The following is a 72,089-nucleotide window of genomic DNA, read 5'->3' on the forward strand; positions in this document are numbered from 1 at the left end:
AGAAAAAATTGCAAGCTGTGCTTGACCAAGGTATTATTGAACCGGCAGTTAGTCCATACATAAACCCGCTCCATATTGTTAAGAAAAATAGTGGCTCACTTCGCCTCGTACTTGATTCACGTCATGTCAACGACATTATTATTAATGAAACAGATCGCCCACAGACACTAGAAGAATTTCTACAGTAATTTCATGGTACTGCTATTTATTCCACATTAGATTTGAAATCGGGATTTTGGCAAATTCATCTCCATCCGAACTGCAGAAAGTACACAGCATTTCTCTGTTTTGGTGATTGTTATCAATTTTGCAAATTACCGTTCGGTTTAACAATTTCTTCAGCAGCGTTTATTCGCAGTTTGAATGCTATACTTCCGACAGAACTTAAAGACAGAGTCACCACATATGTAGACGACACCCTTGTCGCAGAAGCTAACTGGTCTGAACGTAATTTGATTCTTGAACAACTGTTCCAAAGTTTTCGTGCACAAGGACTCACAGTTAATCTTAGCAAATCACACTTTGGCTAAACTTCTATAAAATTTATTGGACATGTAATTTCAGCAGAAGGCATTGAGCCTGACAGGAAATACTTCAAGCTTAAGATGACATTACTGATCCAACGACGAAGAAACAACTACGCAGCTCTCTGGGATTATTTAACTTTTTCCGTAAATTTATTCATTACACTGCTTTAGACACCCCTAGATTATGCCAATTGACGAGTAAAAACGCTACTTGGTCCTAGGATAGCCAAGCACAGTCTGAATTTGTTAATCTGAAACATGTCTTGTTACATGCACCACTTTTATCACACCCAGATCCTACCAGAAATTTTTCCATTGCCACCGACAGTTCTAACACAGCTTTAGGTGTACTCATTTTTCAGGAAATTGAAAAAGACGGTACTACAGTAATTAAAAACATCGCCTTTGCAAGTCGCATTCTGTCACCTGCTGAACACAATTATTCTGTTACAGAACATGAAACATTATGTGTTGTATGGGCATTTACCAGATTTAGGCATTTTCTTTATGGAAGACATACTATAGTTTACACAGATCATAGAGCTACACAGTTTTTACTTTCCGCTGAATTTACACATGACAGTTTAAGCAGATGGAAACTTAATCTACAGGAATTTAATTTTACAATTGTTCACATTCCTGGTACACAAAATATTGTAGCAGACGCACTATCCCGTTCTCTCAGCAACAATCTGCAAGACATCGCAACAGAGTTCTGCCAAGCAAATTTTAGCCTCATGTAAGTTGCATTTGAAAATTTCATTTCATCGTCATTACGAGACACAACAAAAGAGCAGAGCAAAGACAACGTATCGAAAGAAATTAAACACCTTTGGCAAGATAGGAATAACGCTACCATTAGAAACATTTATACTGTACGCAGCAACGTTCTATTTCGCCGCTCTCACCCTGACAGCAACAACTGGTTATTATGTATTCCTGGCGAACTTGTTAACAAATTAATTTGGTATTCTCATTTAAGTTACACACATTATGGAGCCAGAAAATGTTTTCTTATACTGAGACAGAACTGTTGTTTTGCCAACATGGAGAAACGTATTCGACGAGTTTTAGCGCCATGTAAAATCTGCCAGAAAGCTAAATCAGACACGACTTCACATATTCCTCCGTTACATCCAATTTTACCGATTAAACTGAGACATATGGCCGCTGTAGACATTTTTGGTCCGATTCCCAGAACTAATATAGATTTTTGCTATATCTTTGTCGCTGTTGAACGTACTTCGAAATTTGTTTTCTTCACTCTGTTAGGCAAAGCTACTGCTAAGTCTATTTGGACCACAATTTTGATCTGCGATATGGACACGTATATTACGAGCTAGAAACATTTCTCCGATCTATATATCCAGGTATCACGCTTCTTCGAACCCTTCTGAACGACTAATGAAAGAAATTGGTAAACTATGTAGAATATACTGCCAAAAAAATATATTGATTGGGATACACACATACTCTCATTCCAGGTGAATCTACTATGCTATCTCCGACTGTTATATTGAAAAATGTTGAAGCACCCAACAAAAGAATTAGTATCTTTTCCTCCATCTCGTCGACTACGCCACCATGAAATAATTGACATTGCGCTCAACAACATCAAACGTGCCGCAGAGCGCCAGAGAAGACAGCAGAAACAGGTTTGTACACGCCGTGACTTTCACATAGGACAGAAGATATTAGTATGCACACGTTATTTATCCAACAGAGGAAAGAGTAGATGCAGTAAATTTGAGCTTCTATACGCAGGTCCATATAGAATTCGCAGCATTCCTCACCCCAATGTAGGTCACGTCGAAACTTTGAGAACCAGAAAAACCAAGGGCAAGCACCATATTTCCAATATTAAACCCTTTATTGAATAAACGTACTTTATGACTTCACTCTGTAATGCCATTTGCAGATATTTATATGACTACTTACTGAAGATAATCATATTTTTTCTTGGCAAGTTCCCGGAAAGATAAGGTTAGCAGGTCGCTTTTATTGTTATTATATATCTGACCGTGCACATTTTCCATTTTTTTGTGTATGTATGATTGTTTTCCTATCGAAAGTAGAATTTTTGTCTCTATGTAATATGAAATCTTTAAGATGTAATAAACACCAGTTGACTTTGACATTTTGCCTTATGATATCTCAATGTCTTGACTATTCTAGATTTTTTTGCTATTACATTATGATATTGCGTGTACATTTTTGCACTTGAAAACTGTCTATGTTTTGGCCTAATACGTTTTCTGTCTTGCTATGGTGTATGCTTAGTTATATCACTAGAAACAAATTTTCATATAATGGATATATGAATTAAATGCAAGATATTAATCCATATTCATCAGTTTCAGAAAGCAATATTATATAAATGAGATAAATGAAACAACCACTGTGGTTTACTATGAAATAGAAATTTCACCATCGGAATGAACGATAGAAAATACAATACCTTGTCATGAAGAGTAAATGGAGCACAATTAACATGCATTAACACGAATATACTATACAAACTGTATGATAGCAGTCTTGACTAATTATTTTTCTTTCAGAATACGAGGTGATTATTGCAGGCTGTCAGACAGAACTACACATGTTAATTTTAGTGATGAAATATGCTAGAAGTAAGAAACTCTATAATATATGAAATAATGAATGATAATGAATAGTTTTATGAGGAAAATGGTAAAATGAATATGAATAATGAACAATGAAGCGTCTATTTTTTGCAGATGATAATAAATGATGATGGATAGTTGTATGAAGAATATGGTAATATCTTTGCAGATGATGATAATGATGAAGTTTATATATTTTCTATTAGTTAAGACATGCTATGTATTTATTTAAGTATTTGCTGCAGTTCTTTTTTACAGTATGTCATATGTCACATGGTATAACGACTGAATGTTTTGGGAAAGACAGCTAGAGTACATATGTATTAAGTACACGTTTCATTACCTGAATTCGAAGTTCACTACTTTTCAGCATAATATACATTTGTTCTTTCAGCTCAATAATCGACTTTGTATTTTTTCCAGGAGAAGCTTTTCATGATATTAATATGCTACAAGCACTTAGTTAATAAACCTGTTCTAGTACTTGCATTTTTTTACCCAGTTGTGTCTATCATTCATGAATGTGATCACATATACTCTACTTGTTTCATACTCTTGCTACAGCTGACTCATGACGAATGATGTTATTAATCCTTATTTCCAGCAATAAGTCAAATTGAATATATTCATGCCTCAGCAATTGACTATCTATCCCAACGCAATGCACTGCTAGCACAAAAAAAAATATATTATGAGTCCCAACTGTTACCAGTATACAACTAAATAATGCTACCAGTTTAAGATATATTTCTAGTCCTTAATATAATGCAGATTTTTATGATATATTGATTCAGTTATGTCTATTTATTATTGGACTAAACATCTTGAATACTAGTTCCAATGTCTTACATTTTAAGTATATATTATGTCACTTGCATGATATCATATATAATCACTAGCAGCTTGATGCTACACACAGTAACTCCTGTTTTGAGTGATGACTTCTGAATGATACTGAATGATGTTTTGGAATACTGCATAAATTCTATGCCAATGATTATGTTACGTAATACTCTATACATACAACATAAATGTTTAGTAACTGGCCAATGAATGCCAATAATTATTCAAATCTGTTGATACACTAGTGTAATTCTGAATAATGTCTAGCGTGAGACTTAATGTATCCTTCACTTTTTGACGTAATTACCATCAATTACTGCGATATCCATTTGTCCTGTACATCCTCATGATCACGGAGCACTATATTTGGTTTTTGCACTAATTCTACATTGATGTAAGAGTATGGATTCTACAAGAATGTGGTGTAGACATATCAAGCTGTCCACCACCTTGAACTATGGAGATGTTATTATGGTTCTACTGTTTGGTGTACCTAATGTACTACCAAAATGATAACATACAATATTAATACAACATATCAGTGTTTTGGCTACACTGATAAATACTTCGGGGAAGAGAACTTCAGACTGTCTCACTTGGTGTTGTCTTCTGTAGAAAGATATGGACTTTTAGTGCAGCTAGTTGCAACCCACTGTGCTACAACCATGATGCTATCCTTCCCATTCCTTTAATAGTTCTTATAAAATACTAAAGCTTCCAAAGTGTGTGTACACTTTATTTCAATTCTAAATATGTTTAAATTCTTGTAAAATGGTAAAGTAACTGGCCAATGAATGCCAATAATTATTCAAATCGGTTGATACACTAGTGTAATTCTGAATAATGTCTAGCGTGAGACTTAATGTATCCTTCACTTTCAGACATAATTACCACCAATTACTGCGATATCCATTTGTCCTGTACATCCTCATGATCACGGAGCACTATATTTGGTTTTTGCACTAATTCTACATTGATGTAAGAGTATGGATTCTACAAGAATGTGGTGTAGACATATCAAGCTGTCCACCACCTTGAACTATGGAGATGTTATTATGGTTCTACTGTTTGGTGTACCTAATGTACTACCAAAATGATAACATACAATATTAATACAACATATCAGTGTTTTGGCTACACTGATAAATACTTCGGGGAAGAGAACTTCAGACTGTCTCACTTGGTGTTGTCTTCTGTAGAAAGATATGGACTTTTAGTGCAGCTAGTTGCAACCCACTGTGCTACAACCATGATGCTATCCTTCCCATTCCTTTAATAGTCCTTATAAAATACTAAAGCTTCCAAAAAGTGTGTACACTTTATTTCAATTCTAAATATGTTTAAATTCTTGTAAAATGGTAAAGACTTATACAGTGCGTGTGCACTTTATTTCATTTCTCAATATGTTTAAATTCTTGTAAAATGGTAAAGACTTATATAGTGTATATGCACTTTATTTCATTTCTCAATATGTTTAAATTCTTGTAAAATGGTAAAGACTTATACGATGGATGTGCACATTATGTCATTTCTTAATATACTCTGTACTCAGTGCGTGTGCACTCTATTTCATTTCTTAATACATTCTGTAGTTATATTACTTATCAATGATGTTATATATATATATACTCTGTGACTGTACACGTAGTAAACTAAATAGCTTATAAAAAATGTTGCTCATGGGCAGTCCAGTTGACTCACCATTGCTGATAAATTTTTGCCCCCCCCCCCCCCCCAGTGGAGGGTTATGTAAGAGATCCATGACTATGGAATTAATTGCTAGCGCACTCGAGCGGATGTAATTTCGATGGATTGCTGATAATCTCAGACCAGAGAGCAGTGTTGGCTGCAGTTAGAGCAGTGCCAGTAGTAGTAGTATCTAGCAGTCTGGTGTATCGAGTTGGCTGGGCCGGTCGTGGGGAGCGATGGCGGTGCCTGAGCGATGTAATATAAGGTAAAAGCAGCCTCGCGCATATGTACTATTGTTATGTCAAGTCCCATGTAAATGTTTTTAAAAAATCTCTTAGTAATAATCTTTCTTATAAAAATTAACTTTTGACAATCATTCATCTGAATCTAAGAATTTACTAATTTCTCCAGTCCATGGTCATCCCGATTATCGTAAAGAAAAATCAGTTGTTTCTTTTTACACATGACAAATCTATCAGCCAGCATTGCACTGGGCTGTGCCAGAAAAATTTCCTATAGGAGCAGATATATACTCGTTATCCGGGGACTTCATTGAGGTAAGAATTTTCAGTTTATTCAGTATGATTTTTCAGGGCCATGACGCACCACTGCTGACGTCCAAATTTTCCAGTTTAGATTCACCGTCAGTTAATTATTGAAACGTTATATATGAGTCACATTTTTTATTGGGAGGTTAGTCACGTTCTTATTGCGAGGTTATGGAATAATGAACTGTTGGGAGGTTACACTGAATGTGAATGTTATACACACTTTTTTCTGTTGGGAGGCTACAACTTTGGGAAGAACAATATATAAAGTAAAGATTGAGGGCACTTTATCAAAGGCAATTGAAGTCAACCAAGGATTGCGACAGGATATTGTGCTCTATGCTATTCTGTTTAATGTCGCCTTGGAGACGGTAATGCGAAAGACACAAAGCTGCAACCCTGGGAGAACACTGTTTAATAGAGTGACGCAGGATCAATACCAATATCATCTGCATATACGATATGCAGATGATATTGATTTGTTATCCAAGAGGAAACAGGAGCTGGAAGAAAAAGTTGAAAAATTAGAAAGATACGAAGAGGAAATGGGACTCAAAATTAATCAGTCAAAGACCAAGCATATGTTAATATCTAGAAATAGGTATAGTGAAGGATAAAATTTAATGGGACAAAATTTGAACTCTGTGAGAGTTTTAAATATCTTGGGTCACTGGAAACTGAGAATAATGATGTGAGAGAAGAAATACATGCAAGGATTACAGCTCATAACAGGAGCTACTTGGCACTGATCAAAATATTTAAAACAAGAAGCCATAATAGGAATCTGAAGCTGACTGTGTATCGTAGAGTAGTGATACTTGTGGTGACCTATGCTTTGGAGACTTGGACAATGATGCAAAATAATGAGGAGTTGTTGCAGACATGGGAAAGGAAGGTACTTAGGAAAATCTTCAGGCCAGTGAATGATAGGGATTTTTGGCGAATCAGAAATAATAAGGAGATCAGAGAGTTGTATAACAAACCAGGTACCGTGACAGAAATAAAGAGTAATAGACTAAGTTGGTTTTGACAAGTAGAAAGAATGATGGAGAGCAGCAAAGTCAACAAAGTTTTTAAAGGAAAATCAGGTGGACGCCGTATAAGGGGCAGACCAAGGAGCAGATGGTTAGACTACGTGGAGGAGGACTTAGGAATGAGAGTTAGAAGATGGAGAGCCAAGACAACCAGCAGAGAAGAGTGAGCGAAGATTGTCCAGAAGGCCAAGGTCCTACACGGGCTGTAGCGCCAAGGAGTAAGTAAGTAAGTAATTGTTTCAGTTATATAAACGGGAATTACGTTATCGTATAAGTGAAGGTAACATTTGCCATTGGCTAGGTCAGTTTTCACTTGACATTGCTTAAAAAAGTCCATACCTAGTAGACAGTAAACTGTTAGTTTTTCTGGCACTAGGATATACATGTAGTAGTTGTTCCAGCGATATTTATTGAAGTATAGGTTTGGAATTTGATTCCTTTTGACTTATTTCATGTAGCTGTGAAAATATGGCAATTCTGCATATGTAAAATACACTCCTGGAAATGGAAAAAAGAACACATTGACACCGGTGTGTCAGACCCACCATACTTGCTCCGGACGCTGCGAGAGGGCTGTACAAGCAATGATCACACGCACGGCACAGCGGACACACCAGGAACCGCGGTGTTGGCCGTCGAATGGCGCTAGCTGCGCAGCATTTGTGCACCGCCGCCGTCAGTGTCAGCCAGTTTGCCGTGGCATACGGAGCTCCATCGCAGTCTTTAACACTGGTAGCATGCCACGACAGCGTGGACGTGAACCGTATGTGCAGTTGACGGACTTTGAGCGAGGGCGTATAGTGGGCATGCGGGAGGCCGGGTGGACGTACCGCCGAATTGCTCAACACGTGGGGCGTGAGGTCTCCACAGTACATCGATGTTGTCGCCAGTGGTCGGCGGAAGGTGCACGTGCCCGTCGACCTGGGACCGGACCGCAGCGACGCACGGATGCACGCCAAGACCGTAGGATCCTACGCAGTGCCGTAGGGGACCGCACCGCCACTTCCCAGCAAATTAGGGACACTGTTGCTCCTGGGGTATCGGCGAGGACCATTCGCAACCGTCTCCATGAAGCTGGGCTACGGTCCCGCACACCGTTAGGCCGTCTTCCGCTCACGCCCCAACATCGTGCAGCCCACCTCCAGTGGTGTCGCGACAGGCGTGAATGGAGGGACGAATGGAGACGTGTCGTCTTCAGCGATGAGAGTCGCTTCTGCCTTGGTGCCAATGATGGTCGTATGCGTGTTTGGCGCCGTGCAGGTGAGCGCCACAATCAGGACTGCATACGACCGAGGCACACAGGGCCAACACCCGGCATCATGGTGTGGGGAGCGATCTCCTACACTGGCCGTACACCACTGGTGATCGTCGAGGGGACACTGAATAGTGCACGGTACATCCAAACCGTCATCGAACCCATCGTTCTACCATTCCTAGACCGGCAAGGGAACTTGCTGTTCCAACAGGACAATGCACGTCCGCATGTATCCCGTGCCACCCAACGTGCTCTAGAAGGTGTAAGTCAACTACCCTGGCCAGCAAGATCTCCGGATCTGTCCCCCATTGAGCATGTTTGGGGCTGGATGAAGCGTCGTCTCACGCGGTCTGCACGTCCAGCACGAACGCTGGTCCAACTGAGGCGCCAGGTGGAAATGGCATGGCAAGCCGTTCCACAGGACTACATCCAGCATCTCTACGATCGTCTCCATGGGAGAATAGCAGCCTGCATTGCTGCGAAAGGTGGATATACACTGTACTAGTGCCGACATTGTGCATGCTCTGTTGCCTGTGTCTATGTGCCTGTGGTTCTGTCAGTGTGATCATGTGATGTATCTGACCCCAGGAATGTGTCAATAAAGTTTCCCCTTCCTGGGACAATGAATTCACGGTGTTCTTATTTCAATTTCCAGGAGTGTATATAGGTTTAGTTTCCTTTTTGTTTCATTGAACAAGCTGTACGAAAAAATATACGTAGCGGCTCCTGTGTCTAGCAGAACATCTACGTCTACTGTTCCTATTTTGGCATTAACTATCGCCTGTAGTTCATCGCTTATGCATTTTATGCCATTTGTCTTACCTTTACACAAGATGACTCACCTAACAATACCGCTGAATGTATTTCGTAAACCACATCAAATACTGACGAATCGATTCCACAGACCGAACGTGAGGAGAGAGGCTAGTGTAATTGGTTAATGCAAACCATAAAAAAATGCACGGAAGTATGTTTTTTAACACAAACCTACGTTTTTTTAAATGGAACCCCGTTAGTTTTGTTAGCACATCTGAACATATAAAAAAATACGTAATCAGTGCCGTTTGTTGCATTGTAAAATGTTAATTACATCCGGAGATATTGTAACCTAAATTTGACGCTTGAGTACCACTCCTCCGCTGTTCGATCGTGTGTATCGGAGAGCACCGAATTACGTAGGGATCCAAAGGGAACGGTGATGGACCTTAGGTACAGAAGAGACTCGAACAGCACATTACGTCCACATGCTAACACCTTTTTATTGGTCTTTTTCACTGACGCACATGTACATTACCATGAGGGGTGAGGTACACGTACGGACGTGGTGTCCGTTTTCAATTACGGAGTGGAATAGAGTGTGTCCCGACATGTCAGGCCAATAGATGTTCAATGTGGTGGCCATCATTTGCTGCACACAATTGCAATCTCTGGCATAATTACTGTCGTACACGCCGCAGTACATCTGGTGTAATGTCACCGCAGGCTGCCACAATACGTTGTTTCATATCCTCTGGGGTTGTAGGCACATCACGATACACATTCTCCTTTAACGTACCCCACAGAAAGAAGTCCAGAGGTGTAAGATCAGGAGAACGGGCTGGCCAATTTATGTGTCCTCCACGTCCTATGAAACGCCCGTGGCCCGTGTTTGTTACAACACACAACTGAACGTCGGAGGTTCCAAGCGTCAACTTTAGGTTACAATATCTCCGGATGTAATTAACATTTTACAATGCAACAAACGGCACTGATTACGTATTTGTTTATATGTTCAGATGTGCTAACAAAACTAACGTGGTTCCATTAAAAAAAAACGTAGGTTTGTGTTAAAAAACACACTTCCGTGCATTTTTGTATGGTTTGTATTATACAATTACACTAGCCCCTCTCCTCTCGTTCGGTCTGTGGAATCGGTTCGTCAATATTTGATGTGGTTTACGAAATATATCCAGCGGTAACGTTAGGTGACTCACCTTGTATAGTTCATCTTGCATACTGATTTCGCCGGCCGAAGTGGCCGTGCGGTTAAAGGCGCTGCAGTCTGGAACCGCAAGACCGCTACGGTCGCAGGTTCGAATCCTGCCTCGGGCATGGATGTTTGTGATGTCCTTAGGTTAGTTAGGTTTAACTAGTTCTAAGTTCTAGGGGACTAATGACCTCAGCAGTTGAGTCCCATAGTGCTCGGAGCCATTTGAACCATTTGAACCATACTGATTTCTTTGTCGTACCTTAACAAATAATCATTTATTAGCGTCATGGCTGCACTTACGTTTTCGGTGGTCGGCGGGGGTTCTAGGTCGACGGATCGCCGGTTACCGTCTGAGGAGGCGGGGTGCTGCTGCTCCCGTCAGTCATTTCTACAACTTTTACCACATGACCCTTATTTTGCCCTGTTCTATTCTGCGCGTAATTCGGGGCGGCGTTTCGTTGATTTTGGTTTACGTCGCTGCCATAGCCGTTGTTTTCGTAGTTGTTATTTATTCGTGGGTGATCATTCCTAATGAATTCTGCCTACTCGTCAATTGTGGGGTGTCTAGGAAACCTGCTTTCTCGGATCTCTAGACAACAGTTCAAACAAGTCGTATTAATCAGTTTTATTACGAAAAGTAATTGACAATACTTACCTTCGAGAAATAATTCTGGTACAACCGAGCTTTCACTCTACTGTTCAGATCGCAGGTCTTGAAGCTTCTAGTAGATACGGCCGCGGCCATTCAGGAGTGGCGCTTATGTCCTCTTCGCATAGAGGCCGCTGCTGCAATGTTGTCGTCCTGGAGAGGGGTCGGTCAGCGTGCAATTGGCGGACATATTCTTCACAGCCCTCTTTGCTCGCTCGTTCCTGACTGCGTGCCGGCGCTTGACTTGACACTGTAACATTCCTCCCTCCAAAGCGACGGACCGTCGTCGTATAGGGAGCACGACAACGTTGGAGGAGGCAGCAGACTGGACGCTCTGAGGGACTGGAAGCTGTGACTGCAGGGGACGTCAGGCTTCCAGTCGCTCCCCGCCATCCGACCTTGGCTTTGGCGGAAATGTCCCCCCGAAAACGACCAGAAGGGTAAGCATCCACCTCCTCAGGCCCATAGCAAAGATGTAGAAGACGTCGATTGCTGCGGCATGGGTGGGTCCAACTCCGTCGGTAGAACGAGAGGAGGTGGAGGGAAAGACTCTGTTCCATGTGGTCGACCCGCAGTACCGCGATGACACCCTCTGGCGGCTGCTGTGGCCGTGCTGTCCTCGGGATCCGTGAATCTGGGGGAAGAGACACAGAAGGATCACCGTGGACATAACAATGGCGAATTTGATTGTGATGTCTGCGTTGCAATCCGCCTGGGCCTGAATCGAGATACAAGCGTGCGCCAGGTCGACGAAGAATCGCATCCTCTGGCCATATGTTGAATCCTGCCTACTCGTCAATTGTGGGGTGTCTAGGAAACCTGCTTTGTCGGATCGCTAGACAACAATTCGAACAAATCGTATTAATAAGTTTTATTACGAAAAGTAGTTGACAATACTTAACTTTGAGAAATATACAGATGTGTCCCAAGCAAAGGGCGACAGGCAAAACAAAGAAGCTACTTCAGTATAACAATTCTAATACAAGCGAAGAAATGAGCTTTGACTATTCTATTCAGGTCGATGATCTTGAAGCTTCTCGTAGAAATGGCCATGGCGAGTGAAGAGCGGCGCTAATGTCCTCTTCGCATAGAAGGCGCCACTCGCGTTGTCGTCCTGGGAAGGGGTTGGTAAGCGTGCAATTGGTTGACGTTCTTCACAGCCTTCTCCACTCTCTCGTTCCCGACCGGCGTGCCTTCGCTTGACGCGCCAAAACAGTTCCCTGTCCAATAATTTTTTGTACATTTTCACAACGACCGTGCCAGTTATGCCAGACATTATGGTTATTTCTGGATCGTGAGCCACGTTATCTTGAATTGTAATTTCTATTATTTATCTCTTGGAAACGGTTACTTTGATGATTTCCGAATGCTCCACTACGCGGCGGCGCACATGGTTGCCAACCACACTGCACGCTTCCGTACTTATTTCTGTTATTACTGCTGTTATTGTTATAACCGTTACCACGACCATTAAATCCTTCATTTTTCGATGGACGCGTCTGGTTTCTGTTACACTCTTGTGTGTTTTGACTGCTGTCATAAACGTGGTCAGTCGAATCCACGACGGTGAGAAAGTAATAAAGGCCATAAGCTGGCACAGTTACCAATTTGTCGAGAGTGTTATTGGGCAAAAGACTCTCTAATATTCTCAAAACATCGACATGTGATATTGGACTGCTCCTCTATTTCGTTTTGTTTAAGTGTCTTTTGAAATATTGGCGCAGTCCGGTTTGTTTGAGTTAATTGACTGTGGGCCAAAAACTTCCACTTGTCTTTCCTGAATTTTCTGCGATCAGTATTTCTCTAGGAAGACCTGTTCAAATTCTTCATACGTTCCACAATGATCTGCATTTTCGGTTGCCCACAACCGTGCATCACGCATCGCGTTTTATGAGACCAACAACGAACTTAATCTTTTGTATTTCGGACCATTGCCGAGGTAGAACAGCTCTAAAAGCTCTCACAAAGACAACGGAGTGTGTTTTCTTGGATTCTCGTGAGAAGTCTGGGAATTGTCTACGTTTTATTACACTCTCGTCTTATGACTGACGACAGACGAGGCATTAGTCATCAGATTTCGACGTCGACGTATGCCTTCTCGGAGGCAGCAATGCAGGGTATGGTGACACTGGCACTTATGCTTGATTGTTTTCAAACTGTTCTCCATCGCTTTTGTCATAATTGGACAAACAATGTTCGCGTGACCGCTATCTAGAACAACTTTTCTGTTTTGATTAACGGCAGGACGCGGTTCGTTCGAGCTATCTCTTTCACTGATAAGTTCGGAACGAATCTTACTTTCTGTTGCTTTCAAACCATTATTCATTTTAGTGAGAATTCTACGTCCGTTTATGATCTCTCCAATCGCGTCAACAAGTTTTTTGTTTCCTGCCGCACTTTTCAGCTGGGATAGAATCGCTGTAAGAGGCGCCGGCCTCAGCTCTCTCATTTAATCTTTTTACATCCTTGTTGATGCGGTCGTACCCGGTTTCCAAAAAGGATTGCTCTAAAGTCAGAAATTCTTCGTCTTGCGTGAGATCATTTCGTACTGTAAACTTCAGTGCGCTGTTCCAGGTTCCTCCACTTTGACCTTGATCCTCACTCACACTTGACAATCTTTTGTCTAGGTGATTGAACATATTCTTAAATTTTGTATCTAATTTGTGGGTTGCACCTGTCAACTGTGTGTTCAAGTTAGTACGCAAGTTTTCGAAGTCGTTTAAAAAGTGTCGTGACTTCTTGGTTTAAGGTACTGAGACTTCGATCTGAACTGCTGAGACCAGTGGACATGTTTGTGATTCTTGTACTATTGTCTGTACGTAACTCAGTATTCATTTGTATAAATTTTTGTAAGTATTTGTCTATGGTCAATACCTGCAAATGATGACTGTCTACTGTGCGCATAGCCTGAGCATGAGTGTGTCCGTACCGTTCACTCAGTATCGAGCTCGGAAAATTTCCTTGCAGTATTTCTATTCAAATTACTTTGAAAAGAGACATTTACTATTGAGGATTGTGAATTAACGTCGTCGACTGTGACCATTCATTTCAGTTCACATGTATATTGTTTTCGACTGCGACATTTCTATCCTGTTGTGATGCATTGTCATTTTGATTACCTAATATATTAGATTGTGATTCAGTATTTTCGTAATCACTAAAGTTAATATTAATTTTCTCACTGCCACTTGATTAAACCTTTACTACAATGAAAGGTACGCACTGTAATTGTATTATTGAAATGTAACAGAAGTTCAATTACTGTGGAAAATTTCACTCGTGATAAATGTTCGCGACAAGACGGCTTCTCATTATATCACTGTTACGTGCATAAAAGTTGTTAACTTTTGCAATGAAAAATCGACTCTACCACAAGTAATTTTGATTGGAAAAAGATTTCAAGCGGGTTAAGGATTAGGATATTGTGGCAAAATTGCTTTCGCATGCTATGATCAATGGAATAATCTTGATCCTGCCTTTGGTTGATCTACTTCTGTTCACGTCCCATAAAGTTCAGTTACTCTCTGGAGAAAATTTTCTTCAGTTTCCGTATATTTATTCCGTTTCTGCTGGTAAAATTCTGCTTTTCTCATTGTGAAGGAAGAGAGATAAAAATGTTCGCGTCCGATCTTCATCAATACACCACAGACTCCTCTCATTTTACCGACTTAGAAAAGAAGTGACAATCACTTCTCGCTCATCTAACAGCTTCTTTGCTGCAATGAATCACCACCTGTTTTATCATGAGATGAAAGGAGGTGACACTACAGACTTACACCGTACATTGTTTTGAAGCCAGAGTGGGTGGGGCCTGCCGCCATTTTAAGTAGCCCAAAACATTAGCAGACAATTATTAACGATTGTTTCTTGTTCATTATTTCTGTTATGTGCGTGTAACAGCTGATTTAAATTCTAAAATTGGAGTGCTTACATCAACAACGTAGTGCAAGGAAGGCAATTTAGAACGTCTTCCTGTTCTTGAGTGCGTCTCTGATCTAGTAAGAAGACACATTTGGCCTCGTGAACTTAACTTGCTTTTTGCTGCTATATTTCGGATAACCAGAAACAGAAGGAAGTGATGTGAAGAGCACGTTTTCGTAATCCATTTAATTCCCTTTTACTGTATTTGTATCGACAGCAAATGAAGTTGGAACTCTGAAACCAATGCTTGGTTCCTTACTGTTATCGGCGCTGCTTCTTGTTCGTTACATTTTCAGCTTTCAACTCGTATGCATGGCATTTTTAGTGTTCACGTTTGCAAAAAACTTACCTACGTGTTCTTTGCTAGCCCATACCAACGTGTGTAATGAGGAAAGAAGTAATGCATGCTATCGTATTTGTGCATTTCGACGAAGTGAATGGTTATTGAAATGTCAAAGAAACCGAACTGCATAGGGGTATGCCTCCATGCAGAAAAGAGTTCTTGTTTTATTACGTTGTCAGTGCAGTAGTCTCTCTGCAGTTTACCTACCTTCTCACTTTGAAATCTTACCTATGATGTGTCATTCAGTGTTGGCCAATAATAGCAACTTAAGAGTAGAGAAACTGTAACATCTATTTTGACCTATTTTGTATCTGTATCGATATTTCTATGTCAATTTTTAGTAAGGCTTATGTATAATGTGGTATCTGCCATCGAAATTCTTTGACTATGTATTCATGTTTAAGTTATGTGAAACTTTTGAACGATGTTGTTTAAATTATGCTTGTGAATTTAAATAGTAATGGAATGATTGTTATGTAATGTACTGCAAATGACTTGGTCCATAGTTAGGGAACATAGGTTGAATGTAAAACATGTGGGGAAGCCCCGCAGTTACGAAGTAGCCTGGCAGAGTGGAAAAGGTGTGGTTGGCGCACAAGTGGTTTCTGACCCTATAAATATAATTCCGACGCCAAGAAGATCAGTAATAGGGCGAGGACAGCAATACTGCCATGACTGCATCGCCGCCAATTTTACAGTCACTGCAAATTTCGCCACCAGTACTACCAGACTTCCACCAAATTGTTTATATTTGGCACTCTGTGAATAAACCAGGTATTTGTGAAAATTTGTTGATTTTATAATAATAATTGTGGTGTTGGTAAAAACTATCTTACACCTGTGATTATCCAAAATCACAAACCTGGACAGGAATCCTATCCTAGTGAATTTAATTCCGTGTGTCCTAATTTATTATGAGAAACTGGTTGAACTTGAATTTAATGTTGCGTTGCCATTTTCACATCCAATTATACTTTGAGTGGGTCAAAAGACTTCTTATTAAAGCACATTTGTTATTTAAAGAGTTATAGTTTGTTGTACTTTAAATAATTGATAATTAATGATAAGAATACTTATCATTTCTCATACATAGTGGTGTAGTTTTGTTAATGACTCTGAATTTATATCTGGGGTCTGCTAATGATCCTAATCTATAACTTCACTGCTTAGTACACGGTCTCTATGCCTGTGCATTAACCAACGTGCATTAGAATAGATAACACAGCAAATAGTTCTTTCTTAAACTCGGTTTGAAGCAACTAAACACAATACAGATCCAACTACACTGGCTCTGAAGGAGCCTTTGCATTGCTTCTTTAACTAGCCTGGTACATGAGAACCCTTAAACTTTGATGGTTCTTCAAATATGCTGGCTGACCGGAAAGCTCAAATTTCAATCTGAGGAATCATGTTCTCTCCCCTCTTTCCAGAGGCTCTCCCTTCTTTCCAGCCCTCTCTCCCACACTCTACAAGCTCTTCACTGTAGACATACGAAAGGCCAACAGATGGTGCGAAAGGCTAGACATCTCTTTACACAGAATACACCGCCTGAACAGATGATACGAAGGGCTAGTTCTTTACACAGAATACACCGGCTGCTGGTTTGTCGAACTCACGGCCAAAAATGCTCAAAACTTAAACTCCGAATACATATCGAACTTGAGAACTGAATGAAGAAATGGAGGTTAAAACCCAACCTGGCAAAAAGCTAACTTATTCAGACATCTAACATCGAGACCCAGCCAGAAATCAGAAAATCCAACCTCTGAAGTCTGGAGCAAAACAATTCGACACGTAGACATGGCGAAGTATCTAGGAGTGACTCTAGATTACACCCTCTCCTGGCAGGTGCACACCACGCTAACAACAGACAAAGCTAGATCACGTATGAATCTAGTCAAGATAATAAGCAGCAAATTTGACGCTGCCCCTGGAAACGCAGCGCTATATAAAAGCTAGTGGTTCGTAAGACCAGTCCTTCGATAAGCTCAACTGTTGAAGAAGCACACGCTAACACCACACTTCTGCTAACTGAAAGATCTCGAATTCAGATTGCGACGCATGGAAGCAAAGACTGACAGAACAGTCCCATAAAATCTCTCCTCGAAAAAAAAAAACTGGTCTTTAGGATTCCCCAAATTAAAATACTCTCTTCCCTCGTACACCCCTGCGAAATGCATCCAAGGAAATTTTCCTGACCAAGCCCACAAAGTCAATAACATTCTAAAAGACATTCAAGAACAGTGAAAAAGACAACAGACCAAACTCCGAGTCCACAAATACAGCAAGCATAACAGACCAAACAATTTCTACAAACTTAATTGTATATTCATACATCAGAAGATACGGAAAGTGTACCCGTCGATGGAAGGTACTGTAGTCACACTAACCGATGTTTTGGTGGTCTACCTGCGGCTGTAAGACAAAAGCCTAGGTATGAACGCCCACCAAAATAAAAAAGGAAGAAAGAAAGAAGGAAAGAGAGATCAAAGAATACTTCCCACAAGAAACGAAATGAAACCAAAAAACTATGGATGAAAAGGGGTTGAGTCGGGCAACTACAGACACCATATGAGTCCACGAGGCACGACAAAAGACAAAAAAATTGATGACAAGAGCCGACCCTACTACATACTGTGTAGAGTTTCTAAACTCACTAGAGCTGCTGGGGCTGCCGTCCAAAAAGTTGGAGCTGAAAGTGGGTGTTCCTGTCATACTGATCCGTAGCGTGGATGCACCAAAACTGTGTAGTTGTACCAGGTTATGCATCACGTAGTTGAGAAGGTATATCGTGCAGGCCACCGTCATCACCGGAGCCAAAGGAGAGACACTATTGATACCATAAAATAAATAACAGTCAAAGACAAACTCTAAAAATGGCAATTATTCATCTGGGCGCACCATGTTTTTCGCGTTGACAGTTCTTCGTCTGCTGCTAGAGTGTATCGAGAGCCAGAAATCGCTACATATACGCATACAGCAAGCAGTCTCGGAACACTGTTAACGGAGACGTATTACAGTATATTCTTGGCTCGCCGTACACAGCAAGACAAATACGTTCTATTCCGTACTAGACATATCGTAAACAGTCGTCAAATTATTTACTCCCTTTCATGGCGCGTTTTGTAATTCGCTAATCGAGCATACGAAATTTTTTCTCTTAAGTAAACGAGTGAGTGGTGAGCAACATGTATTTGTCAGCTTCTCCCACCGTCTCGGAATTTGGTGGCGGGTTTTTTCCCGATATCAAGCAGTTTGCTGGCCCCTAAGTGACTCGCACCTCAGTACCTCCAAGAGATAACTTATGCGATGGCGCATGTGTGTGGATAGTGAGTTTTGGCATAACATTTCTTCGTAAGTAAGTGTTTAAACGCGTGTAATACCGCGGGCTTAGGTAGTAGAACATAAATCGCTCGTTCCTAGAAGAATGGGATGAGCCATTCGCAAGCAAAATGGCGCGTCGTACCACGAGAGGCATTTTAATGGTCACCTGTCCAAGGTCCAACAAGGGGATGCGGTTATTCGCTATCACGAATGTCATCCAGATCTGTGGTATATACAAAATTTGGCCAGAAATAAAAGTGAAAGAAGTTGGAGCTACAGATGGCCAAACATTTAGAAAAATGGTAGGTCAGACATTTTCGGGGCGGATCAGGCGAGGCACGAACCTTTTGTGTTAGCGTAGTTTCCAACCAGCGGTTGGCGCAGCGGAAGTCGGTCTGAGTAAACGAACTATTATAGTGATAGGGGGTGCTGAAAGGGTTTGTTGTATGGTGTTCGTGAAAAATCTGTCTTGATGACATTGATGTCGTCTGATCGTGGCATTCCGCTGCCTGATACAGGAGATTGGGATACAATGGAAGTTGATAATGGATCCAAAGTAATTGAAGAAAGTGCAGAGATAGTAATGCACATAATCCAGTTCACTCCAGGAAGTTTGTAGAAGTCACCGAAAGACCGAACAAATATTTTATATCAGGATGGACTGCATGCAGAACGATACGAAGCGAAATTTTAGAAACCGGAAGTAGAAAAGCATGCGCTTCTCACAGCATTAGATACGCTGATTAATTCTGAGAGGATGTTTTAACTATCTGAAAGAGGCAAGGAGCGTGTATAGCTAACCGCTGGTTAACTTTGGAGGTTCTTGTTTAGACTACACCTGATGAAGCCTAGGAGAAAGCTCTGCGTCAAACGAATGGTTCTATAGATTCACTTATAATCGGATTACTTGAAGATCCATTTTGGAACAAAATCCATATATACTGCATCGATGAATTCGTGTTCGTCATATGCATCCGTTGGAGACACTGACAATTTTGAAAGAGCAGTTTTGTAATGTACATTGGCTGATCAGAAGAGGATAAACAAATGCTTGCAAGGTTTAGTAGATTACATACAGATCCTTTTCACGGGAAGTGCCGAACAAAATTCCATTCAAAATATTTTCAGTATAAACACCATTCATTGAAACGACAGTTGACATAACTAAGACAAAAGCAACTTAATGTTCCAGAAACATTACATGCTAACATTTCAGCTTTTGTGGTTAATAAGTGAAAGGCCATTGGAGATGCTGCAAACGAATTTCATTTGTACTGTTATTTTATAGATTTTTTTAGTTAATGTAAAGAAAAGAACACTATTTTGAAAAAAATTGATGAAATTTATGTTTCTTCGTATAAATCCATTTATTTATGACATTAAAAATGATAAAGGCTTAATTATCATTGATGGTGATAATTTTTAAAGTATCCTGTATAAAAGCCACTACACTGAAAAATGTAGATTATGTAGCTTTGTGTTTGATGTCTTTTTTTCAAACATGTAATTTTTTTCCATAATAAAACAGCTAGAGTTTCATCTTTAAAAAAGAATTTACTACCCTATACTTGTGCATATAGTTTCATTTCCAGAAACTGTTGTTATTGGGCATGTTCTTATTGATTTTGCTATCAGATCTTTACACATTAACAGCTGATTGGGACTGTTAAATGGTTGGTGTGATGGCTGCTGTTCTCCTTGATTTTGCTACTGAAATACAGATTTTGTATGGTTCAAATCGTATTTTGTCAAGAAAAACAGAAGTTTTTCACTTATGAGATGCTCAAGAGTACTTTTTGTGTCCCAGATCTCTGGTATGTCTGCTGGAACTCAGGGGTAGTCTACTAGTATTTAAGTGCAGTAGAAGCATAGTGCTCTTTTACATTAAACTCATTTGCTTGTTTATTATGACAAAACTAAAGCACTCATGAAGTGTTGATAACTGTCGTGTACATTATTATGTTGTAGGTAGTTTCAAAGTGCTATTACTGGAAATAACATTCATGTGTGAAAGTATGAGAATTAGAAATCTAGTTAAACATCGAAAGAGACATCATAGGCGATTATACATTTGCTATATCTAACGGATTCAGCTAAAACTGTTGCTACCAGTTCACTGCCTTTTTTGAGGTTTTTTCTGAATTCTAGGAAGTGCAGTAATTTTAGTCTTAATAGTGATAACTTCCTAAATATATTGAATGACCACATCCATCGTCGTTTTTAAACAAAAATTATGGTGCAGTAAATCATTTGCACTTTGTTATAATATTATACTAGTGAGTTTAGGTGTTAATACAACTGTCATTATTGTCGAATTATCAGAGACTTTATGTGGACCCTACCCAAATGTCAAAATCAATTATATACATCTGGTAGCATGTATGGGAATAGTACTCAGCAGCTAAATAAGATGTAAATTATTACTTCTATGCTCCACATTCAAATTTTCAGGATATTAATAACTTGCCTATTTCAAACTGAGAAGTAATGTTTTGAAAGATATACATGCATCATGGTATCTTATTTAAACAGACATTCCTTCTTACATTTTTTGACATAGAATATCTTGTAACTTGGAGCTTCTGATTTTGGTGTGTGCTGTGTAGCTCTATTTGAGATATGTAAGTCAGAAGGGGTAAGTCCTGATGAATTATAAAAAGTAATGGTTAGATTTCAAGAACTCATTTATAGCTTGTACACATCTACCTCACTTGTGGCACATTTCTAATTTACTATTTTGCAGTCTAATATAAATGACAGCTACTTTTGTATTATAGTATTACAAAACAAGAATGATCAAATTACACATTCACGATATTCATATTTCTTTGGAAAATTACATTCCTATCCATAAAGTTTTACTTCTGAATAAGGGGAATTTCATTGATAAAAGTATGCAATTTTATGTTTGCAGTTCTCGTGTAGACCTTACAGTCTCTTCCTGGAAATTTATTTGCAATTCCAAGTTTTCCTAGACCTTTCCTTTTAATGCATTTGATAAATATTTATAAATGTAGTATATTGCTAGTTCCCTATCGGGCAGCTCCCCAGATGGCGAATTGGGGAAAGCTGATGATGTGTGTGGCACCCATGAAATGAAATATCCCGGTCAGACCAAAACTAAAAGCGTGGGCGGCATCTATACTCCAAAGGAGTGGCCAGCCAAAGGCATCTGTACTCGACATTAGGGTCAGGCTTGAGAATCAGACCGCCAATCCGCTCTGAAACAAACATGGCGATTATGCTTCTCAACTTTGAGTCATAATGAAACAATAAGGTAAAATGTTCCGAGTTAAATAAGCCCCACTTTCGGATCTCCAGGTGGGAGCTACTTTAGCATAACAAACCCTAAGTCTACGAAATGAAGGACGCAATAGTTTCCAATATGTACATATAATTGTAGCGCGCAAGTGGAAGACTATAGATTGACAGAAATAGAAGAGGAAGTAGAAAAAAATTAACTGGAGCATTTTAGGCCTCAGTGAAGTACTGGTTTCGACTGAATTCGGAGGGCATCTTCTATTATTGTAGTCAGTCAAATGGAAAACCAAATGTAGTCGAGTTTTTAGTAAACAAAACCATAATACACAATATAACAGTATGAGAAGTAACTTCAAACAGAATTGCATGCTTGGTACTAAAAATATCAGAATGACATAAAATCCAAAAAGTTCAAGCATATGCACCAACTTCTAGTCACTCGGATAAGATGACAGACTCCTCCGATGAGTGCATGAAAGAAACCTATGAAAGAGGGAGAGATTGCTTTTATAAATTTTATGAATCTATAATTGGTGACATCAATGCCGAAGTTGGAACGTACAAGGAAGGTGATTCAGTTACTGGCAAGCATGGAACATAGGAAAGAAGTGACAGAGACTGGTTCAATTTGAAGAATACATGAAAACACTTATTATGCATACTTTCTTCAAGAAGCATCCTAGTCGCAAATGGACTTTGAGGAGTCCTAACTTTAAAGTGAAAAATGAAATAGACTTCATTCTTACCAACAGGCTGATCCAGTTCAATATAGACAGTGATCATCAGTTAATAAGAGGAAGTTTGGAAATGACAAAAGATGAGAGACTTAAAGTAATTAAAGGAAAAAGAAAACTTTTAAATTTCAGAAATGTCGAAAAACGAAAAGAGAAATCTCATGACAGAATTAAAAGAATATTATAAAATGCGAAGAAGAAACAGCAAAAAATAAACAATCATAATGACTGAAGAAGCTTGTGCAAATCTCACAACGAAAGAAGCTGACAAATAAAACGATAGATTTCGTGGCCAAGAGAGGGGAAACGAAAGTAGAAACACACAAAGATAAGACAGTATGTACACAACAGGGCAAGGCTAGAAGAAAGAGCATGACAGATAATGTCAAGATGTATGAATAAGATACGTTAAAAACCAGTCTTGAAAATAAATCTAGTTTAAAGGCAGTCAAGCGGAACCTTATAACTGGAAAGAGTCAACTAATAGCGTTAAACTAGACCAACGCCGAATTAGAGATAAAAAGAAATACTCAGATATATTGAGAATTTTTAATGGTTATCTGTACAGTAAAGTTAATCATAATATCTTTCTGTTAGATGAATCGGATCCTCTATTTCCCAAATGCCAGAAATATTGCCCTCAGAAGTCAAACATGGTATAGAAAAGATGAAAAAAAGGAACAGCTCCAGGTAGTGATGACTTTTGATGATTTAAAGCTCATGAATTATGAATCTATAAAGCATTTAGCTAAAATATTTTCAAATTGTTTGCACAGTGGAATATTACCAAGAGGAAATATAGTGCTGAAGATTTAAAGAACTATCGCCCTGTCAACCACCTGTCGATACTGTACAAAGTTTTTACTAGAATTTTCATTGCCGGATCGAGCACTACTCTTGACCTGGCCCAACCCAATGAGCAAGGTTGGTTCTGAGCAGGGTTTTTACAACTAATAATTTCTTCACTCTACATAGAACGATTAGTAGAACAAATAAGTACCATCTACCTCTTTGCCTTGCCTCCATAAATTTTAAAAAGGCATTCGGTTTGATCAGTTACCCAGGCTCTAACAAAGCAAGGAATAGAACAGTCCTCTATTAAAGTCTTATACAACGTATCCGAAACCTCCTCAGCGTTTGTGAATGCAGTTGACGAAATTTCCAACCAAAAAGGGCGTAAAAGAAGGTGACTATATGTCCAAAACTATTTTCAGCAGTCCTCGAAAAAGCAATACCTATATTAGATAGGAAAACAAAGGGAACACAAATTCTGGAAAAGACATTAAATAACCTGAGGTTCGCTATTGCAACTATTTGCAAACAGCTTAGAAGAACTTCAAATACTGCTTAGTAAACTAGCGCCAGTCTGCTCTGAAGTTGGCCTGAAAGTGAACGACGATAAAACCAAGATCATGATGAATGGACACCAGAGGGTAATATATCTTTTGGAAGTACGCGACTTCAGAGGGTCACAGAATGTATGGCTCTGGATCAACTTATAAATATGAAAGGAGACTTAAGACCAGAAGTATTTGCCGGCCGGTGTGGCCGTGCGGTTCTAGGCGCTACAGTTTGGAACCGAGCGACCACTACGGTCGCAGGTTCGAATCCTGCCTCGGGCGTGGATGTGTGTGATGTCCTTAGGTTAGTTTGGTTTAATTAGCTCTAAGTTCTAGGCGACTGATGACCTCAGAAGTTAACCCTCTACTGCCCACCGTGACTCTGAAGTCACGTCAAATTTTATCGTTATATTTCGCATTAGGATCGTTATTTCTTTCTTGACCAGTGTGACTTGAGTGTTACAATATGGCTGCTTTATACACAAACAATGTAACTGCCCACTGTGACCTCAGAGTCACAGAACTATTTTTAAAAAATAATTTTTTTCAAAAACAAAATTTCACCTGATATGTGTTAAATACATTATTCTCTAACATTCTGTGCATATAAATATTTTTTTCTACAGGAAATAATAATTTGGGCAATAGAGGGTTAAGTCACATAGTGCTCAGAGCCATTTGAACCATTTTTGAACCAGAAGTATTTCGAAGTATTAAATTAGACTGATAAGCTTATGGAAGACAGTCCTCGATTTTGAAGTCCACCATCTTGGTCGAGCTGAAGAAAAGTTTTTGACCAAGTATACAGCCAGTAATAACTTATGGCTGTGAGGCATGGATATTACATGTGTTCATGGTCGGAAAACTAATAGTAACCCAAAGAGGAATGGAAATATCGATATTGCATTACACCAAGGAAGACAGAAAGGAAGCAGTTGATATCAGCCAGACGAGGAAGATCAGTGAAATAATGGACAGAGTGAATACCTTAAAATGGTAGTGGTATCGTTATGTCACTCGAAGAAAATATACCAGGTGGTCAAAGCAAGTACTAGACTGGAGCCTAATTTACCAAGAAAGACAAAGGGGAAGCCACGGGGCAGATGGGACAGAGATTTGAAAAAGGCAGCCGGACTGAACTGGCAACAGGAGGCTCATCATCGGTAGAATTGGAAGAACCTGCATGCCGCCTCAAAGAGGTCACATCACAAAGTGATCGAATTGGCTGTTGCTGCTGATGATGATGGCATTGAGAGTTATCTCGGTTTCTTTGCATGGTAAGTGTCATAAAAACGGAAAACAGGTCTCGCATGGAAACTCGACCATTGAATTACCATTTTTTACTCATTCCACTTCACCGACTGCTGCCTCGAAACTATGCTAACCTGAATGGCCCAGGACTCTCCAGACTCTTGCAAAAAATGATACTTTTTGTGAACTTCTGGCCATCTGAAACTCCCATTTCTGTCAATTTCATTTCTGACAAATTTCTTTGAGTACTTCTTTTTTGGCCTATACCATAAATTTGTGCCGGCCGTTGTGGCCGAGTGGTTCTAGACGCTTCAGTCCGAAAACGCGTGACTGCTACAGTCAGAGGTTCGAATCCTGCCTCGGGCATGGATGTGTGTGATGTCCTTAGGTTAGTTAGGTTTACGTAGTTCTAAGTTCTAGGGGACTGATGACCTCCCTAAGTCCCCTAGTGCTCAGAGCCATTTGAACCATAAATTTGGATGAAATCGTTTATGACGAGTAGCCTCAGTCCCCTTGTAAGAGTGGAATTTTGGTAACGCCAAGAAACAATATATCGAAATATTTACATCAAAAATACACATATTCTAATGTTGCCACTTCCATCTGCTAAAAAAAATTACGCTGTCTTAAAAACAGACTTTTCTGGTGATCTGAGAGTGTTTCGCAGCTATTCAGTGTTCAAAGCGGAACAGAAAAATGTGCTCATCTGACTGAAGTACAAGCCTATATTACAATAAGTTTGGCAAAAGGCAGGTTATGATTCACACACCAATACCTTGACAATCTAATTAGTGTTGAGTTTGACATTGAATGCAGTCGTGGTGAAAAGTGGCTCCAGTCAGATGTGCATATTGCTCTATCGAAGTTAGCTTGGAGCACGTCATTGAAATCTGACACCTGTACGTTGATGACTGCCGTGCAACACTAATTAGGTCGTTCGAAAAACAGTGTTCAAATAGAGCAATTATTTTTAGGAGATTGAAATCTAGCAAAAGTCAGGACACTGAAACGTGTATTTTTGTTCTATTGCATCGATATTTTGTTTTTTCTTATTACCAAAGTGTCTTGCTTGGACATTGAATAGATTATGATTCAAACGTTTCTCCTCGTAAGACGCGCCGTTTTACTTTCGAGTGACTCATATTGCTGTTTTGGGGATGTGCGATTTACTTTACAGTCACATTTTCGTGCAGTGGTTGGGCAAAGTGGTAAATGTATGATGGATACTGGCACATTTTGGTGCTGACATGAGAAGACATCTGGCGTGCTAACATAGTCCGAGACGGTACGTAACCAGAGCCTGTACCTCGGCCTCCAAGATCACTTGATCTCAATCTTCGGTCTTCGTCTTCTGAACTCATCTCAAGAGCGGAATATACAGCATTCCCACTGATAAGGTTAAAGAACTGGTTCACCAAGTTTGACAGTCTTATTAGTATTTACGAGATGATCAAAGGATGTTTGATAGAATTAGTAACTCAACGCCGGGACGAGTGTAGTATTACAACCAAATGCGAGGACTATTTGTGGAACACCAGTGCAACAGTTACGATCGTATCATTGTATTTATTGCTAAAGCAGGCCGTTAGTGACAACGATGATGAACGTAACTGTTGCAGGCAGGCTGATGCTGCCTGAAAAGCCAACACCGGTATCCAGCAGCATCCACGGAGCAACACCGCTCCACAACGTCAAAGGTATCCGCATGCATGATACCCACTACTAACAAATCCGTCCCTTGAATGACCTGTCGCAGGCTGCAAGAAAACCGCTGCTGCTCTTACAAACCGACCCAACTTTCTCAGAGGTTTTTTTCCCTTGGCTCTTACCTTGGCACCTTTTTTAATCTGCCCTTCAAACCGCTACCCTTCGTTCAACTTTCGACCCAATACGAGGTGCGGCTAGAAAAAAACCGGACTGATGCTGGAAAACACATTTATTTACAATTATTTACAATTTCATGTTATCTCCTTCAATGTACTCTCCTCCTCGGTCTCTACACCGCTCCTTACGAATTTTCCACTGTTCATAGCAATGCTGCAGATCATTTTCGGTAAGTCCATACATTACTTCCGTCGCTTTTTCTTTTACTGCTTCAACAGTCTCAAATCTAGTTCCTTTCAAAGCTGACTTGACTTTAGAGAAAAGAAAAAAGTCTCAGGGGGCCAAATCAGGTGAGTAGGGTGGATGATCTAAGATGGGAATGTTGTGTTTTGCCAAAAACGTCTTCACTGACAACGCACTGTGAGCTGGGTTATTGTCTTGGTGAAGGATCCATGACTTTTTTCTCCACAAATCGTTCCGTTTTCTCCGTACTCGCTCACGTAGGGTAGCCAGGACGCTAATGTAGTAATGCTGATTCACTGTTTGTCCCTCTGGTACCCAATCAATGTGCACAATCCCTTTGATGTCAGTTTTTGCTGACAATGGTCTGCCAGTGCGAGTGTCATCACTGGTGTCTTCGCGGCCATCTTTAAATCGTTTAAACCACTCAAACACTTGTGTTCGCGATAAACAATCATCGCCGTACACTTGTTGTAACATTACAAACGTTTCACTTGCAGATTTTCCTAGTTTGAAACAAAATTTGATGTTAACACGCTGTTCTTTCTGTACACTCAACATTTTCCGACGCACAGACAAAACGTCAACTACTTAAAACAGACACCACGGGCAGACTGAGTGCAGGAGGCAGATGAAACTCGAGCAGTAGGCGGAGCGAGAGTCACGTGACAGGCCACGCGACTTTCAGCCTTATTACATTCGTTTTATTGTTTCACCAGTACTAGTCCGGTTTTTTTCTAGACACACCTCGTATATCTCCAGATGACCGCGTATTAATGATTAGTCATAACCACACGTACAAAAAAGCCGGCCGAAGTGGCCGTGCGGTTAAAGGCGCTGCAGTCTGGAACCGCAGGACCGCTACGGTCGCAGGTTCGAATCCTGCCTCGGGCATGGATGTTTGTGATGTCCTTAGGTTGGTTAGGTTTAACTAGTTCTAAGTTCTAGGGGACTAATGACCTCAGCAGTTGAGTCCCATAGTGCTCAGAGCCATTTGAACCATTTGAACGTAAAAAAACTGTGCAATACTCACATCCTGCAAGACCTCACATAATGTAAACTAACCAGTATGTAAAGATGGCAGTATGACTTTTGTGCGCCATCACGCCGGTGTGAACGTGCAGGGGCTCCGCCCAATAAAAAAAAGAAAAGTTAGTGAAAAGTGGGCCAAATTAGATGGGTATTTAATTTGAAAATTTACATTTCAAATGAATTTATACTAACTAGGATAATATTTTAAACTGTTGTCAGTGGCGCGTCTTCATCACACATTCACAATGATGTCGCAAATAGCTTGCATACGGACACATGTTTGTTGCAAAGTTTCTGCTAGTACCAGGTGGCTACTCACACAGGTCCAGTAAGCATAATTAACGTATGGAAGCGGAACTTGGTAGATGTTCTGAAGCGTTAATGCGCAACCGATCAACGCTGGAAAACAAATTAGTTCCAATTTTGGCCACCAGGTGTGAGTCTGGCACTGAATGCAAGAAAGACATAGAAATACTTCCACATGTAATGAATTATGAACAAGACGTTGGCAGAAAAGCTCAAACAAGGGGGAAATTCATAAAGTTGATTTTTAATTAACCGCGACTTACACAATTTGCTTAACATGAGCACCAGAGACGTCGACGAGGTGCTCTACATCGCCAGATTCGCTTCTGCCCAAAACTGAAACTAATTATTTTTTTTCAGCGTAAATCGGTCACGCATTAACGCATATCTACCAAACGTTTTCCTGCCATACCATAATTGCATCCCACACTGGACAACCGTGGGGTGCACTTCAATTATAACCAGCCGGAAGTGGTCGAGTTGTTGAATGGTACAACTGTATACGAATGTGTCTCTTACAAGGGAACCTCCCCATCGCACACCCCTCAGATTTAGTTATAAGTTGGCACAGTGGATAGGCCTTGAAAAACTGAACACAGATCAATCAAGAAATCAGGAAGAGGTTGTGTGGAACTATGAAAAAAATAAGCAAAATATACAAACTGAGTAGACTATGTGAAAGATATGCAACATCATGGAGAGAGTAAGATTGGGAGCGCCGTGGTCCCGTGGTTAGCGTGAGCAACTGTGGTACGGGAAGTGCTCGGTTCACGTCCTCCCTCGAGTGAAAATTTTTATTTCTTTATTTTCGCAGTTATGATCTGTCCTTCGTTCATTGACGTCTCTGTTCACTGTAATAAGTTTAGTGTCTGTGTTTTGCGACCGCACCGCAAAACCGTGCGATTAGTAGACGAAAGGACGTGCCTCTCCAATGGGAACCGAAAACATTTGATCGCAAGGTCATAGGTCAACCGATTCCTCCACAGGAAAACACGTCTGATACATTCTATACGAAACTGGTGACGGCATGTGCGTCACATGACAGGAATATGTTGTCGACCCACCTAACTTGTACACTTGGCGAATGGGTAAAAAGATTCTTCTACCTTGCCAGATTTAGGTTTTCTTATGGATGTGATAATCACTCCCAAAAATGTGATGAAAACATAAGAGTTTGTCACTCTGCAACAGTTTCACAGTCGCACAGTTTTCCCTGTGCTCTGTCAAAACATATGTTTTTAACGTTTTCAAGTTTTTCCCTGTGTAGATCGTCAAATCCTGCATATGTCCAAGCAAATCTAAACATGTCCTGGAATTTCGGAGAGCGAAGTTGATTGTGTGTGTGTGCCTGAACTTTGATAATTGTCTGAAAATAGAAAATTAAAATTATCACTCGAGGGATGACTTAAACCAAGAACCGCTCGTTCGACAGCTGGTCACGCTAACCACAGGACCACGGCGCTACTGTGCAGTTACTTTCCCTAATGTTGCCTACCTTTCGCATGGACTACTCAGTTTGTATATTTTGCTTATTTTTTCATAGTTCCACACAACTTCTTCCTGTTTTCTCGATTGATCTGTGTTCAGTTTTTCAAGGCCTATACACTGTGCCAACTTATAACTACATCTGAGGGGGGTGCGATGGGGAAGTTCCCTTGTTAGTGTTCGCATGCGCATTACTGTGTCAGCTGTGTACATTGATATCATGAAGATAATCCTACGAATGTGGTCCGAATATTAGGGACAAAGTTACGACGTGCTGAATATGGAAATGAAATCGTGGTTGAGGATAGAGAGTTTGGGGGTATATTATACAATTTAATAATTCAGAAATATAAAGGGGATGACACAGAAATACATTATGTTACGCTGCATAGATATAATTTTTTGACGTACCGAAAGAACCCGAACGCGAACGTGGCTGTTCAAGCAGTGAACGGCGTTCATCTCCAGAGCAAGAGCAACAGTTTAGTCAAAGTGAACATGAACGATCTCCACTCAAACAGTCGAGGCCCAGTGTATTAGAATATATTAACGACAGCGTGCTAGAAAACATTTATGAAGACTGTTACAATCGTGGCTTCAATTCCTACACCGAACTAATGAGGCGCTGTAAGAGCATTAAATCAAATTACAAATTTATTCTAAATTATGTGTCTAGCGAAAGCCTAGCAGGAGCTCGTTTCAAAGGAAACAGACTGTCACAATTACAAATTATAAATGAGTATGTGATATCGCAATTTGATGAAGCAAGATCGTATACCTCTACAGTTCACTATTGGTGTCTGCAGATGTGGGCACTAGAAGCGTCAAAACTAGTTGGCTTGGATGATTTCAAGCTCCGATTTCTTTTATCGACAATTTTAAGGCTGAATATGGCATTTCGTCCAGGCATATTATTACATTTGTCACAAGCAAGAACATAGAAGACGCTAGTAGTATACTTCAGCAGGCATAACAGTTTCTGGAGGAAGTTTACATATTTACGATAGAGCAGGATCAAGAGAAAGAAAATATTTGGAAGAGTGACCAGAATGAATTCCAGTGGGAAACGTCTTCATCAACATTGTCTCACAGAAGAGAGGAAGCTACAGAGAGTGTGTTACAGTCTCTACTTAGCTCTACCCGTTGCTACATAATTGTTATCTCTTCATCAGTGAAAGGCGACTGGCAAACACTTTGAACATCCCTTTTTAAGAGACACAAGGCGCTTTCGGTCCATATATTTCGAAGAAACTTGAAACAGCCTGCCCACGAAACATTCATGTGGTGTCAAGCAAAAGTAGATAAATGACTATCGGACACCTGAAATGTTGTCTAACTTCAGTCCTTGGTGAACATGTAACTAGTGAAAAGAGCCTACTGTTGGATGATTCCTGGTCAGGTCATACAAAGCGCACCCTTGTAGATGCAAGTTTTCCAAACAAAGATGTCATGCAGACGACGCTGCTACCGAAAACTGCAAAATATTACCAACCCCTTGATGTTTACTTCTTTCGGCAATATGAGTTCTATATAAGAAGGATTGCTAATTTTGTAAAACTGTAATGTACCAAACCTCAGGTGAAGATACATGATCGTTATTTAACGATAAAACTTCACTGTGTGATTTACAATCAATTTTTTGCACCTATGTTGCAATATGCTTGGTGAAAGGCATTTTCTGATGATGACATACCCATGTTATTATTTGGAAATGCAATTAGTGTGGCGTTCGACACTGAAATGCTTGACTGCGAAAGTGAGGTGTGCACATTATTCTCTTCCCTTTTCTTTGAACCATTTCATCGAAATCTCTCACCTGCACTATGAGGACTAATATAAGCACTATCAGATGTATAGGATATGTATGTTTTGAGTTATTATAATTACTGTAAGTAGAGGGTTTTTGGCACTATTTGTTGAAAATGTATTGATACACTGACGTCACAGAATTACGTACAATTTGCCTTCTATGGTATCGATACCATGTTACTTCGTTTCTCTCTATTGAAGTATCACATGCAACGTTCTGCACGAAAATGACACAGACCACTTTTTTATGATCGAATCTTATTAAAAAATGGTTTCGCGCTGTTCCGAGCGTTCGAGTCAAAGCTGTCCCTTGTAAGACATTAAATAAAAGGTCGCAGCACGAATGAATTATCCGAATAGGACTGAAATACGTAGATGATGTGATGTTCATGTACAGACAATAAAATTATTACAATTTCAGAAAAGTTGGATGTTTTACGCAAGAGAAAGAGCTTCACAAACTGAGATAGTCAATAACGAGTTGGTCCATCTCCGGCTCTTATGTAAGCAGTTTTTCTCTTAGCATTGACTGATAAAGTTTTTGGATGTCCTCCTGAAGGATATCATGTGAAATTTGGCCCAACTGGAACGCGTTAGGTCGTCAAAATCCCGAGAAGTTTGGAGGGCCCTGACCACAATGCTCAAAACGTTCTCGACTGGGAAGAGATCCGGCGACACTGTTTACCGAGGTATGATTTGAAAACAACGAAAATAATCAGTAGAAACTCTCGCCGTATGCTGGCGGGCATTGCCTTGAATGGTAACAAAGCAAAGCGTAGAATACCGGCAGCCTACCGTTGTGCTGTAAGGGTGCCGCGGATGACAGCCAAAGGAGTCCTTCCATGAAATGAAATGACACTCCATGCGCCGGCCAGTGTAGCCGAGCGGTTCCAGGCGCTTCAGTCTGGAACCGCGCGACCGCTGCGGCCGCAAGTTCTAATCCTGCCTCGGGCATGGATGTGTGTGATGTCCTTAGGTTAGTTAGGTTTAAGTAGTTCTAAGTTCTAGGGGACTGATGACCTCAGAAGTTAAGTCCCATAGTGCTCAGAACCATTTGAGCAATTTTGACACTCCAGGCATCACGCCTCGCTGTCGGGCCATACAGCGAGTGACAGTGAGATTGGTACCACCCGCTGTCTGGGGCGTCTCCAGGCACGCCTTCGATGGTAATCGGGGCTCAGTCGAAGCGGGACACATCAACGAATCACTCCAGTCACTCAAACAAGCCGAAGGCACGCTTGGAGGTGGCCTAGACAGCGATGGGATATCAGCCTCACTGTCACCCGTCATACAGCCCGATAACCAGGAGTGATGGTCTGTCCTGCCATTTCTTTCCATAGCAGGACGCCTTTGGTTGTTATCCATGGCACCTTTAAAGCAAAGTGGCACGTCTACCATATTCTACGACCTGTTTTGTTGCCCTTCGTGGCAAGCTATCCTGGGCTTACATTTCAGAAAGGTAACGCCTACCCACACACGGCAAGAGCTTCCACAGATTGTCTTCGTACTTGCCAAACCCTACCTTGGCCAGCAACGTCGCCGGATCTCTCCCCAATTGAGAACTTTACGAACAGGGCCCTCCTACCAGCTTGGTATTCTGACGATCTAATACGCCACTTGGAAAGAATTTGGCACGATGTCCCTCAGAAAGATGGTCTTAGATCGGTTTTTTCTTTCTGTGTCTAATCCTTTCAGCATTGTATAATTTTATTCGACTACTCTCCATTACCCTTGCTTTCGTTTTGGCGATTTTTATCTTGTAACCTCTTTTTACGCTATATCCGTTCCTCCTAATTATGTTCGAAGTCTTACCTGGTCTTTTCCGAGAGTATTACATCTTCCGAAAACTTTAATGGTTTCTTTACCTCTCCATTTTTAATTCCCTTTCATAATCTCTGCTTGACTTCCTTCAGTACTTACACAACCTACGGATTGAAAAACATTGGGATGAGATACAACCTTGTCTCACTCCTTTCTCAACCACTGCGTCCAAACCAGTTGTTCTGTAATTGTAACTCCAGTCAGGTTTGTGTACAAGCTGTCGACAGGCTATCGCTCCCTGTGATTTTATCTTTGATAATTCCAACTAATAATTAAAAGAGTTTATTCCAGTTGATATATTCAAAGACATTTTCTGTATTTGCAGGACAGCGTGGAACTGATACACAACTTCAACTCAGTGGCAGTCCGCCGTGTGCCTCCAGGTCCGGTCTGTCGCTGAAGGACACAACATGCTCCTTCTCTCGGTACGCGCCCCACACTTCCAAATGTAAACAGCCACTCAAAGCCGTGGTAATAATGGTCCACAATCCAGCAACCCACCTGAGTGTCTTCCTAGTATCACTGCTACACTCAGAGCCGGTGACTTAATTGCCGAACTTGTAATAGTCATCCACCGCTGGCACACTGCTCGCTTCGACACCAGATTCCAATTCGGCTACCTCATCCCGAGCGAACTGTTTCAACTTCTCTGTCTCACTGTCAGTCACCTCACGCCTCCTGTCTCCACGAGAACCACGCCCTCCTAAGGCAGAGATGTTCTAATTGAGGCGTGGCGCGACCTATCGGTCGCGCACGTTCCTTCCGCCCCCCCCCCCCCCCAAATCAAAAACGCGGGAGGGGAGAGGGGAGAGAACGGAAGAGACAGCAAAGACTTAACCCATAGTCCTCCACTTAATCTGGCTCGGATGGAAGTGGAATTTCCTCTCATTTTCCTCATCCCCAAACCTGAGTGTGACCGGATTGGAAACGTCTGTCACCCTACAGGGACCCACAAAACAGGGTTTCAGTTTACTGGGAACATTATCTGAACGATGTCTACCCACAATGTTCCTAATGAAGGTCACATCTCCGACCTGCACATTCCGTGGACCCTGGGTTCAGTTACATCGCGCTGCTTCCTTTCTATGGGCACTTTGGATGTTGAACTTGGCCCTGCGCCAATTATCTTTGGTTACCTGAGGAATAATCTCATTAGGTAGGAGGTCACAAATGGACCAGATGCTGACCAATGGAGAACTGAGGGAATAACTCGACGTAAGATAGGCGAGAGTAGCTTGTGTCTCAGGTCTGGCGGTGTTAGAAACGAGGTTCAACCAAGGTAAGGTAAAGTGCCACTTGGTTTCAGCCTGAGAGTGGACGGCGATAGAGGAAGACTTTAGGTTGCCACTGACGCGCTTCACAAACAAAGGTGGTGGTGGCTAGTGTAGCTTCAGACGGAAACAAAATATCCGAAATTCTCTAGAAATGATACAGGGAGGATTGTCACTAACAACGAATCTAGAAGGCCCATACCAATAGAAAAATGTACTTAGGTGCTGAATACTTTGTCCCACTGTCGTGCCACTGTTGAGCACCAGCCAGGCGAACCGGGTAAAACCATCGACAGCGACAATACATATTGGTGTCCGCCGTGTGTGTGTGGAAGGGGACCGACATAATCTGCAAGGAGACGCTCATTGGCGCCTCAGATGGATTGGAGCAACACCCTTTGCCCATCCAAACTGGTCTTGGCCATCTGACACACTCGGCACTGTTTAACTGTCTTCCTGACATCCCAACACAAGGAGTGCCAGGTGAGAGAGTAACGTATTTTATGGATGGTCTCGTAGCCTCCCAAATGCCCCCCCCCCCTTCCGCCACCAACCTGTGAACATATTTGAAGACAGCCAGAATAAGAACAGAGGGTAGGGAATTCCTAACTTCTTCATCAAGCAGACCCCTGCCACACAGTATGTCCTTCCACAACTCATAACTGGGAGCAATTTACTCGGATTTCAAGTGACCCCTAATGGGACCTAGTTTGCGGTACCCTCGATGTAGTTGCACGAATTCGCCACAGAGCACAGGTATGTACGTAAGTAGAGTGTTCACAGAAAACTCTCCTGGGTCGTCCTCACTTAAGGGACGACCCTCCTCCTGGTCCACGAACACATGGCTCAGTGTATTGGCAACAACGTTATCACACCCCCTGATATAGTGCACTTTGAACCAAAAGGCAGAAATAAACATCCTATCGCGCTGTACGACCTGCTTAACGGGGATGGGCTAAAACCCAACTAAGTGTCCAATTGTCCGTTTCCAAAGTGAACTACCTGTGTTACTAGTAAAAACTGAACTTCTCCAATGCAAAGAGAACCACTAGCAGTTACAACTCGTTAGTTGAGCACTTCTTTTCACTGGGAGGCAGGCACCTAGAGGCAAAGGCTAAGCGTCTCTGTTCCCCATCTTTTTGATGAAGAAGCACGGCAGCAACACCAGAGTTTGAGGTATCGGTCGGAACTATAAACGGATGGTTAAAGTCAGGGACCACCAGAACCAGAGAGTTACTCGGTGTGATTTTCATAAAATCAAAGGAGACTTGTTGGCTGGTAGTCCAGATGAAGGATTCTCCCTTCTTTCACAAAAGGTTCAAGGGAGCAGCGAGTTCCACAAATTTGGGGACGAATTTCCGAAGACAACTGTTCATCCCAATAAAACGCGCCACGCCCATTTTGGTTTTGGGAAGCTGGAAACTGTAAATGGCCTCGGTCCTTGACTGATCAGTGATGTGTCGGCAGCGGGGCCAACACCTTGTAGATCGAAGTGGCTGATAGTGCACGCTAAACTAACGCAGACGGGCGTGAAGTACTGGAACATGAGACTTATTAATGAATAAGAAGAAAAGTACGTAGCTGGAATAATATACTTAACTTTATTCTCTTGTTGGAATACATCTCTTGAATAGTAGTAAGCTATAAGCACTGATACAAATGGCGCCTTGCTAGGTAGTAGCTATGGAATAAGCTGAAGGCTATTCTATCAGTCTCTCGGCAAATGAGAGGAAGACTTGGTAGGTCTGGTCGCAAGCTATGTCGTCCGTACAACTGGGGCGAGGTCATGTCCGTGTCTTGTGACCTGCCATGTGGTGGCGCTAGGATTGCGATTACACAGTGGCGACACGCGGGTCCGACATGTACTACAGGACCGCGGCCGATTTAAGTTACCACCTTGCAAGTGTGGTGTCTAGCGGTGACACCACAATCAGTCCTAATCCTTTCTGTCGAAAGTAAATGTTCAAGAAAGGATATCTCACACTGGGCCTATGTAACCTTAGATGGTTTGACAGTAAGACCTGCTTGTCGCAAAGAACAAGATGTAGATGCTCCAAAATATCGTCAAAGGTGGCTCTATAAATTACGACGTCATCCAGATTGTTACAGATACATTTAAACTTGAGATTACCGAGTACGGATCAATCAACTAGGAAGAACCTCTGCGCTGGTCGACAGGCCAAAAGGTACATCATTAAACTCGGATAAGTTTCAATCGGTACGAAAGGCTGTGGACAGCTTGGACTGGTCGGCCGAAAGAGTTTGGTAGCAGGCCTGATTCAAATCAAAAATCGAAAAATAACGAGCATCCGAAAACCATGGAAAACAGCCGTGTAAGTGAGGAAGGGGAACGAACTCCAAGGTGACCATCTGATTAAGAATAAGGTAGTCCACCATCACTCTGAACGCCCTTCGTTATTCTTCACGAGGAAAAATATTGGTGAGGCATACAGCGAGGTGGACGGGTGCATGACTGCATTCACGAGCATTTTGTTAACCAGCTGGTGCAGCACCTTCATTTTAGGTGGAGACAACCAATACGTTGACTGCCTGACCGGAATCTAAGCAGACAACAAAATACGATATTCAATGCGGTTGGTAACACCTAATCTGTCAGCCAACGCCTTGGGAAAACTATACATGTCTAGCAAGACCTGAGCTTGAGGCAGGTGCGCCTCATAAAAGTGTGTGCTATAAATATGGTTTTACATTGGTCACCCTCTTAGAATGTTGACACAAACAGAGGTTCACTTCAGGGTGAAATCCAAAATAAAATCGGTGGTACACTCAATTTAACATGAGCCGAGCTTCCCAGTAAAACGTGTATACTGAAACCATCCGCCACCGAAACTTTCATCGACTAAGAAAACTCACCAGTCTGACAAGAAATGCGTACATGACCAATGAGGTGAACAGCTTGTCCACTGACGGTCCTAAAAATATGGCTACGGGTTTTAATCTCGGTCTGTACCCTAACGGACAAACACTCCATTAGGACCAGCACACGCAGTTCTTTTAAGGCACCCTTCTATCTAATACCCCACCGATCATTTCGACAAAGAACCCTGAAACAAAGGATAGATCAGTTGGGAAACGGTTTCCCACGACATCTTAAATACTCGCTCCTCTAATTTAATGGAAAGTCAGAAGATACTAACTCCTGCTGCGTGTCAACAGCGAGGTGCTCTATGCCATGCAAAACACCCAGAAAAGGATTGGGCAATTTAGAAAATCTGGCGGAAAGTTTCTAGATATTATCAGTTCTGGGTGAAGGGAAGAATGGCTGATGTTCGATAACTTCAGTTTCTCATGATTTACTAAATCTTGATCGCTCTCCAACTCTAAGGCGTTCAGTTCAGTCTGCAAATTGACCGCCATGTTATAAAGCTGGTCAGTCTCAGGCGTGAGCTGAACATCAGCCAAATCTTCAATCCGCCTTAACTAATGCACAGTTTGCGCCTGCATTCGATGCACTTGGGAGTTAGATGGAACACTGCTTTTTAGGAACTGAAGGGTTTGTTGAAACTCATAGAGGGAATCGGCGCAACAGTCAACGGCGATGTTCACCTATCCTGTCCACTCTGTCCTCACTTGGACTGGCGCCCCCACAGCCGTGCGAAGTGTCGCTGATAATTCGGGGATGTCAGCATCTTCGGTTAATCCACAGTTGTGACACTCATGCTTCAGCTGTTTCTTCCTCAAACAGCCCACTCCAACCACGACTCTAGACCCCATTTGGAATGGAACACAACTGAAACCAAAATTTCAAAACAGCACTTGTGTGTAAACAGGTAAGGTTACAAAATGGAGTACTAAACTGTAACTAAATGTAGCAACACAGATGATGCTCAGTAGATTTCAATTCTTCACTCCAAACACAACCACGCTCTGCTGCCAGGATCATACGCAATACCCGTGTCAGGCTGTCTGCAGTAGGGAGGACAGTATCAAACGGAGTTTTGTGAACTGTATTTGAACATAACAACCTAAGATTTATCAAAGATCTATTGAAAAAAAAAAAACACCTCCAGTGGTACTGACTACTAACAAAGGAACCTCCCCATCGCACCCCCCTCAGATTTAGTTATAAGTTGGCACGGTGGATAGGCCTTGAAAAACTGAACACAGATCAGTCGAGAAAACAGGAAGAAGTTGTGTGGAAGTATGAAAAAATAAGCAAAATATACAAACTGAGTAGTCCACGCGGAAAATATACAACAGCACGGATAGCTTGAGCTCAGCAGCGCCGTGGTCCCGTGTTTAGCGTGAGCAGCTGTGGAGCAAGAGGTCCTTGGTTCAAGTCCTCCCGGGTGTGAAAATTTTAATTTCTTTATTTTCGCAAAGTTATGGTTAGGTTAGTGTTGGTGTTGTTTTAACGTCTCGTCGACAACGAGGTCATTAGAGACGGAGCGCAAGCTCGGGTTAGGGAAGGATGGGGAAGGAAATCGGCCGTGCCCTTTCAAAGGAACCATCCCGGCATTTGCCTGAAACGATTTAGGGAAATCATGGAAAACCTAAATCAGGATGGCTGGAGACGGGATTGAACCGTCGTCCTCCCGAATGCGAGTCCAGTGTGCTAACCACTGCGCCACCTCGCTCGGTGCAAAGTTATGATCTGTCCGTTCGTTGATTGACGTCTCTGTTCATTGCAATAAGGTTAGTATCTGTGGTTTGCGACCGCACCGCAAAACCGTGCGATTAGTAGACGAAAGGACGTGCCTCTCCAATGGGAACCGAAAACATTTGATCGCTAGGTCATAAGTCAACCGATTACTCCACAGGAAAACACGTCCGATATATTCTATACGACACTGGTGACAGCATATGCGTCACATGACAGGAATATGTTGTCGACCCACCTAACTTGTACACTTGGCGAATGGGTAAAAAGATTCTTCTAACTTGCCCGATTTAGGTTTTCTTGTGAATGTGGTAATCACTCCCAAAAAGCGATGAAAACGTAAGAGTTTGTCACAGACTGAAAATAAAAAATTGCAGTTTTCACAAGTTTTGAACCGAGGACCTCTCGTTCCGCAGCTGCTCACGCTAACCACCCGACCACGGCGCCCCTGACCGCCCACTCCCTTGATGTTGCCTATCTTGCACATGGACATTTATTTTTTCATAGTCCCACACAACTTCCTCCTGTTTTCTCGATTGATGTCTGTTCAGTTTTTCAAGGCCTATCCACTGTGCCAACTTATAACTAAATCTGAGGGGGGTGCGATGGGGAGGTTCCCTTGTAAGAAAAAATTTACAATCATAAAACTTTTATCAGATTGATTAATAGCAAACAGATTAAATACAGTAATGAAACCGTAGCAGTAGAATAAAAGGGCTAAAAATTATTTCTCGAAAAAATAAGATTTAAATTCAAAATAGAAGTGTACGCTGCAAATAAACACCATATATGAAAATTACTGCACCGCCGGATACCGGAAGTGCGCAAGGCTCGCAAGAGAAATAACAAAATTGATGTAAAATATTGCGTCCTGAATGGTAGAAATAATCAGCGAGAACCATCATCAAATTAAGAAATCTTAGGTCTCGTATTGCTTGGCCAGTTAAAAAACAACGGCGCATACAAGGAGTAAGATTAATAACCATTCAGTTGACGGAGCCGCATTTGCAGAGAAACGTTTAAGTAAATGAATCTAGTAGTTACTCATTTAAGTAAATGAATCTAGTAATTACTCAGTTGGCGATTTAACCGGTTAACACTTCAATTTACATAAGCTAGAAATAAATTTAAAAGAGAGCTGTAGTAGGCATCTAATGATTAAGGCACAAACAAATACAGCCAGGTTCTATATAACCCTGTTTCAGCAAGGTGTAGTGGGTAAGGGAAGAGTAAGTGGTGTAGGACGACCTGCAACCATCTGGCTAATTGGTTGAGCACAGAGTCGGCTCCGCTTTCGGACGCTGCACCCGCTCTATCAACCAGGCATATCTTGCCCAAGTCCCGCCAAAATAAACACAAATGGTAGCCTAATTAATAGAGAAATACAGAATTCATTACAGAAATTCAGTCAGGTCTCTGCTATAGTAGAACGCAGCCGCACGTCTGTCAAAATTAGAGCAACAAGAAAAACAAGTAAATAATTTTCCAATCGGTTAACAGAGTCAAATCAATGAAACTCGTAAGGTGGACAAAATCTAAATGCAATTCGTAATATAGTCACCGAGCAGGATGTTCGACTGCCAACTACAAATTGTACCAAACTCGTGCCATGTTGGACGGACCTCTGACTGACAGCAGATAGAACATAACCATTTGAATAACGTTACAACCACGTATAAAATAGTGGTAACAAGCGCAAAATAAAATCCTCACTCAGAGAGGCTTAAAAATTAAGGTTGTTATAAATAATGAAAGAACAAACTTGACAGTATAAACAGTCTGTAAACCTGTAGATGAAATTGTGCGCTCCATTGATAGTACATGCAGGACGTGACACAGGAAATGAACCCACTTAATATATAAATGTGCGCCGCCACAGATCCGACGCGTTACAGCGGCCAGCTAGAAAGTTGAGACCGAACTTACCCAATAACAACCAGATGGAAGCACTAATCACGAAACAAATGGCTCTGAGCACTATAGGACTTAACATCTGAGGTCATCAGTCGCCTAGAACGTAGAACTACTTAAACCTAACTAACCTAAGGACATCACACACATCCATGCCAGGGGCAGGATTCGAAACTGCGACCGTAGCGGTCACGCAGTTCCAGACTGAAGCGCCTAGAACCGCGCGGCCACACCGGCCGGCGGGACTTACCATCTGAGGTCATCAGTCCCCTAGAACGACTTAATCCTAAATAACCTAAGGACATTACACACATCGATGCCCAAGACAGGATTCGAACCTGCGACCGTAGCAGTCGCGCGGTTCCAGACTGAAGCGCCTAGAACTGCTCGGCCACCGCCGCCGGCCAATCACGAAACAAATTCAGTAGTTTTATAGCAGTGCACGCGCAACGTTCCTACCTAGAGACAGAAGTGGGGACAATAACCAGAAGTCTGATATGAACCTGGACGTTATCCTCGGACAAACAGCCAGAAAACTGCTGAACTAAACAGTCACAGCAATGGTACAGGATATGGCGATTGTAGCTATGGTTAACTATTTCTCGGCTCACTCCCATCCGATAAACCAAATCTGAAGCTCACCAGACACATCCGTACAATGATCCAAAAAAAGACAGCGTGCTGCCGACGCACAACACAACACAGAGGCGGTTCGCCGTTCCCCTCCAGGTCCGGACGGTCGCTGAAACACACAACACGCTCCTTCCCAAGGTACGCGCCCCACACATCCAAATGTTTGCAGCCACCCAAAACCGAGGCCATAATGGTTCAAAATCCAGCAACCCGTTTGGGAGTCTTTTCCTGGTATCGATGGTACGCTCAGAGCTGGTGACTGTTAACTTCTGAACTCGTACTAGCCACCAAGTGCTGCCATACGACTCGCCTCCCACCAGGTTCCAACTAGGCCGCATCATCCCGACCGAACTGTTCCACCTTCCGGATCTCACTGTCACTCCCCTCACGCCCCTCTCTCCGTGCGGACCACGCCTTCCTAAAGAAATGATGTTCTACTACAGACCGTACTGGTCGCCCAACGGTTCATCAGTAAGACAACTGGTTTTTGTACGTAACATATCAGTTAAGGTTTCCGTCAGAGCTGTAAATAATATTTTTATTAATAACTAGTTTCGGACATTTTCGTTCATTCCCAAATCATTACCATGATTAGGAGGTATAATTTTATTGACAAAGCAAGAAATATAACGTTTTCAAAAACTTTTTGTGCTCAAATTACAGCAATGCAATAAATCTGATTTTTTACACTGTCGTAATCTGTGCATACAAGATGCATAAAAATGCTGTATTTCGTGTTTTGTTAATTACATAGTACCTTCTAATGCAGGTACTCGTTTGAGAATGAACGAAAATTTTCGGAACTTTTGAATCATCAGTCTTCTGACAAGTTTCATGCGGGCTGCCACGAATTCCTCTCTGCGCCAACCTTTAATCTCTGCGTAGCACTTGCGACCTATGCCCTCAATTATTTCCTTGGCCGACCTATGCCCTCAATTATTTCCTTGGCCGACCTATGCGCTCATTATTTCCTTGGCCGACCTATGCCCTCAATTATTTCCTTGGTGTATTCAAATGGCTCTGAGCACTATGGGACTTAACATCTATGGTCATCAGTCCCGTAGAACTTAGAACTACTTAAACCTAACTAACCTAAGGACAGCACACAACACCCAGCCATCACGAGGCAGAGAAAATTCCTGACCCCGCCGGGAATCGAACCCAGGAACCCGGGCGTGGGAAGCGAGAACGCTACCGCACGACCACGAGATGCGGGCTTGGTGTATTCGAATCTCTGTCTTCCTCTACAGTATTTACCCTCTATAGCTCCCTCTAGCATCATGGAAGTCATTCCCTGATGTCTTAGCAGATATCCTATCATCCTGTCCCTTCTCATTGTCGGTGTTTCCAAATATTCTTTCCTCGTCCATTTTGCGTAGAATCTCCTCAATCGTTACTTTATCAGTCCACATAACTTTCAACATTCTGCTGTAACACCACGTCTCAAATGCTTAGCTTCTCTTCGGTTCCCGTTGACTCACAGCTGGTGTTTCACAAACATACAGTGCTGTGATCCAAACGTACATTCGAAGAAATTTCTTCCTCAAACTAAGGCCTATGTTTGATACTACTCGGTTTCTCTTGGTCACGAATGACATTTTTGTCACTAATAAAATATTATTTGCAACCCTGTCGGGAACCTTAATTAATATGCACTGAAGCGTCAAAGAAACTAGTATGGGCATGCGTATTCAAATACAGAGATATATACACAGGCAGACACGACGCTGCGGTCGGCAACGCCTATATAAGAGAAAAAGTGTCTGGCGCAGTTGTTACATCCGTTACTGTGGTTATCAAAATTTCAGTGAGTTTGAACGTCGTGTTATAGTCGGCCCACGAGCAATGGGACACAGCATCTCCGATGTAGCGATGAACTGGGGATTTTCCAGTTCGTCCATTTCACGAGTGTACCGTGAATATCAGGAATTCGATAAAACATCAAATCTCCGACATCGCTGAGGCCGGAAAAAGATACTGCAACAACGGGACCAACGACGACTGAAAAGAATCGTTCAACGTGACAAAAGTGCAACCCTTCCGCAAATTGCTGCAGATTTCAATGCTGAGCCATCAACAAGTGTTAACGTACGAACCATTCAACGAAAAATCATCGATATGGGCTTTCGGAGCCGAAGGCCTACTCGTCTACCATTGACGACTGCACAACACAAAGCTTATGCCTCACCTGGGCCCATCAACACCGAAATTGGACTGTTTGTGACTGGAAAAATGTTGCCTGGTTGGACGAGTCTCCTTTCAAATTGTGTCGAGCGGATGGACGTGTACGGGTATGGAGACAACCTCATGAATCCATGAACTCTGCACGTCATCAGGGGAAGCTGGTGGAGGCTCTGTACTGGTGTAGGGCGTGTACAGTGGGAGTGGTATGGGACCCACGATACTTCTACGAGGGCAGTTCAATAAGTAATGCAACACATTTTTTTTCTCGGCCAATTTTGGTTGAAAAAACCGGAAATTTCTTGTGGAATATTTTCAAACATTCCCGCTTCGTCTCGTAGAGTTTCATTGACTTCCGACAGGTGGCAGCGCTGTACGGAGCTGTTAAAATGGCGTCTGTAACGGATGTGCGTTGCAAACAACGGGCAGTGATCGAGTTTCTTTTGGCGGAAAAACAGGGCATCTCAGATATTCATAGGCGCTTGCAGAATGTCTACGGTGATCTGGCAGTGGACAAAAGCACGGTGAGTCGTTGGGCAAAGCGTGTGTCATCGTCGCCGCAAGGTCAAGCAAGACTGATCTCCCGCGTGCGGGCCGGCCGTGCTCAGCTGTGACTCCTGCAATGGCGGAGCGTGCGAACACACTCGTTCGAGATGATCGACGGATCACCATCAAACAACTCAGTGCTCAACTTGACATCTCTGTTGGTAGTGCTGTCACAATTGTTCACCAGTTGGGATATTCAAAGGTTTGTTCCCGCTGGGTCCCTCGTTGTCTAACCGAACACCATAAAGAGCAAAGGAGAACCATCTGTGCGGAATTGCTTGCTCGTCATGTGGCTGAGGGTGACAATTTCTTGTCAAAGATTGTTACAGGCGATGAAACATGGGTTCATCACTTCGAACCTGAAACAAAACGGCAATCAATGGAGTGGCGCCACACCCACTCCCCTACCAAGAAAAAGTTTAAAGCCATACCCTCAGCCGGTAAAGTCATGGTTACAGTCTTCTGGGACGCTGAAGGGGTTATTCTGTTCGATGTCCTTCCCCATGGTCAAACGATCAACTCTGAAGTGTATTGTGCTACTCTTCAGAAATTGAAGAAACGACTTCACCGTGTTCGTAGGCACAAAAATCTGAACGAACTTCTCCTTCTTCATGACAACGCAAGACCTCACACAAGTCTTCGCACACGAGAGGAGCTCACAAAACTTCAGTGGACTGTTCTTCCTCATCCACCCTACAGCCCCGATCTCGCACCGTCGGATTTCCATATGTTTGGCCCAATGAAGGACGCAATCCGTGGGAGGCACTACGCGGATGATGAAGAAGTTATTGATGCAGTACGACGTTGGCTCCGACATCGACCAGTGGAATGGCACCGTGCAGGCATACAGACCCTCATTTCAAGGTGGCGTAAGGCTGTAGCATTGAATGGAGATTACGTTTAAAAATAGTGTTGTGTAGCTAAAAGATTGGGGAATAACCTGGTGTATTTCAATGCTGAATAAAACAACCCCTGTTTCAGAAAAAAATGTGTTGCATTACTTATTGAACTGCCCTCGTATATACGAGTATTGTCTGATCACCTGCGTTCATGTCCAGTGTACATGCCGACGGACTTGGGCAATTCCAGCAGGGCAATGGAACACCCATAATCTGACACTAAACGGAAAGACTAATTTTTCTGTATTTTAGACAGCTTTTTGTGCGGTAAGATGTACATGCGCAACCGGCTAGCCGTGCGGTCTAACGCACTGCTGCACCAGCGGGAAGGCGTGCCAGTCCCCGGCACGAATTTGCCGGGCGGATTAGTATCAAGGTCCGGTGTGATGGCTAGCCTGTGGATGGTTTTTAATAATTACTCTACCATGCAAACATTGGGGTTACACTCCTCTGTTGTGAGACGTTCCCGGGGAGGTGGGGGTGTCCACTGGGCGCCGAACCCCAGAGTAGCCCTGGATTCGGTTTGGTGCGGCGGTGGGGTGAGTGGACTGCTGCAGCCTGTTGTGAACCACTGAGGGCTACGGCGGGAACGAGCCTCTCTGTCGTTTCTAGGCCCCCAGTTCCATACGATACAATACAGTACAAGGGATACTAACATCGATAGTGATATGACGTAGTGGCGTAGCCAACAGTGTCTCTTACGCAACTCTGATTCTCTGGAACATTTTCACGTTTTACGACAGGGGTACTGTGCAATGCCTAAGCGCTATCGGTCAGACGCCTTTACGCAAGGCGAGGGCGATCGATGTTCATGTTTCTCATGGGAAGGTCATATTATGCAGTCGAGTCGCATCAGAAGTATATGAACTGTTTGCAGTTGTTCATAAAATACGATTTTGGAAGTTTTCTGTCGAACAGAAGGCCGGCAGTGAGAGGTTAATCGATTTATTCGTGGATAGTGCGCGTCCATAGATGGGCTACATTTTACCAGTTATTAAAGTTCCTGTGAAGTGTTACAACGTGACAGTTTAATTTAGAAAAGCAACACTGCAGTGGTGGACTAAGCTCCAGTCTGATAAAGTAATTAAATTTAACTGCTAGAACGTGCATGATAAGGTCTAGCCAGTGTTACGATGTGTATTACTTACAAACTTAATAAACGATGTAAATGGTATGAACTGTCATCATCTGAAAGCAACATACTTCACTTCAGATTGAAAAAAAGAAACTGAGGAGACATGTTTTCTTAGATGACAAGGTCAGGTTTTCACGTGAAGCATGTTCCTCTATTGACCATCCCTTAACCAAGTCCGACCGACACAAATAAAACTATTTCTGTTAAGAATCAGCAAAATGTAGGCGCAGTGAGGTTACACATGTTACATCAAGTTGCAGGTTAACGTAAAGCTGTCTACCAAATGTGAACTGCCGACAGTTGGTTTCCTTATAACGAACACACTCCAGAAAACTGGTATGGGGCTGTGGATAGTTTTAAAAATATCGGTAATCCGTTATATCTCTATTTAAAAGAATATCATTATCGCCTTACGTTATACCGTAAAAAGTATCGATGTATTGATGTATCTTCGGAGAAAATATCGACACACCTGCCTATACAAATAACGACTGCACGTTGTAAATATACTGCCGATTTTAGAGCTGTGTATTTAAGTACAGGGTTATTACAAATGATTGAAGCGATTTCACAGCTCTACAATAACTTTATTATTTGAGATATTTTCACAATGCTTTGCACACATATACAAAAACTCAAAAAGTTTTTTTAGGCATTCACAAATGTTCGATATGTGCCCCTTTAGTGATTCGGCAGACATCAAGCCGATAATCAAGTTCCTCCCACACTCGGCGTTTTCCAATCTCCTGTTTAAGAAATGCCGGAAGTGCGGTGGAGCACCATCCTGTTGAAAGATGAAGTCGGCGCTGTCGGTCTCCAGTTGTGGCATGAGCCAATTTTCCAGCATGTCCAGATACACGTGTCCTGTAACGTTTTTTTCGCAGAAGAAAAAGGGGCCGTAAACTTTAAACCGTGAGACTGCACAAAACACGTTAACTTTTGGTGAATTGCGAATTTGCTGCACGAATGCGTGAGGATTATTCTCTACCGCCCAGATTCGCACATTGTGTCTGTTCACTTCACCATTAAGAAAAAATGTTGCTTCATCACTGAAAACAAGTTTCGCACTGAACGCATCCTCTTCCATGAGCTGTTGCAACCGCGCCGAAAATTCAAAGCGTTTGACGTTGTCATCGGGTGTCAGGGCCTGTAGCAATTGTAAACTGTAAGGCTTCTGCTTTAGCCTTTTCCGTAAGATTTTCCAAACCGTCGGCTGTGGTACGTTTAGCTCCCTGCTTGCTTTATTCGTCGACTTCCGCGGGCTACGCGTGAAACTTGCCCGCACGCGTTCAACCGTTTCTTCGCTCACTACGAGGCCGACCCGTTGATTTCCCCTTACAGAGGCATCCAGAAGCTTTAAAATGCGCATACCATCGCCGAATGGAGTTAGCAGTTGGTGGATCTTTGTTGAACTTCGTCCTGAAGTGTCGTTGCACTGTTATGACTGACTGATGTGAGTGCATTTCAAGCACGACATACGCTTTCTCGGCACCTGTCACCATTTTGTCTCACTGCGCTCTCGAGCACTCTGGCGGCAGAAACCTGAAGTGCGGCTTCAGCCGAACAAAACTTTATGAGTTTTTCTACGTATCTGTAGTGTGTCGTGACCATATGTCAATGAATGGAGCTACAGTGAATTTATGAAATCGCTTCAATCTTTTGTAATAGCCCTGTATTAATTTATTATTAGATACCCCGTAAATCCCCCTTAGAGCAAGAATTGAAAGGAAAACGATGAACGTTCACGCTTGGCAATAACCATTTTGCTAACAATGGTAACTGCATGTAAGTGGCACAACAAAATGTTTCTGAAGGGTCCATCGTTCTGTTTCGTCACACATCGGATTTGTCCGGAACACTTCCTGTTTTTTTTTTTTTTCCATTTCTACAAACGCTAGCGACTTAGCAGTTGTAGTATCAAAATCGCCTGATGAAGCTAAACGTTGCACTTTCCGGTGGCAGCGCCGAGCGCCGATTACGTCAACATTTCCCCTCGCACGTCTCCACCCACTGCAACGAACAATCTTGTCATTTAGATTTTTGTTCATCATTTTCAGTAGCTGTTCTGAAGAAAATCGATGTAAAGAAACAGCACACTAGTTGCGTTAATAATTGTTTTTTACCGCAACTGGTGTGCTGTTTCTTAACATCGGAAATCTTGTTATTCAATTCACCCCGCCACCCCTCTGTGCAGTCAGTGTTCTTCTTTTGTGCCACATACTGAGGTTCGCCGATGACATTGTAATTCTGTCAGAGACAGCAAAGGACTTTGAGGAGCAGTTGAACGGAATGGACAGTGTCTTGAAAGGAGGGTATAAGATGAACATCAGCAAAAGCAAAACGAGGATAATGGAATGTAGTCGAATTAAATCGTGTGATGCTGAGGGAATTAGATTAGGAAATGAGGCACTTAAAGTAGTAAAGGAGTTTTGCTATTTGGGGAGCAAAATAACTGATGATGGTCGAAGTAGAGAGGATATAAAATGTAGACTGGCAATGGCAAGGAAAGCGTTTCTTACGAAGAGAAATTTGTTAACATCGAGTATAGATTTAAGTGTCAGGAAGTCGTTTCTCAAAGTATTTGTATGGAGTGTAGCCATGTATGGAAGTGAAACGTGCACGATAAATAGTTTGGACAAGAAGAGAATAGAAGCTTTCGAAATTGGTGCTACAGAAGAATGCTGAAGATTAGATGGGTAGATCACATAACTAATGAGGAGGTATTGAGTAGAATTGGGGAGAAGAGGAGTTTGTGGCACAACTTGACTAGAAGAAGGGATCGGTTGGTAGGACATGTTCTGAGGCATCAAGGGATGACGAATTTACTATTGGAGGGCAGCGTGGAGAGTAAAAATCGTAGAGGGAGACCTAGAGATGAATACACTAAGCAGATTCAGAAGAATGTAGGCTGCAGTAGGTACTGGGAGATGAAGCAGGTTGCACAGGATAGAGTAGCATGGAGAGCTGCATCAAAACAGTCTCAGGACTGAAGACCACAACAAGAACATTACTTGCTTTACGCAGTCAAAGAGAAAGATTGGACGTGATGAAAGTTCAAAAAGTAGCAAGACTCATTCACACAGTGAAAGTAAAATTTTGTCCTCCTACAGTTTCAAAACAACTTCAAATATTTTCCGAAAATTATGAAAAAATACAATGTAAAATAAAAATATCGGCACTCGATATTGCCGTATTGATATCGATATTGATGTGGAAAAATATAATGAAGTACATCGATATCTTTTGGATTAAATATCGATATATCAATATTTTATAAATGCTCTAGAACTGAAAAAGCTGTAATGGTCAGTTGAAAGTGCTGCCGTACCGTGCCTGAGGGCCCAAACTTTTGACGCTGCTTTGTTTCCATAAAGAATATTGCTCAAAGAGTTGAGTTCTCTGTGGTCTTCGAAAGCCATAACTGCCCATTTCATAATCTGCAATAGGCATGTTCTCCTGCGCCGACAGAATGAAATATACGACGGCAACTACGTTTCGCCAAATCCCGATTGCGTCGCGTAAACCGTGTGCCTCATTGACACTAATCTGCATATTTGACTAGCCGACATTATTTTGCTGTGCTCGGTGTAGCTAGTGGTTAATTTAGTACGCAGTCAATAAACGACGCCTCTCCACACAGACTGTTTAAACGTTCATCTCGTACGCATGTGTGTATTGTAGGCCACAAACACCAAAATTAATCAAGTTAATGCAAATATATCGATCCAGTATTGTCCATATTCTCACTTTTAATTTTTTCTCTCGAGATACAGCTTTCCAATAAACGTCCAGTACACGCAGCTGTTATAGACACAATTATAAGCCGTCCGTTGCGGCCGAGCGTTTCTAGCCGCTTCATTCCGGAACAGTGCGACTGCTACGTCGCCGGTTCCAATCCTGCTTCGGGCATGGATGTGTGTGATGTTCTTAGGTTAGTTAGGTTTAAGTAGTTCTAAGTTCTAGGGGACTGATGACCTCAGATATTATGTCCCATAGTGCTCACAGCCATTTGAACCATTTGAACACAATTATACTAATGTTCACTGGTGGAACAATTTTAAATGAATGGCGTTGTTGAAAGTACTCATTTATACAAAATGGGACGACAAGTATATAGGAATTATTTTACAACTGTGCAAACATGAAAATCCGCGCTTGGGACAGGATATTCCCCCAGCAAAGCTGAAGAAAGAAGAGGTTGTGAACACTGCATCTGATCGAAGTATGTATGAGTTTCCTCCGTTCTCCCAGAGCCACTTCTTATTTGCGTCGTTTCAGCTAATTCTCTCGAAAAACACTTGAGTAATTTTTTATCTTTTTTTTTTTTTAATTTCTCGCGCTTGAGAGCTCACTTCTTTGCAGGTAACTTACCACAGGTTCCTCCTTCACAGCTTAACGCTATACATACAGAAAAGAGTGTCAACTTGAAATTACAAGGAAAGTTTTTGAAGCTATGTTAACAAGTATGAAGGACTATTTTATACTTAAGCAAGCAAACATTCGCCGGCCGGGTCGCCATCAACAGTGTCATCTGCCTTTACTCCGTGAGACGCTGCAGAGAGGTTTGTAGTTTGAAACTGTGTATTCGCACAGAGTCTGTTGATCAGGAACTTTACGCCACCATCCCTTTTCCCGTTGCCGCCCAAACACTCACAGCGGAAATACTTCCACCACTTGTGTTCGACCCCGGTACATCCGAGTCGAATGCTAACACACAAGACTGTGTAAGTGACCGCGGTTACGGAGGCGATTTTGTGTAAGCCGTCACCCAGTAAACTGTAGTTTCCTACTTTTGTGCCGGAGTTTATCTACGCTTTACCTGTTTGTCACTCCAGTAAGAATATGTTTGTGTGTGCACTTTCCAGGTACTTCTGTCCTTTCATCTTCCCTCATAACACTAATATTTAAGCCGCTTTTGTAAATGATCAAGTGAAACTATATGGCTCCAGAGATATTTTCCAGTCGCAAACATCTATGATGTAAGTATGCAAACTGAAGCGACGAATTAAAATTTTACCAAGGCCAGGATTTGAACCCAAGTCTCCTGCTCACAAGGAGATGCACTAATCACTGACGTGGCACAGTGGCTTTGTACATCTTCACGGACTACCCTAGCATGCATACCTTCTCAGTCCAAAGTTCCGTGACGTCTCAGCCCACTTGGTTATTCCCCCTGCACTCAAAATGCATTGCAGAGGCTCTCCAACTGTACTAGAATAGCAGCTGAGCATCGAATAAAGCGGGACATCCTGCCTGAAACCCAGATGTAGGTGCTTTAATCAAATGAAACAGTATGGTTCCAGAGGCCTTTTTAAGTCTTAAACGTCCAGTAATAGACATGCAAACTGCAGCGATGAATGAAAATTTCGTCACTTCCGTCTGCATATACAACATGCTTTTGTAAATAACTGGGGTTTTTGTGACGTGCCAGCACTTTACTCGCTTTTAGATAAGTAAATAACATATTCGAGTTGGACTGCTTATAACACCGCCCACCAAGACCTCTAACTGAAATGAATTTGGTTACCAGCGTTCCTTTAAAAGGTTCATTCGTGAGACATGGGTAACTTTCTAAATCCGAATGATCGGGGCTCTCTGATTGCCTCGAAGGATCGCCTAACCGTCCACTTGTGTCTACCACAGACAAAGATGACGGCACAAAGTGGAAATACAGCACCAACACGAAATACCTCCTGTAAACACTTAAAGACCAAAAGACTAAATAGTAAGGACGATACCCCAACATAAATTAAGGGGCTCCGGAAAGGCTCAAAATCATGAAAAGTTCAATTTTTACTTTTTTGCGTTTTCTGAATCTGCAAACTATTACCTTTTAATAGATATATAATTTATTCAATTCCGAAGACTACAACTATTTTTAAATTTTTTTTGAAATGTTTTCTACATGGGCGTGACCCACTGTGGCGCTGTTAAACTGCTGTCAAATGGTGTTATTATTAACGTCCGTGTTCATCAGGTACATTTTAGTGATGTGAGATAAAGTATGTGTTGTGGCTAACCTGTGATGGTTCAATATATATCGCTGGTGTGATTGTCGATTGTTTCATGTTTATTTACTCTGTCGTTATCTCGAAAATATTCGTAATTAATTCTGTTTCTTGAGTCTCTGTTTTGTTGAAGTATAATAATGACTAAAAGTAAAGTTATTAGAAATCCTCTGAAGGCTTTTAAGAAAAGGAGAAATGTTGGAAAGCCACAGGTATTTAGAAATATGGGAATGAAGATAGGTTCTAACATGGTACGAGCGATGCTTGCTTTAGACAAGGAACGCCTTCGGGCTGCAGACAGGGCTGTAAAGAGTCTAGAAATACAAGCAAGAGTAAACAGGAGGAGGAACAAGAGGAAGCTGGAGGAGGAGTTTGCAGAGGATGAAGATAATCCATCCTATGGACCTGGAATGCACTAAAAAGTTAATCCAATCTTTGTCGCTCGATTCCCAAAACTTTTATTTTCTCATACTAATTACATGTTTTCTAAGGATCTTCCAAACATATTTGTTTCAAACTTTCAGTAAATGTTACACAGTACCTTCTGCATAATTTAACACAGCCTTTTTCCAAAAAACTGTATATTTTTGAATAAAAATTGCAAGAAAATGTTGTGAATTTTCATTACAATTGAAAAAAATCATCTTTAATAACTGAACTAAAATTTTGTAAAATCCCTGTGTTAAGTTGTAGCCCATATTCCAATAAATAATCTGTAAAAAGTTCAACTTCCTACCTCAAATACTTTGTGAGGAAAGATGTAATTTATTAGCGTTATTTTAACATTGCAAGTATAGGGCGTTCCGGAGCCCCTTAAAAGTGAGGCTCATCTGTTTATTTCTCATCTTTTCCGTCTTCATACCTTCACTCCTTTTAAAGCGTAACGCTTAGCTAAGTCTCAGCAACAATTTTAGAAACTCCGTGTCTCTCCTGAAAGCTAGCTACAGTATCAGAAAACTACGTGACCTCCAGTCTTCTGCCAGGCATAATTCCTTTCTTCCAGCCATTAATTAATTACAGTCCCCGCGAGCAATTTACCTTGCACTGCGTTTTCCTCCACTTCGTGTAGTACTCCCAAACCCTTCTTCGGTGTTGCTTTTTACTGATTTTCTGCAGTCTCTCGCCACAGTCCGCCCTCGCCATCCGCCCTCTATCCATCACATCAGGTCAGGCGTCCACACATAGCCTCAGAGATCCCGGGGCCACCATCGTTCCATAACTACTCCAGGCATTGCTTAGGTTTTTCAACAAACATTACTACTGACTGGTTTACTTTGTTGCATCTGTCGTTAAAGGAACGTGTAGGTAAACCAGTCTTCTGGCCATACCACGTTGCTGCATAATACATACCTCTTTCACCATGCACCGAGTTGAGATGCGGCCACTATCCGTAGCACGTTTCCCTCATAGGCCTTTAACGAAAGAATGATTGACACGCAGTCAAATTTTCCAATTCAAATTCATCTAAATCAGTGCTTCCCAACCAAGGGGTATTAATTACCTCCTGGAGGGTACAACGCAACTTCCAGAGTCGTGGAATCAAAAGGGTTCCACCGTGTTTCGAACGCGAGACTACATTATTATGAAAAGAGCTTCAGTATTATCGCTTTGCGCAAAATTTAACCTGAATACATAGGTTACCAATAATTACATTATTTTCGAATACTAGAGTTAATGAGTAAAACAATATGGTGGAGGTTACAGCTTGTGAAACGAATGTATCAGCTACACCTTGCTTACACAGTCCACCCACTACACACGTACTTTGTAGCCTGTAACATGCATATATTACAGTAAAACTGAGACGCAAGCATCACGTATGTTTGAATATCTAATGAAGATGACTTTTCCGAACTGTGCGTAGTTCCCGAAAGTTGTGTTATTATTCACTGCGCAATTGTAAACAAACTAACTGACAACAAAACACCATATAATGGCTAAACACTATTGTAGGCCATACACAGTATTCTTATTGTTATTACTATAATAATAATAATAATAATTACTATTATTATTATTATTATTATTATTATTACTAGCCGCATATGGCAACCGCGCGGTCTAGGGGCCTTGTAACGGTTCGCGCTGCTTCCCCCCGTCGGAGGTTTGAGTCCTCCTCGGGCATGGGTGTGTGTGCTGCCCTTAGTGTAAGTTAGTTTAAGCTAGAGTAAGTAGTGTGTAAGCCTAGGGACCGATGACCTCAGCAGTTTCGTCCCATAGGAACTTACCACCACAAAAAATTTCTATTATTATTAATATTAATACCAGCAGTCGTCAGATACAGAGCACTGAAGACTTACAGTTTCTGCCATTTCAAAAGTGACGAGTTCAGAGTTGAAGTGATTTACAAACAGTGAGCCTAAGGTATCCTAAATGAGGGTGCAAATGGTTCAAATGGCTCTGAGCACTATGGGACTTAACATCTGAGGTTATCAGTCCCCTAGAACTTAGAATTACTTAAACTAGGGCTTCCCAACCTTTTCAGCTGGTGGACACCTTCTTCAGTCTAAAATCCATGGCGGACCCCTAGTCTGTTCCCAATGACCCCCCCCCCCTCTCCCCCCACGCCCTACCCCGAAGTATCAATAGTCTTTGGTTTAGAGATTAATGTAAACAACTCGAAGGTCAAAAATCGACTTATGAAATAGGTAGTGCACTGACAAAGCAAGTTTAACATTTAATGATGCCTGGGGCCGCATACGTGCCAACGAGTTCTGTGATTGGTCGACAAAGCTCGCTCCGCGCGTGCGTAAAAGGTTTCAGGGCATCTAGCGCCGTGAGCCAGCGCACAAATGACCCCCGTATTGTTGCGAAACAGTCGATCAGAGAAGCCGCATTCTCCAGCACTAAACTGTCTATGCGTTCTCACTTAGGAACCGCAAAGGCTGCTTGGGAATACGACCTGAAGTAAAAGTAGACATTTTTTTTCACATGAAAAAAATAGTGATGAATTTGATTTTCACATTTATATTCAATAATTTTACTCATTATTTTACACGATTTGGTGAAGGGTGTCCGCGGACCCCCTAGAAAGAGCCGGAGGACCACTAAGGGGTCCGCAGACCACACGTTGGGAAGCCCTAACTTAAACCTAACTAACCTAAGGACAGCACGCACATCCATGCGCGAGGCAGGATTCGAACCTGCGACCGTAGCGGTCGCGCGGTTCCTGAATGTAGCGCCTAGAACCGCTCAGCCACACCGGCCGGCAATGAGGGTGCAGAATTTGGGTGAAGCACCAGTCGTTAGGGAGAGGAATCGTGCGACGGAAGCATGTTTTGTAAAAAGTACCTACCCTCAATGTGGATAATTCGTTTTCTTTTGTAGTTGTAGGAGTTGTAGACAATACTTGTGATGCACTGACGGTTTCATCATTATATGAAAAAAGGTTGTTAGTACGGAGCAGTATCAGTTGTCTCACTGCCTCCTTAGTTCGTGGTTTAATAAATCACCTATAAAAACGAAATATAATATTTATTTCGTAATTTTAAAATCGAAAGTGGTCAAAGAGAACTATTTTTCATTCTTAAGTTTAGTGAGGCCCTAATGTTCATGACTGGGGGGGGGGGGGGGGGGCGTACGGGAGGGTTGGATGGGCGGGGTAATACAGCTAATATCTGACTGCACTCAGGGTAATGGAGTCAGAAATGTTGGTAACCACTGATCTAAATGAACTATCACACCCGTTTCTCCCAAATATCTTCATCCGGAACTCTTTCCTGTTATTATTCTGTAGAAATATTGTCACCAGATGCTTTTTTTTAAATGTCTTACTATGGCTCTCTTTTGAGTAGCCTCACTTTTATTTGTCGCTGTTTTCCAACCATACGTCAAACCTTGACTTAAAAGTGACGAACATAGTGGGAAAAGTTTGAACGTGCTTGTATTCCGTTGGTGTGTCCTGATTTTTTGTATTGTTCACAAAAATACAGCTGCCTAAATAGCTAAAGATAGTCAACATATTTGTTTCCGAGTTTTCAGTCTTTAAGTGTACTTTTATGAGATTTCCAGTTATTATTAACCCAACTGCCAGTATTGTTGACGAATGCAATTTTAGGGAATTGTGTTTGTCAGATGTCTTGCTCATCTGCTACTTATTCTCAGCAAATCGTGACATTAACAGACAAGCTCAATGTACGAGAAGAGTAAAGCTACACTGATATTAGTAGTAATATTAGAATGTAGTACTTGCAGCAGTTTAGGCAAATGGTACTGCAAGACGCAAGGAAGTTCTTCAGTAGAAGAATAATAAGATAATTTCGTCGGCGATAAGTATTTAACTTCGCGTTTCATTTTATACGTTTATTTCATGTTTATACGTCTTTGACATAACCTTGCAATATCTGAGTAGCGTTTATTTTTGTACGTCGTTCCTTCGTCTGTTTCAGAACGTACAACTGCTAACGGACAGTCCAACGGGCTCGTGCACGGTTGACGTGCGGAAAGTCTTGCAGACGGTCCGTAGTGTACGCCATCGTAAGTAGTATTGCGAAGACAAGTTTTAGGGCAGTCTGTGTTTCTGACAGATTCCCCCCCCCCCCCCCCCCCCACGCACACACACCCTCTCCCTCGCCCTATCTATTATGTTTCCGCCAACGCCTCTGACATAGGCCAGTTCCACAATGTATAAAATGGACAATTTGAAAACTTGGTGGGAAATTTAAAAAATCCAGCTTAAGTTTCACTGCTGCTAATCATACCAAGAAAGGATCACATTTAATTTAATGTTATGTCTCACAGGGGAGGTATAAATATATTCCATGTCAACTGTAGTTTAAGTCTGTCAACTGTTAATTTTATTCCAAGAAAACCTAAGTCCTTCATGTGAGTTAACGAGCATTGCACTCTCATTGAAATATAGGGCCGAAAGAGTGAGCCTACAGGAATTTTGAAACGAACCCTGTCGTCCAGGACCGCGTACCACAAAGGGCGCAGATTCACCAAGAGATGGGGAAATTCACAGGCGTCTATTGTCTATTGAGGCCTATGCACTGTAGTGTGCGAATGAGACAGAGGAGAACCGATGTCACAGAGAAACCTAGGAGAAGGCTTTTGTGGACGAGGAGATGTAGTGTTAAATATGGCGGACCTAAGATCGGCCATAAAGGGAAACATTTGTGAAAACTATTTAATTCTGTAGTAATGCACGGAATCAAGCCACAATAATTTTAATCTTCATATAGAAGCGCATCATTAAAATGACAAATGTTGCAAATATCAACTCTGTAACTTGATTTGTTTAAAAGATACAGTACATTTAAATTATCAGTATTTACAGTTAAGCGTCATGCCATTTCCTCCAAACAAAACACATTGAACGATGACAGCATGACACCTTTTTGAATCTTTAGGTAACAGAATATTGCTTGTAAAGTTTAGTGCATAATAGTTACTTCTGTTCTTTATTTATTTATTTATCAGAAAGCACACTGGTGCAAGGCTACTGGCCCTGACATTCAAAGTTTAGAAGGACATCGTATTGGTTTTATGTAAAAGAATTTAACGTTTATTATGTAATGAACATTATTGTTACTTTATATAGAACGTGACGGCAGAGGGCAGTACGGCTGGAGATACCAAAGTGAACAGTTCGGATGCAGACGTGAAAGCGGACGGTCGGTGTTTAGGCAGCTAGGAAGTGAAACTACTTAGAAAATTTCTTGTTTTGTGGTATGTCGGGACTGTCTCTGAGCGGTGAGCAGCCGCGCGCCTGGTATGAACTCTAACTTTTTGCGTAGTTAACAAAGTGGAGTATCGGACTTGCGTTTCGCGATGAGATTGTGAATGATCGAACTGTGTCAAATGGATATCCGCTCGAGTGTAATAGTAATTCTAAATACGACCACTTTCGCTATTAGTTTGCTTTCTGAATAAACCGAGTCCCAACTGTATGGCCTACATCATTTATGGGTCGTTAATTTGGTTCTTGATATTATTATTATATGTTACATATATTATTATATGTTATGTTAACTTTGTATTTCGCGAACTTGCCATGAGCCAGACAATTTAACCAAAGGGTCACAAGTGTTTAATTTAAGGGCGTGTAATGCGACACGTTCGATTCAACCCCTGGACGAGTTTGAGCCAAAACATTTCGACGAAGAGGAACCGCATGTGAGCCCGAACATCTTTGGGATGTTAGCTCGCAATCAGTTGTTTTTCTCTTTGTAAATATTGCTACCACTGCTCTAATCTGTAGGGAAAAAACTTAAAAGTTTATCAGCTGTAAAAACATATTAGCTTGTGACTCTTATTTTATTTAATGTTTAAGCATTTTTGTACTTTGTTCTTTTTCTGTATGTGAAATAGTTCACCTCGTGATGAAATAGATATTATTTGAAGTAATCTAACATGTAGCACATATATTTTCGTGAAAAGCCTATTATCAGTAACGTTAAACTTATTTTAAAGAAAATAAAAAAAGACAAGTGGGTCTGATTTCTTATACTCTAGTCACTGTCTTTTTTTCTTCAATTTTACCCTGTCATATATACAATTGTTTACAATGTACATTTACAGCTGCATTACACACACCTTTTTCTATATGAGTGGATGCGTTTACTCCACTCACAGTGTTTAATTTTTAGGTGTGCAAGTACATCTCAACTGCACATACTGAAGATATACATTTACACTTTATGAACCGTGTTCAGATTTTTACTTCAGCAGCCGAAGATACTGCACAGTTTGGTCCACTGAAGGGCGGTACTCGCACTTAAGGATACATCACCAGAGAGGACTTGGCACAAGGACGTTAGTGACTGTGGAAAGAGGGGCTCCCCCCGGTTGGTATTTGTCTAAATAAAAACATAAACGTGCATATCAAATCGCAGCAATGGTTGTAGCTGTTTAAACTGCGAAGTCAGGGCGCAATAGTTTAAACTTGGAACAGCTGGTCTAGCATCATTGAACGCTTAATGCAAGTGACATGCCAACCCTGTGGGCTGGCTCTGTATCCCAGAGTCCTCCATCTTGAGTTCTAGCACTATAGAGTCTGTTCCACTGTGATCAGGTCGCAATCTTGGATTCTGACGTCATACAGGTTGCCCAGTATGCCCATGTCGCCATCTTGAACCGCCAGCTTGGATTGTGACGTCACAGGTATCGCCACCTTTTTCGCGGGCGATGTTTTCTGGGCTAGTGCAGAAATGTGATACCGCTGAACATGATGAGGTGCCATTCATTAGCAGTCCATGGTTCCCAGTCATGACACCATTCCAAACGCAACCGTTTGTGTTGTGGTCTTAACGACAGCCTACAAGGGGGTGGTAATTCCATAGTCTGGTAATTGATAATCTCTGACCAATGGTGTGGGATAACACAGAATGTTACAGATCGTCCACTACTTGTAATGGTGCAGATCTGAAGAGTTTACAATGTACTTGTGCAAAATTCGGTGATTCTGTGTTGTGGCCGTCAGATGTTAACAACCAGTACCTTGACGACGAATATGCCTGCCATTACGTTCTCTTGCAGTCCGGCATGGAGACATAGCCTCATCTGGATGCCCCATAAATCTCGATATTATTTGATGGAGACCCACAATGAGGTCCCTTTCAAACTCTGTTTGTTCATGCCCCTTACATACCCTACCAGGTCTGGGAACAATACCACACAAAAGCAACCCTAGTGCCATCTGGCAACTATTCTGTTTGTCACAGACAATTGCAACATTCATCATTTACATACTGCTGATGATGTGTATATGTGCGAAGTTACAGTGACACCTGAACATGTCTTCTGTTTGTTCCTCGTTTTTGTCAGGTGCATTTAGGAAAACACTAAAGGAATAGGATGACGCATGCTGATGTCAGGATACTTTTTATTGTGGAGTACATTGGATCTGGTCAATAAAGCTGATTAGTAATAATCAAACTCGTCGTCATTCTGTTTCTAGTTAAGGATCAAATAGATCAAGTTAGCACGTGTTTGCTGAGAAATTCTGCTGCAGTTTGACATCGTGTTTATGATTGTAGAGCCATTTGTCCGGCGGTTGTATAATTTAAAGTATTTTTCAGTCTTTGTTTGTCAAAATCAGTGTTAATGAAAAACCAGGGTTCACACAGAGTCGTGAAATGTTGCAATGACTTCGTGGCGCCACGAAGCGCAGTTTTATCTCATTTATTTCATAAGGCAATTGGATGCAATTTTCGTGTCTTTCCTTGTAATATTTGCGGATAATGTTTCGTAGCTGCACTCTGACACTTTCGGCAACTGGCCCTCGTCAACCACTGCCGTTCTCGCACCAACCTTTTCCGGAATTTCCACTCTTTACAGGCGGCCTCCTGCGGTTGACTTCAGCACTGACGACCCTTGAGAAGAGCCGCCTCCTGACTGCGTTACCCTTCCACGTGTCGCTATGCCTCTAAGCTCACAGACAATTGCATTACTCGTCATATATCTGTAACCTGTAATTGATTACTTTAATCTTCACCATAACTATACACACTGAATTACTATGACAACATAGCAATAATTTTAACTTCAAAATGATTAATTTTTTGCTGGTAACAACACATATCTCAATTTGTAAGTCTGTACAGTAACATCTTACAACTTTTATGTTTACATACTGAAATGCTGAGTGAAAATTTGAACCAAGGCTGGAAATCGGTTCTTGGAACTTCTACGCCAAGTTGGCTTTGTAGTTGAGCCACCTGCATAGTAAGCAGGAGACACAGGTTCGATTCCCGCCATTGGTACAAATTTTCACTCGTAAATTCAGTTCATATACACAAAAATATATCTGTATCAGATAAAGTCTCAAAAGATGTGTTATTTAATTTGTATAAGTACCTACACCTCCCCCGTTCACATTCGATGCTGAGGTGCTATTCCAGAACACGGAGAGCCTCATCAGTTCTGTTCGTGTATGAGGAGGAATGTAAAGTAGACTGGACGGCAGTGAGAATTTGGATCGAGAAGGAAGTTGTGCTAGGGTAATGCGTGCAGCTCTGTGAAATGCTGTGCCAAGGAGGCCTAGAGCTAACGCACCTGCCTTGTAAGCAGGAGACGCGGGTTCGAATTCCGGTCTTGGTACAAATTTTCTCTCGCCGCTTCAGACTACATGCATAACATCATATACGTATGAGACCATTAAAGTTTCTGAAGTTGTCATTCTTTCTTAACAACTTTATTTGAAATGTACACTACTGGCCATTAAAATTGCTACACCAAGAAGAAATGCAGATGATAAACATGTATTCATCGGACAAATATACTGTACTAGAACTGACATGTGATTACATTTTCACGCAGTTTGGGTGCATAGATCCTGAGAAATCAGTACCCAGAACAACCAACTCTAGCCGTAATAACGGCCTTGATAGCCGGCCGCGGTGGTCTCGCGGTTCTAGGCGCGCAGTCCGGAACCGTGCGACTACTACGGTCGCAGGTTCGAATCCTGCCTCGGGCATGGATGTGTGTGATGTCCTTAGGTTAGTTAGGTTTAAGTAGTTCTAAGTTCTAGGGGACATAACCACAGCAGTTGAGTCCCATAGTGCTCAGAGCCATTTGAATCATTTGAACGGCCTTGATACACCTGGTCATTGAGTCAAACAGAGCTTGGATGACGTGTACAGGTACAGCTGCCCATGCAGCTTCAACACGATACCACAGTTCATCAAGAGTAGTGACTGGTGTATTGTGACGGGTCAGTTGGTCGGCCACCATTAGCCAGACGTTTTCAATTGGTGAGAGATCTGGAAAATGTGCTGGGCAGGGCAGCATTCGAACATTTTCTGTCTCCAGAGAGGCCCGTACAGGACCTCCAACATGCGGTCGTGCATTATCCTGCCGAAATGTAGGGTTTCGCAGGGATCGAATGACGGTAGATCCACGGGTCGTAGCACATCTGAAATATAATGTCCACTGTTCAAAGTGCCGTCAGTGCGAACAAAAGATGACCGAGACGTGTAACCAATGGCACCCCATACCATCACGCCGGGTGATGACGAATACACGCTTCCAATGTGCGTTCACCGCGATGACGCCAAACACGGATGCGCCCATCATGCTGCTGTAAACAGAACGTGAATTCATCCGAAAAAATGACGTTTTGTCATTCGTGCACCCAGGTTCGTCGTTGAGTACACCATCGCAGGCGCTCCTGTCTGTGATGCAGCCATGGTCTCTGAGCTGATAGTCCATGCTGCTGCAAACGTCGTCGAACTGTTAGTGCAGATGGTTGTTGTCTTGCAAACGTCCCCATCTTTTGACTCAGGTATCGAGACGTGGCTGCACGATCCGTTACAGCCAAGCGGATGATATGCCTGTCATCTCGACTGCTAGCGATACGAGGCCGTTGGGATCCAGCACGGCGTTCCGTATTACCTTCCTGAACCCACCGATTTCATATTCTGCTAACAGTCATTGTATCTCGAGCAACGCAAGCAGAAATGTCGGGATACTATAAACCGCAATCGCGATAGGCTACAATCCGACCTTTATCAAAGTCGGAAACGTTATGGTACGCATTTCTCCTCCTTACTCGAGGCATCACAACAACGTTTCACCAGGCAACGCCGGTCAACTGCTGTTTGTGTATGAGAAATCGATTGGAAACTTTTCTCATGTCAGCACGTTGTAGGTGTTGCCACCGACGTCAACCTTGTGTGAATGCTCTGAAAAGCTAATCATTTTGCACATCACAGCATCTTCTTCCTGTCGGTTAAATTTCGCGTCTGTGGCACGTCATCTTCGTGGTACAGAAATTTTAATGGTCAGTAGTGTAAATTGGAATCAAAACCGTGGCTAGAGTAGTTTCAACGTAGCTACCACTTGCCAAGAAAGCAGACCACTTAGCCTGTCATCCCTATTTGTATAGTCTCCGCTAGAAGTGCGCCCTGCCAGTTCTGCATTATAAGTGAGCGCTTCACCAGAAGTGAGAACAACTTTTCCCTCCATCAGAAGCGAGAATGACTTTTAGACAGATGACACTTCGCGAGAAATAAGCACATACTGAGAAGTGGCAACCAATCACAGGACTACCTACGTTTGATATTAGGTTTCAGTTGTTACTTTCATTAACTTTGTGTTTTGTTACGTCAGTCAGTCTTGTCTTCGATTTAAGCTTCTATATTCTGTTATAAATGATAAGTGTAGATTTTCATATGCAACTCTGTTTTCTGACTTACTGGGACAGTGATTGGAGCGTTCTCTTGGCTAGCCACCGTGTGGCGTGCCGTTAGTTGTCCTTGGTTATTACTGTGCCACTAGCTGATGTACATCGGCGCCAGTATGTACGAATGCGAGACCATATTCTACAGTACTGCATTTACCTACTTATGGCAAGAGGTGGGAACACGTAATGCACGGAGGGACATTGTCGAACACATCGTTTTGGAAGTCCACGTGTTATAGTGCGAGGAGACATTATATTACATGGTCATACTAACCTCTAATTCGTTGAGCACAGTTCACTCATTGGTCAACGGTATTGTGACGATGTCGTACTTCTTCATCTGCATGTTTTCAGGAGTGCATTCCGTCCAGATTTAATTTTTATGGATGACAGTGGGTGACCGCATCGAAAAGCACCGGTGGAGGACTTCTGGGAACGAGATTATATTCGCCGAATGGATTGGAATGCTCGTTCCCGCGGCTTAAATTTCATCGAGCGTGTGTGGAATGTGTTGAGAAGACGTACTGTAGCGCGTCCAAGTGCACCAATGACCATTCACCAGTTGTCAACCGCGCTGGTGAAGGAATGGGAAGTCCTTCTACTTCTTACCAACGTTATGGCCAGCATGGGAGCACGCTGTAGTTCATGCACTGCCGTACGTGGTGATGCCACAATCTGTTATGGGACCATGTGCCGTCCTTTTTTCATGTCCGGGGGACCACCATTGTTGTTGTTGTGGTCTTCAGTCCTGAGACTGGTTTGATGCAGCTCTCCATGCTACTCTATCCTGTGCACGCTTCTTCATCTCCCAGTACCTACTGCAACCTACATCCTTCTGAATCTGCTTAGTGTATTCATCTCTTGGTCTCCCTCTACGATTTTTACCCTCCACGTTGCCCCCCAATACTAAATTGGTGATCCCTCAATGCCTCAGAACATGTCGTACCAACCGATCCCCTCTTCTAGTCAAGTTGTGCCACAACCTCCTCTTCTCCCCAATTCTATTCAATACCTCCTCATTAGTTATGTGATCTACCCATCTAATCTTCAGCATTCTTCTGTAGCACCACATTTCGAAAGCTTCTATTCTCTTCTTGTCTAAGCTATTTATCGTCCACGTTTCACTTCCATACATGCCTACACTCCATACAAATACTTTCAGAAATGACTTCCTGACACTTAAATCTATACTCGATGTTAACAAATTTCTCTTCTTCAGAAACACTTTCCTTGCCATTGCCAGTCTACATTTTATATTCTCTCTACTTCGACCATAATCAGTTATTTTGCTCCCCAAATAACAAAACTCCTTTACTACTTTAAGTGTCTCATTTCCTAATCTAATTCCCTCAGCATCACCCGACTTAATTCGACTACATTCCATTATCCTCGTTTTGCTTTTGTTGATGTTCATCTTATACCCTCCTTTCAAGACACTGTCCAGTCCATTCAACTGCTCCTCCAAGTCCTTTGCTGTCTCTGACAGAATTACAATGTCATCGGCGAACCTCAAAGTTTTATTTCTTCTCCATGGATTTTAAAACCTACTCCGAACTTTTCTTTTGTTTCCTTTATTGCTTCCTCAATATACAGATTGAATAACATCGGGGATAGGCTACAACCGTGTCTCACTCCCTTCCAAACCACTGCTAGTCTTTGATGTCCCTCAAGTCTTATAACTGCCATCTGCTTTCTGTACAAATTGTAAATAGCCTTTCGGTCTCTGTATTTTACCCCTGCCACCTTCAGAATTTGAAAGAGAGTATTCCAACCAACATTGTCAAAATCTTTCTCTAAGTCTACAAATGCTAGAAACGTAGGTTTGCCTTTCCTTAATCTTTCTTGTAAGATAGGTCGTAGGGTCAGTATTGCCTCACGTGTTCCAACATTTCTACGGAATCCAAACTGATCTTCCCCGAGGTCGGCTTCTATCAGTTTGTCCATTAATGGCAGCAATTTCAGTGTGGTTATTGTCTATGAATAAAAGTGTCATTTTTGTTCCACACGTTGTGAATTTTTTTGAGTTGCTTTCTGTACTATACTATAGCATTTAAAAGTGGATTAAACACAGTCTTGACCGCGAAAAAATATTTATTGGGACTGGCTTTCGGTTTTGGTCAGAATGTGACCATCTGACAGCCATTTATACCACGACGATAGGCGTTGGCGGCGAACTGAGCAGTTGTTGGGACTCCACGAATGTCAACTGCTCAACGGCAGACCGTTGTTTTTCTCCATGACAAATGTTCTCAGAAATATAGCGTAGCAGTTCTGTCCATATGTGCTCCAAGTTTGTTGGAGCTGTGTTGTCGTTATTAAGATATGCACACCAGTGTATTTGTAGCTTAGCAAACAAATATCTCCTTTACTTCTTCGAAGACAAAAAAAACAACATACATTTAGGTGAAGCAGGCTTAAGTAAAACCGGCCGATGTGGCCGAGCGGTTCTAGGCGCTTCATTCCGGAACCGCGCTGCTGCTACAGTCGCAGGTTCGAATCCTGCCTCGGGTATGGATGTGTGTGACGCCCTTAGGTTAGTTAGGTTTAAGTAGTTCTAAGCCTAGGGGACTGATGACCTCAGATGTTAAGTCCCATAGTGCTTAGGGCCATGTGAACCGTTTTTGAGCTTAAGTAAAAACGCTAATAAAAGTTCAGTTGAAAGAGGTGAGTAAAAGTTATTATTATCTGAGAGATAAATGGCACTGAAGAAACTTATGAGGAATAATTGTTGCAAATATTGTCAATGAGTCATTTTTGCATTGTCTTGATTATCAAGAACATTCATTACAGGAAGACTTGCTAAATATTTTCTTTAGCATATACTAATGTATAGAGAAGGCCTAGATAACTGAAAGAAAACTGACAGAAGTGAAGGAAATTTGAGTATACGGAAAAGTAACTAGAACGATCTGATAGTGAAAGAAAAAAATCATATGAATTCGTGACAGAGGTAAATAACGAAAGCCATCCCATCAGGGATATAAAAGAGAAAGATATAGTTTAAAGGCCATATTCGGAAGTGTAACATGTCAATAACGAACGCTAAAGCAAAATATTGGGTAAGAGAGGCAGAGACACAAGAAACAATCCTTCACAGAGTGAAAAGACACTGTGATACAGGAAGCAGTGTTCGGCGAGAAGTGAAACGCAAGACTGAAAAAAGTAAAAAGTTTGTGATGTTGCTGAGCAACAGTCATGCAATAATTTTTAAATGAATACGCCGCCATTTGACTGTATTGTTGTTTATTTAACTACGACCCAGGTTTCGGCCACCTGAAAATGGTATAAAAGACCGAAATGTAGGTCGTAATTAAATAAACAACAATACAGTCAAATGTCAAAGTGTTCATTTAAAAACTGGAAAAAGTGACTGCAGCAGTCGAGCTTCGCCTATGAAACGTGAATATAATTAAACTGCGTTGCTTCGGTGTTTTCTCGTTGGACGTAAGCAAACAGTCCGGCTCTGATGCAAAGGTACTGAATCGTAGTCTGTTTGTAATGCAGCGCAGAGAATTAATCGGAAGTTAATTAAAACAGAACTCTCGTGAGAGTAGTTGGTATTTCTCACTAAAGCCAGAGAGCTCTCTAATAACGGTTTGCTGTTCCCTTTCGGACAAAATTAATTACTTGTTCCATTACTGAAGTACCATACTAAACCAAACGTAGGCGTGTAAATGAAACAATGGTGTTAGCGCACCTTATTAATGGGCCAGTAATGAATCCGTTTCAGTGTTTTACGCTTTTTCGGATGCATGCATCACTGTTTGGAAAAGTAATACACTCTGCGCAACAGAATTACAGGATCACTTTTTTCGAAACCCCGTAACTGCCTCTCATTGCGTGGTATAGGTTTGAAGTTTGGCCCAAAGGGTGCCTACAACCTTCCTCTGTAACGCAGCAAAAACGTAACGCCTTTTCTGTCACCCTCAGGTGAAAAAGGCCACAGTTCAAAAGTTCATGTCAGCTGCAAAATGAGTTAATGGTGTCACATTGCCACTAAATTTCACAGTTGTGCCCCACGCCACTGTGGACGTGTCACGTGATGAGAACGTCATCACAGTCCCTCTTACACACATGCAATGCCAGTGCAAGATCATTAACCCACCTTACAGCTCACTTGAACTTTTCAGCTGTGGCCTTTTTTTCGCATGTGTAGACACCCTCCTGTTTGAAGCATCACCGAGCCCAAGGTGACGTTTGCTGGCCACCACGCTTTTGTACCGGGCCGGCCGAAGTGGCCATGCGGTTCTAGGCGCTGCAGTATGGAACCGCGAGACCACTGCTGTCGCAGGTTCGAATCCTGCCTCGGGCATGGGTGTGTGTGATGTCCTTAGATTAGTTAGGTTTAACTAGTTCTAAGTTCTAGGGGACTGATGACCTTAGAAGTTAAGTCCCATAGTGCTCAGAACCATTTGAACCTCTTTTTTTTTTTTTTTTTTTTTTTTTTTTTTTTTTTTTTTTTTTTTTTTTTTTTTTTTTGGTGCCGATACGGATGAAGGTTGTAGGCACCTTCGAGCCAAGCTCGAAACTTATGGGTCACAATGGGAGACAATTACGAGGTTTAATTTAATTTTGTTGCGCAGTATATTATGCTGATTGGCTAAAACAGTTACCAGGCACAGATGGAGGTTGCCTGTCTAATGGTTTCCAAGGGCAGCAAAAACTTAAAAATTTAAAATTTTATCACAATCTATGCACAGTAAAGGTTTAGCAAAGTAAGTAAATTAGAAATTTACGTGTATGTCTTGAGGCACCATCACTCACGACCCGCAAATCACCCATACTATATTCATCCGGTATGTGAGACTGCATTTAGCGATTTCTAACAAACATTTTTTCACATAATTTTAAACATTTTCTATACTTCTTCTCGCACAGCACCACAAAACAATGAAGAGAATACTGTTTATTGCTTACTTAATGTTGGTAGTTTACGTGGTAAAATGGCTCAAATGGCTCTGAGCACCATGGGACTGCCGGCCGTGGTGGCCAAGCGGTTAAAGGCGCTACAGTCAGGAACCGCGCGACCACTGCATTCGCGGGTTCGAATCCTGCCTCGGGCATGGATGTGTGTGATGTCCGTGGGTTAGTTAGGTTTAAGTAGTTCTAAGTTCTAGGGGACTGATGACCTTAGAAGTTAAGTCCCATAGTGCTCAGAGCCATTTGAACCATTTTTGAGCCACCATGGGACTCAACTGCTGAGGTCATAAGTCCCCTAGAGCTTAGAACTACTTAAACCTAACTAACCTAAGGACAACACTCACATCCATGCCCGAGGCAGGATTCGAACCTGCGACCGCAGCGGTCGCGCGGTTCCAGACTGTAGCGCCAGAACCGCTCGGCCACCAGCGGCCGGCTTACGTGGTAAAACTTCAGCATCAAGCGTGACATTCACACTTGGGAGTTCGATTCTTTGAAGAACTGGACGTGGGAAGTTACTCATGAGATAACTAAGTCAGCACATTGGCAATGCACTGTTATACACTAAGGTGACAAACGTCATGAGCTAGCGATATACACATTCACGGAAGGTTACAGTATCGCTTACACAAGGCATAAAAGGGCAGTGCAGTGATGGAGCTGTCATTTGGAATCAGGTGATTCATGTGAAACAGTTTCCGACTTGTTTACATCCGCACGACGGAAATTAACAGACTTTGAACACGGAGCGGTAGCTGGAGCTAGACGCAAGGGATATTCACTGGAAATGTGAACTAATGTACATGTGTAAATGTCCAACTGTTACCAGCCATTAGGTTACAGTCATTTTCAACGAAAGGAATTCTAAACAGAAAACAAAATAGCTTCATACATCGAAAATACTGCTGAGCTTAAAGTTTTTTAAAACATGCACATTAGAAAAGATACATATTCCCCTCTTTCAACGGAAAGGAGAAACTTTATAAGATAAAAAAATTTTATTAGATAAAACAAGTATCTCTCTTTTGCCTCTTCTTCTGTCCCCCACCCCCTCCCCCAACGTGTACAATCGCAAGATATTTCATTAACATTCAGTGCTCCTCACCCCATAGTCAACCAAGATACCTAAAGAAGAGCACCAATATGTTCACAGTTTCTTGTAAAAGCAACCCAGTACAAACGTAACTTCCTCAGATTTACAAATAAGGTAAAGAAGCACGAATTCTGTTGCTGCTGGACCATGAAGTTGTTTTTGTATGTCAATCCTTAAAACGGGTGGAAATTTAAGTTCAGGAGTACACTATTTGTTAAGAAGTGTAATGGATTGCACAATTAATTGATTCCAGAAATCTCTCAGAACAACGTGTGTTGGTCAACTACCGCCAATAGTTTCTCATTTTCCTGTGTCAGAGAGGGAGACACCACCATTATGGCTCAAATGGCTCTGAGCACTATGGGACTTAACATCTATGGTCATCAGTCCCCTAGAACTTAGAACTACTTAAACCTAACTAACCTAAGGACATCACACAACACCCAGTCATCACGAGGCAGAGAAAATCCCTGACCCCGCAGGGAATCGAACCCGGGAACCCGGGCGCGGGAAGCGAGAACGCTACCGCACGACCACGAGCTGCGGACACACCACCATTACGAGTATGCCTGCAACAGACCTGGGGTTCGCCGTGCCTAGCTGCCGTGACGTCATGAACAAGCGCCGAGGCCTTCCTTTGAGTCGGTGTTGCCCAGACCCCACGAAGCCATGGACCGAAGTTGTCAACAAGCACTATGCGAGTTGCCAGCGGCTCACAATGATATAGGCTGTGTTTGCATGCAACTGACTAGGTCCTCTGGTACAACTGAATCCAACATTGATTAGAAATGGTTACGTTAGGCTACTTTGAGACCATTTGCAGCCAATCGTGTACTTCACATTCCCAAGTAATGATGGCATTGTTATGGATTACAACGCTCCACGTCACCAGTTGCAATTGTCCGCAATTGATGGGAACAACATTCTGGAGAATCAGAACAATTGATTTGGCTATCCAGACCGCCAGACACGAGCCCGTTTGAACATTTACGAGACATAATCGAGACATCAATTCGTGCACAAATTCTGCACTGCCTGCACTTTCGCAGTTATGGACGGCTATAGAGGTAGCATGACTCAGTATTTCTGCAGGGGATTCCCTAAGACTTGTTGCGTCCATGCCACGGCGAGTTTCTGCCGTGCGCCGGGCGAAAGGAGATCGACACGACATTAGGAGGTATGCCACGACTTTTGTCACCTTAATGTATATTTTGTGGCAGCATAACTACGAAGTGAAAATCACGGACAGTATGCTCATCTGGTTTTTGGGACTGCACCTGGTAACTTCTAAGAAACTTTACATATAATTTCAGACCTTTTCTAGACTTTGTCCCCCACAGTTACACCAAGTAATGAAAAGAATACAGTTTATTGCCTACTACATATTGGTTGTTCAAGCGATAAGACTTAAGTATCAGGTATGACATTCATATATGACAGTTCGCGATTCTTTAAAGCATAGGGGAGTTCACCGAGCGAGGTGGCGCAGTGGTTAGTAGACACTGGACTCGCATTCGGGAGGACGACGGCCATCCTGATTTAGGTTTTCCGTGATTTCCCTAATCACTCCAGGCAAATGCCGGGATGGTTCCTCTGAAAGGGCACGGCCGACTTCCTTCCCCATCCTTCCCTAATCCGATGAGACCGATGACTTCGCTGTCTGGTCTCCTTCCCCCAACGACACCCCCCCCCCCCCCCAATAGGGGAGTTCGATTCTTGAAAGAATAGCGGATGGAAGGTTAACTCGTGAAATAACTAAGTAGAGCACGTTTTCATGCACTAGTAATCGTGTCGATCTCACCGATAACTGCAGCAGTGTTCTGTGCCTGTGTAGCAGCTCGATGTTAGTTCAGCGTTTTGGAGTGCGCGAAACGTGTAACGCAAAGCCCAGAGCTCTGGACGTGCTGTCAGCGGGAG

The sequence above is a fragment of the Schistocerca nitens genome, chromosome 2, assembly GCF_023898315.1.
Source record: "Schistocerca nitens isolate TAMUIC-IGC-003100 chromosome 2, iqSchNite1.1, whole genome shotgun sequence".
In the NCBI taxonomy this organism is placed as follows: domain Eukaryota; kingdom Metazoa; phylum Arthropoda; class Insecta; order Orthoptera; family Acrididae; genus Schistocerca; species Schistocerca nitens.